Raw genomic sequence first — 72089 nt, 5'->3', positions numbered from 1 at the left:
GGTTACTATGATTTATCTTCTATGTTTGGACAAATGCACACAACTTGTGGCAAATTGTCATTATTATGAATCTTGTTTAGGATGACATTGGTGACACTGAATTCCTAAGGCTATTTTAGGTCTGTTTGCTGGAAAGGAGAGTAACAGATAAATGACAGGGAGCAGCCTAACAAGCAGAGGAAGTTCCTGGTTCCTGCTACAATTCATCATCTCGATTGTCTGTTTTTAATGAAGTCAGTATTTTATACCATTCCCATTAGCTTTTGTTTTTATATGATTTGGAAATATTTATGCTTTCCACCTCCATCCATCAGCAATATCCTGGCTAAAGGAAAGGTGGTTACAGTTCTCATGATGAGGTTTATTTAGGTTTGACAGAGATTTGAAAGAAAAAAAATTTAGTTCAGAAGGAATTAATTTTGTAGGAGCTACAGTACTGAAGTATCAGTAATACAATTATTGCTTTAGTTTTCATCATAGAAAAGTGTTCCTTTTTATGTTGTATTTGCAACAGCTTTGAAATCTACACTGTATCATATTGTCTGAAGTTATTTATAAACTGCTTTTGAAAATCTTTCTCTCATATATACATTTTCATCCTATATTTAAAACTAACATCTCATTTGTCTAATTATTCTAATAAAATAAAAGTTAATTGTCTAATTATACATATAATTATGTATATACATATATACATATTTAAAACTAACATCTTATTTGTCTAATTATTCTAATGAAATAAAAGTTAATTGTCTAATTAACATTTAATTTAATGTTAAACCACACACATACTACTATAATGAAATAGGAATGTATATAATGGAATGAGAATATATATATACAATTAAAAATATATGTTGAAAAAATTCTATTGAAAAATACATGGGATGATAAGAATTAATAAAGGGCTCTGGTACAGACATTCACAACTCACCTTTACAGTCCTTCATGGAGGTCTTCTGAACACTGCAAACTCAGAGGCCAGTCCAACAAGAATTCTCAGAAAGACTCTTTTTTTAATTTAATTTTTTTTCATTTTTTTATTAAGATTTTTCTCTCTGCCTTCTTTTTTTCTGGTTTTAAATAAGAAACATGTCCATAAGAAAATGCTCATTGTTTTTAAGTAATATAGTGTTAATCAGATACATGGCCCAGTGTTTTTCAGAGCAACTATTTTTAAAATATTATTTAAAATTTGAATTCAGTGTTTTAAAAAGTATTTTGAGTGGCAAAACAGATTGACACCCATTTCCATCTTCAACAACAATTAAGTGGTTACCTTGCTATTGTTATAACAACTCCTGGACAGGCAGTGCCAGGCTGGCCACGCCTCAGATTTGCCTGGCTGAGTCTCGGTTCACACATATTCCCGCAATATAATTATCAGAAGCACTACTGTCAGTGTGGTCAGTTTAGATAATTTATGCAGTTGCTCAAAGCAGTTTTATATGCAATCAGTTTTTCTTCATTCTTCATATTAAAGGGTTTACTTTAAAAAATATATTTATTGTTGAAAGTATTACAGACTTCCTCTTTTTTCCACCATTGACCTCTCCCTCCTTCTTTCCCCCAACCCCAGGCCTTCACTACTCTATTATCTGTGTCCATGGGTGATGCTATATGCATATGAGTTCATTGGTTAATCTCTCCCCACCCCCAGTCCCCTGCCTTCCCTATGACATTTGACAGTCGGTTTCATGCTTCTACGTCTCTGGATCTCTTTTTGTTCATCAGTTTATGTTGTTCATTTGATTCCACGTATGAGTGAGATTATGTGAAGCATGGATGGACCTGGAGAGGATTGTGCTTCCAGGGGTCTTCAAACTACGGCCCTCGGGCCACATGCAGCCCCCAGGGGAGTCTGATCCTGCCCGCCAGGTTTTTTGGGCAGTGAGCGCAGCCAAGGTGTTACAGTAGGAATTAGTAGTTCATATAGTCCGGCCCTCCAGCTCTCTGAGGGACCGTGATCTGGCCCCCACTTTAAAAAGTTTGAGGACCCCTGTAAGGGTTTATTTTTTTATATTACATTAGTTTATCCATGTTTTTCTTAAAAAAAAAAACCACCACAATTTAATATTTAGAGCAAAGCTCTTGCAACCCCCAGATGACTTCCTGTTTTTCTCTGACCTTCGAGGAATTAGTTTAGCCTTATAATTATTTAGTCGCGAATGCCTGAGGAATTAGTAGGAACCGTTAATTGGGCAAAGCCTAATGGTAAACACACCTTGAAAGGTAAAAGATAGAGGAAAGAAAAGGTCATTGTCTTCTAGCAGGTTTTAAAATAAGGTGTTCTACAAGATCCAGTTTGTGTCTGTGTGATCTAGAACAGTTTTGATGTGCCATATTTTAAAATAATAATAATAAAATAAACACAGATTTTTTTAATAATCTGGACTCTAATTTTAGAAAAAATTACACCTGCCAGAGATGGAAAAAATGACCAAGTAAAACCAAGCAAACCAAGCAACATACCTTTGCACAGGGCTTCCTTCCTATATGTTCTCAGCTTATTTTTAGTACCAGGCCATGTCTGAAATGTTTACTTACATTCTATTAATCAATGTTTCCTTCAGGAAGAATCCTATTTAAATAATCTTATCTAAATTGGCATATCATTTGACTATATTTGACACAGTTATTATATTCTTTATTTAAATTTTGTTTTTTAAAAAAATCTTTAATTATATTCAATGAGTATGACCTGAGGACCTACTATATGACTAATCCTAATCTCTCAGAACATTGGAAAAGTGGAGTGCTAATAATATGGTCAAATTAAAATCACACACACACACACACACACACACACACACACACAAGTAGTGACATATATGCTCATTTAATATTTTGTAACCATAATATTAAAAAAATATCCCCCAGTTGGTGACATGAAGTCAATGGTATATGAAGTTTCTCTTGTGTCAGTGAGATGAGTAAGTGAAAATGGTGAAGTCCTTGGGCTTTCATCAGCTCAAGTCTTCCCTACAGGGAGAGGGGACTGTATCTAATGAAAAAAATCACCCTTGAACAGCATCTGGCTTCCCTTTAATAGTTTCTTATCTCCTATTGTGAATGCCCCTGTCCTTAGAAACTAATTAGTAAAGGGTATGAAATTAGTACTGAGATTTCATAATTTAGCAGGCAAATTTGTCCTTCACAAACTACCATACTGCCAACAATTTAAGTCAGAAACACTTAACCTTTTAGGACATACCATGATGAATTAAACGCCAGGGAATTTATGTTGTTTTGAAACTTGCACTAGTGTTCAGCTCATTTTAGCAAGTGATCATGGTGATCATTCTGAGGCATTAACTACACGTGAAACCCTACATCATTTCATGTTGGATCTCTAGTTCTTAAAAACAATGAAACAAATTTTACACTAATCAGAGGATAATTATGATCCCAATAAGATTTGAAGATATTCTCTTTTGTCCACAACATTTTAAATTACACAATTAATAGAATTAACTTTTCAGCACTGATGATCTAAAAGGTCTAATATATTTGTCAAAAAATGTTGCTTAGGGTTTATTTCTAGAATGAAGAACTTTATCACCACACATGTTTTAAAACTTCTTTATCAAAGCACATGAATAGCATCAATATGACAAGCTATGCTGCTGCTGCATATATTTGAACACTCTTGAACGCTCACTTTACAAAATGTTCCACACCTTTCCACAGGCCCATTACAGAGAAGGTATGCAGTAGTAGAGATCCCATTACATGCAGTTCCGTACACTGACACTGAGATTGCTGGATTTATAATTTTAAAAAGAGCATCTTAAATGCTAAGGGCAAAATAGAGGAAGGGGTAAAGAAAATGTGGTATATACAAACAGTGGGATGCTATGGAGGACATTCTGGTAAACGAAATAAGCCAGTCACAGAAAAATGCATTCTACATCAGTTTAGATACTAAAATAATCAAATCCATAGAATCAAATAGTGGCACAGTAGTCACCCGGGACTGGGAGTGGAGGGGATGCAAAGCTACTAACCAACTGGTGTTGTGGAGAGCAGCTACAGTGATTGGACAGGTTCAAGAATTGGACTAATGAGAAGGCCCAGTCCTCTCATGGCAAAGTAACCTGCAAGTCTCAGCTTGGAGGGCAAAGCCCTCTCAGCACCACTATAGCTGAGGCTAAGATTGTCAGCTTGAACCTATGGTCCATATAAGTGGCCCTACGCACCTGAGTGATGTGGCTTTATAGAGTTCAGGTACAAGTAATTGAGTGGATTCAAAACCCATGAATGTGGTAACCATGCCCTTACTCTTAACTTGGCCTTGTGGAATCTGTCTATAAAATAAAGACATGGCTTGCAAGCCATGGCACTGTGTCTTCATCAGAGAGGGCAGCAGCCCACCAAGCCCCAGCTTTCTTCTCTTGGCTGTCTTTTCTTAATCCTTCAATGCCCCCCCTCCCCCACTCAGATTCATCCTTGGCCATGCTGGTGTGGCACAGGATTCAAAGTTAAAGTCAAGCAAGATCAGTGAGTTCTACACATCTCTATACAACATGGTACCTGTAGTCAGCAACAGTATATTGTACACTTGAGGTTTTAAGAGAGTCCATCTCATGTTATGTGTTTGTACCACAAAAACAAAACCAAAAAAAACAAAAAAACAAAAAACAAAGAATAACATAAAGACTACTTAGATATTAACTTTGGCTTTTTAATATTAAGATTTAAATGGTTATAGCAAAAATAGTTTAAGCCTTTAAGTTCAGCATACAGATTTTATTAATTTGTTTATATACTTAATGAGAATTAGTAATCATTTTTTGTTGGCTTTGAACAATGTCTGATCCCATTTACAAAATTAATTAAACATCAAATATTGTAACTGCCTTTTAAAATTTAATATAGTTGGCCCTTAATAAGACCTTCAGTTGTCTCACTTATCAAACAAAACTTCCTGAATAATAAACAGTAGTTAATGTGTAGTAAGTTAATCATGTAAATATGATGGAATTAATGTTACCCTGCATGCTCTAATACCAGACAAACTTTGTAAGATTTGACTTGAAATTAAAAGTATAAATCACTCATTGCACTTTTCAAACTTAAGTTAGAAGGTTGCCACTGCAACAGACAAAACTCATCTCACGGAAAATGCCACTAATTGCTTTTTACATAAAACATTAATACCATGCGATTGATTTCTTAAAGGAGACTCCATACTGTATTATAATTTTTACTGAGATTAAAATGTTTAGGATTAAAGAAGAGCACCCTCTTTAGCGCCTGAGATTACCGAGGACTAGCTATTTTTGGCATAGTGTGAAACGCAGATCTGCAGACATCCAGGGCAATTTCTCTCACTATCAATCAGGAAGGCCATTATATCTTCCCAAGTAATTCCGAGAGTGAGTTTATGCTTAAAGATAATCCAGACCAGGGATGTTGAACAGGATGCCAAACAAATCTGTCTAGGTGACATGGGTGGTTCACATAAATCCTATTTATAGAGTTCCTTGTTAATGATTTGGTAACCCAGAGGAGAGATTTATGTAGCCCAACTTCAGAGACTCAGAATATACCTGTTACCTGGTTCTTTTCTACTTCTAGAATCTCCCACGCCTACCAAATTTGATTAGTACACTGGAATTTGAAATTCTCTGGGTAAGATATATAATACTCTTTCTTTTTTAATGTTCAATGTCATTTGAACTAGATGGTATTCTAATATACATATTTCCGGTCCTATAATAAAGACATTGACCTTTATGTACTCTTGCATTCTTCTATGTTTATTAGACACCACTTTTGCAGATATTCAAAGTGTAATGTGTTTGAATTTTGGCAATTATGAATTTGTCAAACAGTGCTTTAATTTGTGAAGGTGTACCAAGGCCCAGCCAGTGTGGCTCAGGGGTTGAGCATCTACCTATGAACCTGGAGGTCACAGTTCAATTCCCAGTCAGGACACCTGCCTGGATTTTGTGCTCAATCCACAGTGTTGGGCAGGCAGGAGGTAGCTGATCAATGATTCTCTCTCATCATTGATGCTTCTATCTCTCTCTCCTTCTCCCTTCCTCTCTGAAATAAATAAAATATATGAAAAAAAAAAGATAGCACTAACTACACAAGAGGCAATCATTTCTGTGTGTTATTGAAACATTTAAAATTCCTACTATCCTGTTTCACCGAAAATAAGACAGCGTCTTATATTAATTTTTTTTCTCCCAAAGTGGCTCTAGGTCTTATTTTCGGAAGATGTCTTATTTTCGGGGAAACACGGTAAATTTCAGACTATTGTTTGCTATGAAATCATGCTTTTTTGTACTTAAGGCTGTGTCTATCTCTAGGCATTATTGTCTACAGTTCACTTTGAGGTCATATACATTCTCTTCCGTGTTTGTGAAGAAAACTGACATTTAAGGGTCTTTCTCTACACTGAGCCCATTTAAAACCATGTATAAGTTCCTCCGTGGGATTTTTGTACTACAATAATTCTCTCACTGTAAGAACTTTCTTAGATCTGGGTATACAATATATTGAGATAAATCACTGAAACTTAGAATAGACAGAAGAGCCAGAGGCATTAAGGGGAAAGTTGAAGGAATATACTTTTTTTTTTAACATATTTTATTGATTTTTTACAGAGAGGAAGAGAGAGGGATAGAAAGCTAGGAACATCAATGAGAGGAAAACATGGACCATTGCCTCCTGCACACCCCCCCACCGGGGATATGCCAGAAACCAATGTACATGCCCTTGACCTGAATCGAACCTGGGACCCTTCAGTCCGCAGACCAACACTCTATCCACTGAGCCAAACCAGTTTCTGCAGGAATGGACATTTTTTAAAATAACAGCCTTGGTAGGTCATGCACTAAAGTCGATACTTGATATGTTTTTTGCATGTCATTGTCATGGCGATGTGTCATGGGGGATGCTATAATGTGGATGGTACAGATGAACACACCAAGTTAGGTTCTCCTCTGAGCACCTCAGCAGCACTTGGAGGTGACCTAGAGGGGACAGAGGACTCAGCCTGGCCCCGGAGGGGGAAGTGTCTGCGCAGATTCGTTTTCTGTCGGGCTCAGGCTCATACAATGTCTGTGGCTTCTAACACACTGACCCTTTCACCCACTTAACAGCTTTTTCCTCAGTATTAATCTCTTTAAACCTTTAGTATTGTCTTGACACATAGTTCAGCATGTATTTAAACCTTTCCTTAAGCAAAAAACCTCACCCAGCTGGTGTGGCTCAGTGGTTGAGTGTCGACCTATGAACCAGGAGATCAAGGTTTGATTGCCTATCAGGACACATGCCCGCTTTGGGGCTCGATCCCCAGTGTGGGGTGTGCAGGAGGCAGCCAATCAATGATTCTCTTTGATTCCCCCCCCCCCCTCTCTCTCTCTCTCAATCTCTCGCTCTCTTCCTCTCTAAATTCAATACAATTTTTTTAAAAAAGACTACCTTGTTAACTCTGCCCAAAGGTGTATCTATTACTAAAAAATTAAATGCATTTAAAAGAAGTAACTTTTTGTAAAATGAACATAATGATCATCTGTGGTTTAGTCTCATTAGTACTTTAGAATTCAGTCATTTGAATTTTTAACAGTGCATTTCATAAAATTGTGGTTGTTCATAGAATACTCTTAAAAATCAGAGCTTCCTAAAACTCGAAGGGTGAGTGCACTTTGTAAGCTGGTTTGTGTGAGTGTGACATTGTGAGTCACTGCCCACTAAACACAGCTGGCAGGGAGCATTGCGGCCTGCTGATTCAGAGTGTGTGGCAACTTCCAGCAGCGTCCTTCTGAAAGCGTCTCAGAGAAAGTGCTTCCTGCAGTCTCTAGGATATTTATTTGTCTTTAACCTCATGGTTTGCTTTGTTTTAATGGGAGAAAAGATCTGCAACAGCAGCATTTCAGATGACCTTTTGAGGATTAACTTTTTTCTGTATGGGAAGGAATTTGATTTAAGCATTGTGTATGAAAAAAACACTGCTGCTCTGTCTGTCTTCAAATTCGCCAAATGATGACAATGAGATTACTGATGTACACTGAGGACAGTATGTGAGTGTGAATATCTAAATTCTTTATATCCCTTATAAAATTTTATTACTTTTAACGACTGAAAAGTTACTGCAGAATCATTCCACATGGCTAAGTTGTCATTTGATTATCCTGAACATAGTAATATTATTAAAAAAAGACATAAAGTAGCAGGATGGGGAAAAAAGAGGTTAATAAAAGAACAATAGTAAAAAACCCTGTGCAGGGTGTGTAGCGTGTGGAATTGCATGAGTTTCTGACAGATAATAAACAGTCATAGATGTGATCTCCAAAACTGCACATGTGTCCCATGCTGAACCCTCAGTCTAACGTAGTGTCACTGGATTTTACAGTCTCATAGGCCCCCAGGACTCGGTCAGGCACATTCAAACAAGCGCTTAACGTGTAATAAACTCTGCAGCTAACCATCTGCTTACCCTCTTGACCTTTCAAATTTTATAAAAACCCAAGCCCATAATTACTCACTTCATGAACCACCAGATTTTTGGAATATGCTACATTGCAGGGTTACTTTATCTTTTATGCAGCCAGAGGTTTAATATACCGGACAGCATTTGGCAGCAACAAGCTTTTCACATGGAAATGGTTATGAGAGCATCACTAGCGTTGATAACATTTAGGCTGTTTCTACCCACCATGTAGTCAGATATGCTCATTTAAACAGGCATGTCCTAATGGTGGGGTTTCTCCAACTGGACAGTAATATAAACTATAGTGTGTAATAGCTCTAAATAACAACTCTAAAAATATTCTAAAATATTTATTCTAAATATTATTAATATTTAGTATTAATAATTAATTAATATTAATTTATTATTAATATTAATAAGCAAAGTTATTCTAAAACATTTACCTTCATTTATGATGTATAACTTTATATTTGCATGAATAGAATATTGTTTGCACATTTGTGGTTTCGTTCATGAGCACGTTGCTTCATCATGTGATAGAGAATTTTCTCTTTGAAAAGGCATAACAATATGTTATACATGTCACAGGAAAGTTTATGAAACAACTGCAGTTATGCTTATGCGATTGTACATTCTTAGGGCCAGATATATGAGTCAAAACATGAGTCAAAACATGTAATTCACTTCCATTCCCATAGCTATTGTAGTTAGTAGCAGAACGCATCCTGAACATGACCCAGCTTTCAGCCTTGAAATAATGGGCTGAGAGCAGACAAATGTTTCATTAACGGAAACCTAGGTGCTAAATGACCTTTGACCTTTAGCAATTTTTGTCAAGAATCTGCCTTCCTTAGGCCACTTCTGACTGTCATCTATTGTGTTAGATGTTAGAGGGTCCTGGAAATATTAAAAAACCACGAGGGGCCCTGTTCCCTCATTTTCATCTCTCTCTCCTTCTTCCAGAAGAGCCGGCACTTCTCCCCTCACCATAAGCAACATGGTCCTGTCATCATCTGGTCCTCTTGGTTTTTCTTGACCTAAGTGTGCCAAGAATTTATTCCGGATAAGTATAATGTTTGGCTCTATGGAGATGCCAGGAAAGTGGTTAAATCTGAGAGATCTAAAATCAGACAACATGGGTTCAAATCCCACTTCCCCCAGTTATTAGCTGGGTAATAAAAGGACACATCTGTGGTGGCTTGCCTATGCTGTCTGCAAAATAACGACCATAGTGTATAACCTTGTATTATTAATCTCAGAACTGCTTGTTTCCCTGTTTCTGGAACATCCTCACAAGCAGCCTCTGAGCAGCCTGCTCAGGGGACCGGGGCACCAGTAGGATGAGGCTGGCCCTGTCACCACTTTCCCTTCTTGCCCTCACTGACTGACCCAGTGACATTCCCCAAATGAATGAAATCTCCCAAACACCAGTGAAATCTGCCAAACACCTTTTGCTCTTGTACTCTACCCTGACCCCCAGGAAGGCCCTTGCCCCCTGGTCCTGAAGCACACTTCCCTAGGGCTCCCCTTATGCGACCCCGCCTAGTGGCATATATTGACTGTCTTTCTAAGATCTGTGACTGTAATACACTGTGTTCTCCTACATCTCTCCTGTGTCCTCTCTTGTGGCCACACCTGTTTGACCACTTCAGGAAAGAATACAGAACAGACTTCATGAAGACTCTGTGAGAGTTAAGTCTCATTATATAGTATATTTGATCTCATCTAATCATTTCCAATCCATAAAAGTTAATATTTTACTATTAGAGTAATTTTAATTTATGTTTATTAAAGAATATTAGTGTGAAACTGTCCTTATATGACTACAAAACTTGATTTTTCTCAATTCAAAGAATACCAGGTAAATAAAATGGGTAAATTCCTTTTTTTAAAAAAAATATATATATATTTTTATTGATTTTAGTGAGGAAGGGAGAGGGAAAGAGAGATAGAGACATCAATGATGAGAGAGAATCATGGATTGGCTGCCTCTTGCATGCCCCACACTGGGGATTGAGCCTGCAACTCTGGCATGTATCCTGACCAGGAATGGAACCATGACTTCCTGGTTCATAGGTGTACGCTCAACCACTGAGACATACTGTCTGGGCTAAATTCCATATTTTGAATGTTTACTATGTGTTTTGTAAGATAGTTTGTCTAAATTACTACACTTCAATTTTAGAACTTATGAAGTGTTATTTTTGTTACTTTTTTTAAGTACTGCTGCATTGTCACCAAGGAATTACATACACCAAAGAATAGTCTGACTTCTAGAACATCTCTACATTATCAGCTCTAGCTTTGGAGATCAGATGTAGAGACTGAGGTTGATAACTGAAGAGTAACAGCAAACTGGTCTAAGCTGATACATGAATGCCTAGCAAGAGACAACCCATCAATTTTCACCCTCTGCTTTATGTTCCATCTATCTTCTACATTAAAATCTCCAGTGAGATTTGAGACATGACCATGACAAGCAGAGAATCATAAGATGTGATCTTCTGTCTTCCTTCCTTCCTTTTTCTTTTCTCCTTTGCTCTCTCCCTCTTTGTTTTAATCAAAATTGCTTCACTCAAGAAAAGCCTTGAACACATTTTATAGAGATAAAGGACATAAAATATTTTCCAGCTTCTCAAACAATTCTAATTCTGTCAATCATTGCATTTATTTAAAAAAATTTAAAAGACAACTCATTAAATACTCAGTAAGTATAAAAGTGTACAATCTCCAGGGAACTTCACATATTTAATTTATTATCCTAAGAGGAGAGGTCTGGTGCATGAAATCTTGCAGGAGGGAGGGGGGTTTCTCAGCCTGCCATGACCTTCTTGCAATCCAGGACTGCTGGCTCCTAACCGCTTACCTGCCTGCCTGCCTGATCACCCCCTAACCACTCACCTGACTGCCTGATCACCACTAACCACTTGCCTGCCTGCCTGATCATCCCTAACTGTCTCTGCCTCAGCCTGCACCACAGCAGCTTCATCCAGAAGGATGTCTGAAATGACTTTCAGAAGGTTGTTTGGCTGTCAGGTCTAATTAACATATTATGATTTTATTATTATAGATGATTTCTCATATGATTCTGAGGCCTATTCTGAAGGGATGTGGTATGTTATTTATCCGTGGAAGGAAAAAATATCTCATTTACAAATTTATGTGTCAATTGTAGCCAGTTCTGGCTTCTAAAAAAGCGGGGGGAATCATAATTGCAAAGCACTTGCAAAGATTTAGAATGACTTTTTACAGGAAAGGGAAGCAATATTTAATTGAAGCAGTGGAGCAAAACTGAGCGAACCATTCAGATTTCAACAACTGAAGAAGTGGGTTAAATTGGTGCTCATTACCATTTTTCAACTAACATCCCTCCCTCCCCAGCTCCTGCATACCAGAGAACACCTGTAAACCCATCACAGCCTTCTGTCTTTGTTAAAATTCTGATCCAAAGAGTAAAGAACTGGGTATCATTGGGAAATGTGCTTAGAGAAATACTACCTATTGTATGACTTCTTTCAAGTTTGAATCTTTTTTTCTTCTGATTAAAGATTCCCACTACTTCCTTATAATAAACGACTGAGAGAAGTGCATAGCTGTTCATTCTTGGCAGGATGTACAGCGACCAGGAAGTGCACCCACTACCTGCTTGCCAGACGTCAAGCTGGAACTTGGAGAATACACAGTCTTTTGAGCAAAAGGAGCCCTCAGCTGTGATTCAGTATTCAGTTGTGTTGAGAGGAACTCAGAAATCATCACTAAAAATAGCTTAGTTTCATCTTCATGTAAATGAACATGTTCTACTTCTGATTACTTTAATATTCCACAATTACGGCAAAGCCATGGAGAGAAGGCGCTGCAGTGATCTCTAACCAGGCATAAAATCATTCATTTTCCAATCAAGTTACACAAGACCGGAATGTAGAAGGAGGTAAACTCATCCTTCCACTATTGTTGCTGTATCATGGGAGGAAGAAAATAGAAGATAAATTCATTTGCAAATAAATAACCCACATCTATTCATAACATCTTTCAAGTGCAGACACGAAGCCTAAATATCATAGGGAGAAAATATTTTTCCTTAACATGCCATCATCCTAATAAGCATTATGTGATGTCACCACATGGTAAACAGTACAATCTTTGCACAATTCCTTTTTATAAGATCAACCTGCCCAAATGTTTTAACTTAATACTACAATTTACTAGAATTGTAAATAAAATGGATAAATTCCTTTTTTAAATTTCGCTTTGACATTTTATATCTTTCTAAGTCAGGCTGTGTATTGAAAAGTGATTGTTTCTGTTTCTCCTAATTCCAGAAATATTTGAGGTAGTCAATATCTGTTAGTTCCATTCATTCATCCACTTATTTATTCAAATTTCCATGTAAACTATGTCTGGGAAGAGCAAGAACTATTTTAAGCAACTCAAATGTAATTTCAAATCCTTTTTGTCTTTCTATTGTTTTGAACAACCTCATCTAAGGTGTCCTGAGAACATAATGGACAAATGTGGAGAAAAATAGTAACATGCTAATTGACCATACCTTCAGGATGTCCACCAGCCAATCAGGAGTGGGTATGCAAATTAACCCATTAAAGATGATGGGTTAATTTGCATAAGCAGGTGCTGAGCGGTCAGGGCCATAGTGATGATGCAGGTATTCCTCACCACCCGAGTCACTCCAGGCCTCTGGGCCACTGGGCAGGTGGTAAGGTGGAAAGGCAGCTCCAGGCTGGAGTGGAAAGGCAAATCCAGCCATAGAGAAGGCGGTGCCAGCAGCCAGGGGAAGGAAGAACCATTCTTGCACAAATCTTTGTGCAATGGACCTCTAGTATATGGAATAAGATGTTATGTGATTTCTGTGTATGATTTTACATAAACATGCCAAAAACTCAACCATTGCAGTTTTTATTTCTAAACCAAGACAGTCAGCCACTAAAAACCATTTGTACAGTTTACATGCCAGGAGCTGTTGCTTGTGTGGGACTCACTCATGAGGCACTGACTTCTTGAGGCTTCTGGTGCATGCTATTTTTCTGGATTAGAGAGGTCTTTCTCCAGCCCATTTCGGGCTCATCCTCTGCCTTGTTTCATTTCAGTCTGGGAAAGTGTCTTTCTGCACATCCCATCTGAAACAGCCTTTTTTCTGCTAAAACCCAGTTATTATTTTAATTCTTTACACTGCATTGAGTGGTAAATCCATGTCCCTTTCCTGCATTGAGCATATTCCCTCTGGTGGTCAGTGCGCATCATAGTGACCCGTTGTTCCACCATTTGGTCGATTTGCATATTAGCCTTTTATTATATAGGATACCGTTAAGGAAAACAATTTTAGTTATAGGATAACATCTCATACTTTCTTAGTGCTTTACACTTTCATACATATTTGATTTGATTTGAACATTTTTATATGGAGCATGGATCTTTAAGAAAGGCACTAATGGTACATTTTTTTTTTAAAAAAAAAAACAATGTTGAACATGGCATAGAATAAAAATAACATTTGACATGAACAAAAATGTAATCCAGCAGGGTATGGAGTTTAAAATATATCTATTTTTTTCATTGAAAATCAAATCTGCCCCAGACTTAATAATGCCCAAAGGATGGTGCTAGGAACACTATGCAGAATTCAAAAGCATGTCTGTGTTTGTACATATAGTTATCTTACCACATTTTTAAACCGGGAAGATTTTGTTATGACAGATGGACAAAAGCAGTAAATGCCAACTCTCAGTGTGGCAGAATCTTAGACAAAAGGCTTGAGTAGAAGGCCAGAGAACAAAAATGTTCTGAAATTCATCTATTCTGCAATTTAAAAATAAAGCATTTTTTTTTTTGTACCATCCCATTAAGGTTGGTGGCATTTAGGATCACCAGTTATTAACACCTTCAACATTTTGGCTATGATGGATAACTATAATAACAAACGTTGTGCTGATTTTATGAATCCAGGGATAGAATGAAATGCTTCGGGATACAGAGAGAATCACAAAAGGGAAACTAGAATCCAGTGGAAAGGGATGCTGAGAGGGGGACAAAGCATTAAAGGTATTGGTAGAGACCCTGGCCTTTCAAGGCGTATTCAATCTTGAGACTCAAAGAGTTGACATTACTTTTTTCTCCTGTACGGTTTTATGGGCACTGAAATAGAGCAAAATGATATCCACACAGAATCTCTGAGCTCATTTGATATTCTGAAGACACCAATGGCAATTCCATTAGTTGTAGGCTCTCATTCAAAAGGTAGCATGAGATGAATTTTATATTAGATACATGGAGAACTTCCAGGGAGTTTTCAAATGGCTAAATTGATGCATAAAAAAAGAATCCACACATTAAGTTGGGTTAGGTGTAGGTTGTCACATTTTTTACTAAATTGCAAACAAAAACCACCTATTTGGTTAAAGATAGCACATCAAGCTTTCCAGCATTCTAGGTCAGTGGTCGGCAAAGTCATTAGTCAGTAGAGCCATATATCAACAGTACAACGATTGAAATTCCTTTTGAGAGCCAAATTTTTTAAACTTAAACTTCTTCTAACGTCATTTCTTCAAAATAGACTCACTCAGGCCATGGTATTTTGTGGAAGAGCTACACTCAAGGGTCCAAAGAGCCACATATGGCTCGCGAGCCATAGTTGGCCGACCATGGTCCTAGGTGCATTAGTTATTTCTATGGCTGCAGCAACAAATAACTGCAAACATAATGGTTAATTTAAAATAACAGAAATGTATTATCTGTAATTCCGAAGATCAGACGCTGCACAGATCTCACTGCGCTAAAACGAAAGTATTGGCAGTGCTGCTTCCTTTCCTGGGAGCTCGAGGGAAGAACTCATTGCCTTGCTTTTTCCAGCTTCTTGGAATTGACAGAATTAGTGGCATTGATACCCTCTGTCTTCAAAACCAGCAACTGCGCATCCCTCTAATTCCTCTAAAGCCATGGCTCCTCAGAGTCCTGTCTGCTGCTTACCTCTTAGTGCTGTAAGTGTGCTGTGCTTACATTGAGCCTCCCTAGATAATCCATGAGAATGTGTCTACTTTAATGTCAGCTGATTAGCAACCTTAAATCCATCTCCAACTAACTTAGTTACTCTTTTCCATGTAAGTTAGCATGTTCGACGGACGGTTCCATGAATGTGAATTGTTTTGTAAAATATGTTTTTATTAGTTTCAGAGAATAAGGGAGAGGGAAGGAGAGAGAAACAGAAACATGGAAACATCGATGAGAGAATCATTGTCAGCTGCCTCCTGCATGCCCCTTAGTGGGGATGGAGCCCACAACCCAGGCATGTGCCCCTGACTGAAATTGAACCTGAGACCCTTCAGTCTGCAGGCTCACACTCTATCCACTGAGCCACATCAGCCAGGGTGTGACTAGTTTCTTAAGAGGTGGGGTGGGAGGCATTATGGTACCTACCACCAGTGGGCTTCAAAATTCACCTCCATCCCCCATGAAAAATAAGTGTACCTCTCCCCACGATCGCCCAAAGTCTCATCATTACAATGAGATAGCTCATCAACTATAAAATCCCCAATTTCATCATCTAAATCATCCCAACCACCTAAATATGACTTGGGTGTAATGTGTCCCGGAACAATGTTCTTTTCCATACGTGTCCTAAGAAATGAGAAAACAAGCTCAATATTCCTAAAACACAATGGCAAGAAAAAACAAAAACAAAGACAAAAACATCAACTGTAGCAGATATTTTTATTGAACAAAGGAGAGAAATGGAAGGAAAAAGGAGCCATCAGTTCATACATTATGGACATCAAGCTGGGCAGAGCACGCTAGGGCCGAGGCCTGTGCCTACGTCGGCAGCTCTGCCTCCGGGTGCCTGGCTCCTTTCCACTCCAGTCACCCTTTCTGTCCATGGAAGGTAGCATGTGTCTACAGCTGAGTGGTTTGCTTGCCTGTAGACTTTGGAGGGTACAGAAGCCTATTTGTTTTTTAACTTCATGCTCTGTCCTTTCAGGGCCAAAATGACAGTGTTTCAGCTTGTTTCCAATTCTCAGGAACATAATTGGAATTCTTTCCTTTAATACTTGTGTTAAATGAGTCATAAGGTAAAGTTTGTTCACTTGTTTATGTTTAATTATGTTGTTTTAAAAATATATATTTTATTGATTTTGTACAGAGAGGAAGGGAGAGAGAGTTAGAAACATTGATGAGAGAGAGTCATCGATCAGCTGCCTCTTGCACACCCCCCACTGGGGATATGCCTGCAACCAAGGTACATGCCCTTGACCGGAATCAAACCCGGGACCTTTCAGTCCCCAAGCCGATGTTCTATCCATTGAGCCAATGTTAATATACAAAGAGAAAGGGAGAGAGAGAGAGAAAGATTAATGACAGAGAATCATGCATCGGCTGCCACCTCTCTTCCCAGATTAATATTTGAAATGACGCTCGCCCCAAAGGAAAGATATGCCAAGAAATAATAAGCCTCAAATTCAGTCTTGGTCATTATTGTTGCCAAAAATGGAGGGATAAGATCCCTTTTAATTTCTTCCCAAGGTCAAATAAGGTGTGAAATTCAGAACACCAATATTATAATACAACTCTTGTACTATTTACTTTTAGATTTATATTATTCACAGACATGGGTGACTTTTTTGAAAAGTAGAATGAATGTTAATATACTTTTATTATTTCTTTACTATCAGAGAAAAGATATAGATAGGATTATGTGCAAAGGGAGAAAATGACTGCAAGGTCCCAGAGTGACAAGTGGTGAGAGAGGCTCAGGTATTGAAAACCAGATCTATTAAATAATCTTTATTCCTTGCCATTAAAGAAAAAGAAGAATAACTAATCATATCATCAAACCTTACACTAGAAGACACACAAAAACCTCTAAAAGTTTGTAAATAAGTTCAGGATTGTAGGAAAAGTCATCAATTTCTTCAAAACCTCTTTTCAAGCCTCCCAGGACTAAGACTTAGGAGAGAATGAACTTGTTGTGAACTCTGCAGATTCACATTTTCTCGTTTAATTTGTCTCACTTGTATTAACAGGTCTCTTTGAGTTCCTTCTTGTGGCTAATCTAAAATATTATAAAAATCACCACCACCAAATCCATTTCTTCCTTTACCTATGATGGCCCTGCATTAGGGAGATAAGGCTTTATAACTGCCAGCCATGTGAGAGATTTGTATTTCAAATTCTCTCCTGGAGTAGGTTTCTCAAGTCTGCTGATGATTAAAACACACATTTTATGCCACTCTATAGAAAGGAATATATTTTACAACTTGTTTTGCTCAGTTATTTCCAAGCATAACCGAAGAATTATAAACTAAGTTATAACTCGGATACCACCACAGGAAATAGTATAAGGTTTTCTTTATGTATACAATGCAGGGGCACATAGAACACTGTCTTGTCTCAACAGGGAAATTCTGTAATAATTATCGTATCTTCCATGAACATTTTGGGGGCATAATGTGTTTCTTATGCTCTATCATCATTGTGTGTCATCCTACAACTGCTTTGTCTCAACCATTTATTTTTCATGATTTCCTATCTTAGAATGCAGCCATTTAGTTTCAGGTCTAGTTTATCTTTTTTAATAAATTATCATTTGAAAACAAAATTTACATTTGACTTCATTCTTTACATCACCAAAATATTTGGTCATTACCCTGATATATGATCAGTAAATAATTTGAATGAAATTATGAATCCTCACAATCATGCCATTTTATTGAATATTAGAGGCCTGGTGCATGAAATTCATGCACTGGGGGAGGAGGGGATCCCTCTGCCTCTAGTAATTCAGGACCACTGGCTCCTAACTGCTTGCTTGCCTATCTGCCTGCCTGATTGCCCCTAACCACTTGCCTTCTTGCCTGATTGCCCCTAACCATCTCTGCCTGCCTTCCCGATCACCCCTCACCCTTTTTCCTGCCTGCCTGATTGCCCCTAGCCACTGGCTTGCTTGCCTGATCACCCCTAACTGTACATCTGCCTACCCGATTGCCCCTAACCACCTCTGCCTCAGCCCCTGCTGCCGTGGCTTCGTCAGGAAGGACTTCCAGAATGATGTCCAGAAGTCATTTGGCTGTCTGGTCTAATTAGCATATTACCCTTTTATTATTATAAATATATATAAAATGTGCAAAAGGAGAGTACGGCATGGAAAAGATTTAGGGTTTAAAAGCAATTATACAGCAATTTACAAGGGAAGGGATGGAGTTAAATTGGTGTTTTAGAGGCGATCTAGTATGCTCTCCTTTCTACTGAGCTTTCAGAGTTGCTCACCCACTCCGGTCTTTGTAAGACTTTCCTGGACTGCTATTCCTCTGGTCCATGATAGCCTGGACATTTTTTTTTTTATTGCTAGATGTTTATCTTTGAAGCTGAAAAGGTAATTTCCTCCTCTTCCTGGATGAATCTAAGGGACTTTCTATTCCTCACAAACGAAAAGATCTCCTAGAACATACTCATCCAAGCTGCAGCCAGGCATCCGCTTTTAGTAATAAGGCCTCAGCATGCTTGTTACTACAACAGTTTACAAGCACTTCATTGTGACGCGGATTGAACATCAAGCCTCACTCCTGGGTGTGTTTTGCCTATCTCACCCAGTCCTGATTGGCCAGACCACTGCAGCAAGCTAATCTACCAGTTGGAGCATCTGCCCCTTGGTGACCAGTGTACATCATAGCGACTGGTTGAATGGTCAAATGGTCAGACACATAGCATATTAGGCATATATATATATATATATATATATATATATATATTCCTGAGCTTTTCTCCTTAAAATGAATCTCTTTTAAAATTTTAATCTACTGGTTATTTGTCTGAATAAGGATTTGCATAGTTGTATGTGTGAACTTTCGTTAGGGATGTTTCTCAGAAGTGACATTATACTACACTTGCTTGGTGATTAAGTGAGCAGACAGCCCAGCCCCCTATTTAGGATGGGGCTTTTGGAAAGGGGGAAAGGGAACAAAGCAGGAGAAAAAGAGTAATTAAAAACAGTGTGGAATCCAAGGGTCTGTGTGAAGGTGGGTGGGAAAGGTTTTAGCAGCTGCTAAAGCACATTTTATTTACATTTTAAGTAAACGGTTGTGAAATTTTAATTATGTCATGATTTTGTTTCTTATCTGTGTACAACTTTTCTAAAATGGCTGCTAAATTGTTAGAACATACATCCTGATGAAATTATTTGGACTTTATTTAATGCTAGAGGCCAACACATGAAATTGTGCCTGGGTAGGGTCCTAGTCTGAAATCAGGCTCCTGTACTGCTCTGCCACCACCCACCCTGGTTCCTCATGATTCCCCCTTGGCCATGCAGCGATTGGAGCCTGCGGGCTGGTGGGAGGGACCAAGAGGTCTGCCTTCTGCCTGCTCCCCAGGCCAGTCCCCAGTCCCGCCCCACTACCACCCACCCTGGTTCCCTGTGATTTCCCCATTGTCCATCCAACAATCAGAGCCTTTGGACTTGGGGGTAGGGACTGAGAGGTGGACAATGCACCTCATAGTGATTGGTGGATCTGTCATTCTGGTCGTTACGCCATTATGGTTGCTGGCCTTTTATTATATAGGAAACGTGGCTGCTGTGTATTTCTTTTAGGAGCAAGCCTTTCCCAGACACTGAAGATAACATGAAAAATGAAAGTGTAAAACTGGTTTTATCCTCTTATAAAGCCTTCAGGAACTCAGTCTTACTTTACTTCCTTGGCTTCCTCATCTCTGCCATTATACATACATACATATATATATATATATATATATATATATATATATATATATATATATTCACCTCATTTTATTTTATTTACAAGCATTTACTCCTTCTTTTGTTTGGCAAGATACATAACATTTACAGCCCAATCTTTTGAAAGTTCTTTGCCACTTGGTTCACTTGCTTTATCATCCAAATCAGTTCCATAGTGGTCTCACTGAAACTCTGAATTATGTCACAATAAAATGTACCAGGTAGATTAAAATCCATTAAATGCAAAGCTCTATTAAATTCAGCATAAATAATTGAGGTTTTTTTTTACTCTTATACTCTATGTGTAGCCAAACTGGGTATCATTCTGATTTTTTTTTTCCCTCCAAGATGTTTTTTCCCCCCTCAAAAGGAATTAAAAGAAAAGAGGGAACATATACCAGTCTAAACTATGCATAAAGAAAGGGTTCAAATTATTAACAAATTACAACTGCTTTTCTGAACAGCACTTATTTAAAAAGCACGCACATTTTATTGAACTATTTTAATGAGTACAGTTAAGTACCCTTTCATTCTTTGTTCCTTTATTTTATGATCTAGGTCACATCGCACGGTACGGAACATATTTTCTGAATTATTTTACACTGTCAAGAAGCTCAAGACAGCAGTTTATAGGAAGCGAAGCCTATTATATCAGATGCTCCTTTATTAAAATGCATTATCTTTCAATTCCGTTAGTCTGACTTGAGGTTCTGTGACATAGACTCCCAATCTATATGTGGTTCCTGCTGTAATTGCCCAACTTTTCGGTAAACCATGATTTCACATGCAAAAATTAAATGTAATGTGATTTTATTTACAATTATTAAACCATGAGTAACATTACTGCTATTTCTTGGAAACAGGCCTGGATTAAAAAGGTCTTTTAATGTATTTCTTCACCATACCATTAATCTGTTTTAAAGCAATAAGCTCAGTTGCTATAAGAAAGAAAGCATCTCTGTTTGTATTCAAGCAATAGGATTCCTAAGTCTATCTTTAGACTCACCAAAATAATGACTCATTTCTGATGTCTGCAATGCTAAACATTACTTACATACCAACGTATTCCTGTAAAAAGATGTGATTCTCTTGATCACCATGTTTTATTTAAATGTATTGAAAATAAATTATTTTAGTAGAAACATGTAAAAAAGTTAATTTTGACTGGAGATATTCTCAGGCAGTTTACCATTGCATTTAATAACCATGTAACAAAAATGATACTTTCTAAAATAACATGGTTAGCATATTTGGAAACTGTATTAAAGGCAGAATATCTTTAAAGTATAAACTGCTTCTTACCACTGAGCATCTAGAGCACACATGTCCAACTCAAAGCCCGTGGTGGGCCTTATCCCTGATTTATTTGGCCTGTGTTAGCCTTTGAGTTTGACATGCTTGATCTAGAACCGCGGTTGGCAAACTGAAGCTCACGAGCCACATGCTGCTCTTTGGCCCCTTGAGTGTGGCTCTTCCACAAAATACCATGGCCTGGGCGAGTCTATTTTGAAGAAGTGGCCTTAGAAGAAGTCTAAGTTTAAAAAATTTGGCTCTCAAAAGAAATGTCAATTGTCCTGTTGACATTTGGCTCTGCTGACCACTAATGAGTTTGCCGACTACTGATGTAGAGAAATACCCTCAGCCATACTGATGGGCAGCCTCAGACCATTATCAAAATGCCACAGGCCCTGGTCCACCCACACATCCCATTGTGCTTCCACTGACTATTCCTATCCACCTCCAGAGTCCACATTTTTGCTCTCTTTTCCTTCCTCTCGACCCCTTAATAAGCCAATCTCAGTTGTCATCATTTCAAACAATAAGCTGGCTTTCTACTGAACTGAGAAAAGTGAAGCAGTTATGAATTGTAGAAATGCTATTTATTTAGCACATGAAAGCAGGTATCATTGTCTTGTCCCTGAACTCGGGGAAATAATCCCATTCTTCACCATTAAATGAGGGGGGTTTATTAGCAGTTTGAGGAGGTTTCCTGCTCTTCCTATCATACTGAAGATATTGATTATTAATTTATGATGATAAGTATTTTTAAAACTTTAAAATGCTCTTTTGCATCTACCAAAAAAGTAATAATACATCCCCTCCTCTATCGTGGTAATGTAGTGAATTTAAGTGTGTTGATTTTTAAATGTTCATCCAATCTTACTTCACCAGATAAATCCTGACCAAGAGGGATTTATCCAATAAAGTAAGATCGGACAAACATTTTTTATGTTATTGGATTTGATTTGATAAAATCATCATAAGGATTGTTTTGTCTATATTCATAACTGACATTGGTTTGCAATTATTATTTTTTATAATGACTGCTATATTTTCGTAGTGGTTATGCCATCCTCACAATACTTGTTAAGATGATCTCTCTTCCTCTATAATGGAAATATTTCATGTAGATGAGGCCTATTTCATCTTTCTGGTTTGATAGAATTCACCAGTGAAACCATTTGGTTCTGCATTTTCTTTTTGGAAGTTGTGAAGACAAATGAAATTTCTATTACTTATAACCTGTTTTCTTTTTCTTCTTGTGTCAGTGTTAAGTTGAATTTTTACTAAATGTATTCATTTTACTTGAGTAGCTGTAATTTCTGGTTTTGTTATTAATTCCTGGTTTCTACTTTTAAATTTTCATTACATTTTGATAAAAATATTGGCTGTATTATTCATACTGTGTGAAATTGGTTGATGTTTTATTTATGTGCTGGTGTCGGATCACTGTTTGTGAGTTCTACATTCACTTGAGAGGAAATTATATTCTCTGGTGTTGTTTTAAATGCTGGTGCCTTCTCTTATAATAATGTTTAGCTATTTTACCTTTTTGCTTAATTCTTTTCTTTTTTTCTTTTATCAGACTTTTAGTGGTATGTTAGATTCTTCTATAAATATAATCCTTTCTACTTCTTGCTTCTCATGTAATTTTCATTTATTAAATTAGCTGCATTTATGTGCACTGTTGTATAGATGCTCATAACTGCTTCATATTCACCTTGAGTAGAGCTTTTAGAAGATACAGTTTTTCTTTATTGGTGCATTTAATTATCCATGGACTGTGTCTGCTCTCCCTAGTATCGGAATAGCAATGCTTCTGTCCTCTGCTTACTTTCTTTTCACTGGCAGGTATAATTTTCTCCTCCTCCAATTTTAGTCTGTCAGGGTCACATTGCTCTAGTCATGCTTCTTGAATAGTTTTGAAATAGGCTTCACTTTGGGAGCCAATTAACAGGTTTTTGGTTGGCTTAGTTAGGATCGGTTGCATTCCTGCAAGGGGCTCGGCCCTCACAGCCTCAACTTCTTCTGGAAGGTCATCTGGAAGGTCATTTGGCTATCTAATCTAATTAGCATATTATGATTTTATTATTATAGACATGTATATGTGCATGTGCATGTACATGTACATGTACATGTATATGTATATGTATATGTATATGTATATGTATATGTATAGGTATACATATGTGCTTGGTTTTAATTCTGTCATGCTTTTTGGTTTTGAGAATTTGGGCCTTTATGTTACATACTAGGAGCCCAGTGCGTGATTCAAAATTGTGCGGCGCTGCCCACCCTCGATTTGCCAATCCTGCCCTGTCTCCCTTCCTGGGCCCCACAGCTCAGGTGCTGATCAGCCCTCTCCCAGTTCAGGTGCACGAGGCCCCTGCTGCCCCGCCCCTGAGGCTTCATGGGCAACTTTCTCCCGTCTGGTTGATCTGTTATGATGTCCCAGTAAATTAGCATATTTCTCTATTATATATGTAGATATTATGACTACTTTATCCTTCTGGAGGTTTCTTCTTTTTTGTCCAATACTTTTCTTACTCTGGTACTTGGAAGTTTATATTTTTGTTGCAGCAGCTATGTTTATACTAATAATATTTGTAGGGTTCTTATACTCATCCTCTGTTCAAACTTTTAGCAGTGAGTTTGCAGCTATGGAAATATCACAGAGCTCTCTGTGGACTGAATTCTGGCCTCCGAAAATCCATATGCTGCCACACCCCTCAGGGTGAGGACATTGAGGAGACAAGGCCTTGGGAGATAATGGGCTTATTGGGCGTCATGAGGGTAGTGTCTTCCTGGTGCCACTACTCCTCTAAGGAGAGGAGACACCAGATGGCTCTCTCAGTCTCTGCCATGCGAGGACACAGCAAGAAGGCAGTTGTCTGCAGGCCGGGAAGAGAACTCTCACCAGACCTGGGCTGTGCTGGCGCTATGACCTTAGACTTCCAGCCTCTACAAGTAGGAGAAAGTAAAGTCATGCCATGTGAGCCACTGGTCTATGGTGTTTTGTTAGGCTGACAAAGACCAGCTCTCATACACCTCTGTACACATCTGTGAGCTTGTAATTAAATATGTTCAATGCAAAAATTTTCCTAAAATGTCCAATATTTCCTTTGGGTTGGAGGAAGCTCCTTTGCAAACTGACTTCTCCGAATGCTTCTATGCACAGGTTCCTGGTTCCCTATATGCTCCAGATCGATTGAGTCCTGAAGGGTAACTTGGTTAGATGTGAAATCTGGGGGTCACCCTTCTATTTTTTGAGATTCCCTGTTGGCCTGCATTGTCTGTTCTGTCCAGGATCAGGAAGTCTGACACCAATCTGATGTTTTCTTTTGTTAGTAATCTTGGTCTTTATTTGTTTGAAGGCTCTGGAAATTGTTTGCTCTATTTTTATTTTCTTACAATGTTTATAGGATCAGTCTAGGAGTTGAAGTGTTTATATTCACTGATCATAAGTCCTTTCACTATACAGAGTCAAGTATACTTTTATTTGTAGTGTATTTTCTTATATTATTGTGCACAGATAGTTCTGTTCCATTGATTTTCACATAACCTAAATATGTGTGTGTGTGTGTGTGTGTGTGTGTGTGTGTGTGTAGAGAGAAACAGAGAGAGGGAGAGGAGAAAGGGGAGAGGAAGAGGGAGGGAGGGAGGAAGGGAAAGAAAAGGGGAGAGAGAAAGAGAGAGATAGAGAGAGAGTGAGAGAGAGAGAAGAGAATAATATATTTAAAATAATAATGAAGTGAAAGCAATCTGAGAGAAAATATTGAATAATATTCAAAGTCAGTTTTGTCATATTTGAACAATATTGCATAAGATGTCCCATTTATGGTTTTCATTTTGGATATTGTTTTTGTGAGTGTGTGTGGTTTACTTTTATTGGAGGCGTGGACTTTTATCAGCTGAATTTAGTTCTTTTAGCCTTGAGTTCTGTAATTCCAACCCAACATTCCAAAATACATTCCAGGCTTTTACCTTCCCTTAATTTTTAACTTCCTTTACCACTCATTAAAAACATGCTTCTCATTACTTATATTTGCTAATTTGTTGAGCTCTAGTGTAAAATTAATCTGTGACTGAGAAATAAATATCAGGTGCTGCTGCAGAAGCTAAGCTGGTGTTGCCAGGAGGCAGAGAGAGCAAATCAGGCCTAGCCGGGGCCCTGGCAGGAAGGAGCAGATACAAAGTTCAAAAAAGTAGGCTGGGGTTAGAGTCAGCTGTGGATAAGAATCTGGGCACAAAGATGTGGTAAGGAAAACGTGGAGCAGTCATGAACAAAAGCATGATCAGTTAGAATCTGATACTGTGATTACTATAAAATAGTATCTAGCTTCTGTGGTTCATTTACTTGCAGGGAAAAGGAGGCCCACAGTGTGTGTAGGCTCTGGTCTTAGGCGTCAGGATTGACATTTACTTCCTTCACATGTTTCATGGCAGAGTTTCCTAAGGAATTTCCAGGGAGCCTAGTTTTGTTATGTTTTGTTTTTGAAGACGCTCTATACAAATAAGTTCATGAAATGAAGGATATATTTAACTTTATTCACTTGTGCATTTCTGGAATTTCTTTGACTATCATGTTGCTCTATATTAGGGGTGTCGAACTCAATCAGAGAAGGGGCCAAAATCTAAAATCCAGCCTAAATCGCGGGCTGAATGGTTTACTGAACAGTCATAAACTGACAATGTCATAAACTGACAGCGGAGTGCAGTGATGACAGAGCGGTGCGGGCCACATTGCAAGGCCTGGCGGGCTGGATTTGGCCCGCGGGCCTTGTGTTTGACACATGTGCTCTATATACTAGCCAATCTCATTAAGCTGTTTCAGGTCAGTTTTATGAAGCACCGTCAAGGGCATTGTGGGTCAATGGTAAGCCAATAAGAAATTTATTATAATTGCCTTTGAAGGGATAAGAACTATGAAAAGGCTTGTTGAATGGAACAATGTTATTAACATCATAGGGAAGCACCTTCTTCTTCTTTTTTTTTTTGTTAAATATATTTTATTGATTTTTTACAGAGAGGAAGAGAGAGGAATAGAGAGCTAAATACATCGATGAGAGAGAGTCATCAATCAGCTGCCTCCTGCATGCCCCCCACTGGGGATGTGCCTGCAACCAATGCACATGCCCTTGACAGGAATCGAACCCGGAACCCCTCAGTCCACAGGCGGACGCTCTATCCACTGAGCCAAACAGGATTAGTCAGGGGAAGCACCTTCTTAATTGAACTTAGCATAGATAGTCTGTTTCTTCAGTGAGGAAGCATAAACTCAAGAGTTTGGAGAAATCCATCACTCTCAAATCTAAACGCCGAGTTTTTAGAAGGTATTAATGTTCATAAACCAGGCATAACGTTTCCAACTATGGAATTCATCGGGAATAGTGCAAGTTCTGAATCTCTCCAGTGAATCCATGTTACTGAAGCCATGGTATTAAATATCTTGATTATAGAGGATTGAGAAGATTTGAAAGGGATTATTTGACTGATTTTCTTATATCAGAATTTTAAAGCAAAAATAAATGGTAGCATTATGAAACCTGTAAAACTCCCTTTGTGATAAAACAAGCGCAATGATTTTAAAAGGAATATCAAATAGAATATTTTAAAAAAATGAGAAGTTTTGTTTCATCAGCCCTCCCTCTTTGCCCATGCCTCTACTTACTTCAGATACTAAAATGCTTTATTCTCATAAGTTTTACTTTGAGGAATGGGAAGTGTTGTATAGAAAAACCACTCATCAAAATTGCCTTATTTTGTATGCAACATTTAAATAGCTTTCTGTGACTGGTTAATATATTTACCAAATGATTGTTAGTAAGATATAGCTTTACATATGAATTTAGACCTACATAGATTCAAATGAAGCATGTACATTAATCATGCTTGCTGAGTTGTTTCCATGGAGAATAGCCAATTCTGTATATCGAAGAGGGCCTTGGCAGTTGTCCACATACACTGAGTTCTGAGAGTGAGTGAGAGGGACAGAGAGGGAGATGGTTCAGTGCCCCAGGCTCTGCATAGCACTGTGATGCTTACAGAGCAACTGGCTTCTAACCACAGGACACTGCATCGAGCATCTCGAGTCATTGAGAAACTCCTGCTTACAACTTACTAGTATACAGTAAGCACGCAAACCCAGATGTGAGCATCAGTGCGAGTTAACTACAATAAGTTTCAGTATTTGCTTGTTTGCTTTCACTGAGTTCACATGATTGAATGAGTGGAAAGGCTAACACTTAATATAAATATACTAGAAGCCCAAAATTCATGCAATTGGGCAGGGGAGTCCCTCAGCCCAGCCTGTACCCTCTCACAGTCCAACTGCCAGTTTAGGCCGACTCCACAAAGGTGGGAGAGGCTCCCGCCATCACAGCTGCCCTTCCCAGCCATGAGCCTGGCTTCTAGTGCACTGACCACCAGGGGGAAGCTCCTGCATTGAGGGTCTGGCCCCTGGTGGTCAGTGCATATCATAGCAACCAGTCATTCTGCCATTAGGTCGATTTGCATATTAGCCTTTTATTTACAGGATACCTGTAGCAGTGGGATTCTTGGAGTTGGGGTCTTAGTCTATATAAAATTTAAATCTTCATGGGCATGTGTGTGACTTGTGTGTGTGTGTGTGTGTGTGTGTGTGTGTGTGTGTGTGTGTGAGTTTGAACATGCATGTATATAGCTCTTGGGTCTTGCAAAGAAAGACACCTGGGGGTTGAAGCCTTATTCTCCCATTCTAGCTGCAGGCACTTGGTGAATTCACTAATATGCATGATGACACTTTCCCATCTTTAAGAAAGGATGCTGATTGACACCTCAAAGTGTTGCAGAATGTCCTCCCAATTGATAGGTTGTCGTGCTGGAACCTGTTCCCACTGGCGTGCCTGAAAGGCAGCATCTTTTGCAGCTGCCATCAGGAGCATGGCATAGGCAGTGTGATAGCAGCCATGGTGTGAGGACCTGCACCGTGATGAAAACCGACAAGATCTATCCCCTCCCCCGCCCAAAAGCAGTTGTCATAACACACCTCTGAATAGCACTTTGGAGGCATACAATGGATGGTCGTCCTGTAACTACTGGCCATCCATTTAAATAGTAGCTGTGTCTGGACGCGTTTATGACTTATGAAACTTTATCAATATCTAAGAGACTTTGAGTTAAAGTAACCCTGATTTTGGTTTGAAGGTCAGTAATCTGTAACATAACAACATTTTTGAGATTCTGCATTTCTCAATCAAATACTCTCTTGGGGCTGTCTCACTATACAGACTAATTTATATCAAATTAGACAATTTCTCTAGATCATTGTGATTAATCAGTACCACGTTGCCATCATTCAAATTATTTACTCTGTGTTTTCTATTGGAATTCGGAACTTTGTTTGTACTTTTACTTTTTCATATTTATTGTGTTAGGTGTACGCGTCTTCCCTTATAGTCTATAATTTTATGCTGATCTCAAAATAAAATTCTTAAAATACAAAATAAAATGTATCTTAATATGTCATTAGAGTGTTTTTTTCTGGACAATCACAGAGTGAATCAATTTCTGTGGTTTCCATTGGCATGGTTATACCCTAGCTTCCCATTATGTCCAATCCGATAATGGTGCCAACCATTTTTCTAGCTTTGCTTTGGCATCCTGCTGATAATTTCAATACCAGCACTGGTTCCAGATTTTACTAATGGATTTCCCCCTACATTTAGTTGTGCCTACTAGCTTTCAAAGAAGAATAAAATATTGCTGATTATTGTTATTTCCATGAAGAATTGCTTTCAAATCAGGAGTGCAGGGAAAGTAGACAAAAGAAAACCTAAATTAAGTAAAATATATAGGATGGTGCAAAGTGAAGTCCATTCTCCTGAAAGGAAAATTCACACCTTTCACTGGTAATTTTTCACCTTTAGAAAGTAAGTGCTCATATCCAAATGTACTTACCATAAAACGTCCTTCCTTGTGCACTTTTATCGATTCTTCATAGTCTCCACAATGTAGGAATGAATTGTTCACCTGAAACATGCCAAGTTTGCAATGGCTGTGCATGTTTATTGGTAGAGATGTGTGAGAGATTGGGCCCAAAATAAAAATTGCTGTTACTCCCAATAGGTGGGGGGTGGGGAGATACAGGGAATGCGTTCACCTCCAAAACAATGTTAAAGTATTTGGAAGTTTTTATTTTATTATACTTTGATGATCATGTTTGACCTTTTGATAAAGTTTGGGAGGAGAATACCTCTTATCTCTTTGTCCCAGCAGCAGAGTACACACCTCTCCCTGAGGAAGAGAATGAGCTGAGAGCTCTCCCTGACCAGGCAGAACCTAAGAGGCAAAGGACAGAACTGAACTGAGCATGCGTGCTCCATTGCCAGAGTCACAGCCACACAAGTCACAGCCCCTTTTCTTTCTTCAAGTATATTTATTTAAATTATTTATTTTAGAGAGAAAGGGATAGAGAGAGAGAGGAAGAGAGAGAGATGACGATGATGAGAGAGAATCACTGATCAGCTGCCTCCTACATGCCCCCCACTGGGGATCCAGTCTGCAACCCAGACATGTGCCTTTGACCAGAATCAAACCTGGGACCCTTCAGTCCACAGGCTGATGCTCTAGTCACTGAGCCTAATCAGCTAGGGCCTATAGCCCCTTTTCTAAATTATAATTCAGAAAAGGGACAGGAAGTAGTTGGAAATGTGTTACACTAATGAGCTACATCAACATGAAGGAAAATATCAAAAGAGAAGTGCTATTGTTTGAATGGATTTTCCAAAATGGCACTCAAAATTGGAGCCCTCTTTCATTATCAAAATATTTTGAAATACAATAATTAGTATTAGAAATTAGCTGACTAACCCAGATCAGATTACCTACTCAATTTGTGTTTATGCAAGAAAATATTCTCAAAAGTTTTCTGACTATATAATTTAAATAAGATGCTAGAAACACCATCTAAAAATACAAATGTTAATCATAGATTTTTTTTTCATAAAATATTCCAAAGAAAATACACATATGGAGTCAGGGGAATGTGTTTCAAACAAATATCTACTGAGAGTTTTTGTAACAGTCTTTCTGTCAAAAGAGCATAATCTGGAAAGTAATAATTTTACCATATCAATCAGTAAAGTGTGTGTGGCATTTTTATGAGATTTAATCTGTCGTATAATGTGCCTGATATCAGAGAGATTCCCCAGACACACACACCAAAATCTAGAAAATAACAGTTTTTCTTTTAACAAAACATGTTGGCAAATAGTGGACCATTACTGTGTTACCTGTTTTGAACAACAAGGTGAATATTGAGAAAAATGAAAGGGAAACCTTTGTCCAGACAAAAGTATTTATATATATAAAAGCCTAAGTGATTGACTGACTGGCTGACCATTTGAGGTCTGAGCGATAGCCTGACGCACACTGACCACTAGGGGGAAGACTCTCAATGTAGGAGCCATTGTGATGACTTGGCAGCTGTGGTTCTCAGGTGAGGCACAGGGAACCAGAGAAAAGGGAACCTGATTCTGGGATGTGTCACCCAAGAACCGCCCTCTCACAATCCAGGACGCGTCAGGGAATATCAGAGAGCTGGTTTCAGCCAGATCCCACAGGCCAGGCCGAGGGGCCCCACCAGTGCACAAATCTATGTACTGGGTCTCTAGTGTTAGCATAAAAACACTATGAGAAACTGAACTAAAGATGAAAACATAGGTTCCAGGGATTAACCCAGAATCCCCAGGATTGTCTTTTTTTTTTTTTTAATACAGTTTATTAATTTTTTAAAGAGATGAAGGGAGAGGGAGAGAGTTAGATGATGAGAGAAAAACATCAGTCAACTGCTTCCTGCATACTTCCTATTAGAAATGCCTGTAACCAAGGTATATGCCCTTGACCGGAAAGGAATCTGGGACCCTTGAGTCCACAGGCCAACGCTCTATCCACTGAGCCAAACGGGTTAGAGCCCCAGGGTTGTCTTTTGCATATTATCAGTGATTGCCCTCTAGTTATTGTCTCCTGTGCTCCACAGTGGGATAGTGGCTGTGCTTGGAAACGCTCAGCCAACCAAAACATCCAATACTTTATGTCTGCCCTGCATTACCATCCATTTTCAGAGATGATGTTTAACTGTGCCAAGGGTCAATGTAGACGGAAAAAAAAAGAAAAAAAAAGAAAAAAGAAAAAAAGAAAGAAAGGGTGTCTATTTTGTCAAAAAGAATTGGAATAGAAAAAGATAGAAATGAAGTGAGTGATCAAAACTGATAAGACTAAATGGGAAACACAATACAAACCATGGAGAACAAAGACAGTGAATGTGTTCTTTTAAATGTGCAGTATGAAAAAATTGCTTGTGAATCACTTGAGGGTTAAAGGATGCTAAACCTGCTATCCAGGGAACTGAAATTAATCTCTGACTTCATTATTCAATTGAGAAATGTAAAGAGTCCTGCAATTAACTTTTCTTTCTGCCATAAGACTATCAAATTATGTTTAATTATATTTTATTGACCATTGGTATTAGTTCAAAGAGAAGAAATTCTTAATATTCTCTGGGTATTTAATAAAATATTGAATTTCAGAGAGGAAGGGAGAGGGAGAGAGAGAGAGAGAAACATAATGATGAGAGAATAATTGATTGGCTGCCTCATGCACGCTCCACACTGAGGACTGATCCCACAACCCAGCCATGTGCCCTGGCCAGAAATTTAACCTTGACCTCCAGGTTCATATGTCGACGTTCAACCACTGAGCCATACCAGCTGGTTAGATGCAAAATATTTTTTTTGTATTATAGTTCCTTCCAAAATAATCTCTGTTAAAAATTGTAATGTAAATTTATAATATGCCCCATTTAAAAATAGGTTAATGCATTTCATCTATTTTCCTTAGTTATATCAACTACAATTAGATAATGTAGTGTTATCCCCTATTCCATTTGACTACACAGTGTAGACTGAAAATAAAGTCATTTATTTTACCCTTGCAGGGAACTTTAAGCATAATATGACTGTGCCCTTAAAAAGGAGGAAACTTGGATACACACACAAACACACACACACACACACACACACACACGCTCACAAACACACCTCCTGTGAAGATGAGAGCAGAGTTCAGGGTGATGCATGCACAGGCCAAGGAACACCAAAGAACACCTCAAATCCGAGAGGCAGGTAGAGACATGGGACAGATTTTCCCTCTCGTGTCTCTGAACTAACCCCACCGCCACCTTGCTTTTGTATCTCTGGCCTCCAAAATGTGAGACAATAACTTTCTGTTGTTGAAGCTGAACACTTTTTTTGTATTTTTGTTATTTTAGCCCAGTAGAGTATTATCATATTTCCATATTATGCTACATATCTATATAGATAAAAAACAAAAAACAAAAAAAAAAAACTATGCTATGTTTTCCTCTTTCTACTTATTTGAGCAGGTAGGAAAAATATAGTGTAATTCATTCTATACTTAACCATCCAGATATTTAAAATAACAAGCATTAATGCATACATAAAAACAAAGTACATCATAAACTAAATAAAAAATTGAAATATACGTCATTATTAAAAAAATATAACCAACATATTGTAATTGGATAAAAATAACCATGTCTGGATTAAACAATTCTATTGAGTAAAGGTTTTTAATGATATAATATAAATGTTTGTCTAACTAGTGGGAAAACTTTGGAAAGCAGAGGAATTAGAGAGATGTGCATGTATCAATTATTTTGGTGGTAAGAGTTCCTAAAATAAATTTAGAATTTAATTTGGTTTAATTAAATGAAAGAACTCTTGGCTCTCTGGGTATGCAGGTGGGAAGCATGAATATCTTTTGTTTCTATGCATACATTTTCCATGGTGAAGTTGCTTCTATGTTTTAAGTATGAACACTCAACTAGAAACTGCTATACTGCATAAGAGGTGAATATAATCTTCTTTAATTTTGTAGGACATTTCTTTTCTCTTATTTTGCTTTTTGCCAGTGTTAATAAGATATAACAAGTTTGTCTCCCAGAATTTAAATCAAAGCTTTAATGTTAAAAAGAAGAAGTCTTTCATTAAATTCACTTATAAAAACTAATCTTTGTAAATTTATTAAGATCTCAGAAATCCTAAAGTGCCAGTACATTTTCTGCAAAACTACCAAGAAATGGATTCTGAAAAGATGTGATATATTTATCCACTGAAATTTCTGTGGGCATCATTGATAATCCTTTCACCTTACTTAAAATAAGCCTTAAAAAATTTAATATTTTTAAACAAAATTAGTCTAAGTTAATAAGCCATTTTATGAGATTTTTTTAGGAGAGTAACATAGTTATATATAATGGGGAGAATGTAGAGTTCTTCTGTGAATTATGAAGTGGTTTATAAATATGAGCCATGTAATTATTTAGTTTACCTGCATGCCCTCAAGAAAGTCCCCTCTGGGTCACCTGTGAGCAGAGGGAGTGGGTACTTTTTGATGCACCAGATGGTTTGCAGAGTATCAAGCCCACTGTTTCCTTTAGACCTCATGCTTTCATGTCTTCCACTCCTTTACTTGATATCAAACTCTTCTATTTCTTAATTACGAGCCTGGTACCTATTACTCCACTGTTAGGCAGCTCTACTTTCCCTCCTCTTGGCAGCTTTTCTGGCAACTTTCTCTTCCACCTCCTCAAGCAGAACTAGAGAGCTAGGAGGCCAACGTCCTGAGTGCTGATATTTCCTGTCTGGCAATTGTCTGTGATGCTCATATCATAACCATCTGCAGACATGTCTCTCTCTGTCCATGAACGTACGTTACTTCATCCATAAACGTACATTATTGTTAGGAATCTTATTCTGGTTATCTTTTTAATCTTAAGGTGTATCATAGTTGTTCATGCTAGTCTGCAGAAGAATGTTTACTGGGTGGATGAATGAAGTCATACTTTGTTACATACTAGGCAAAGGTCACAGTTCATTGTACTAACATCAATTATCCTTCAGTTTTTAAAAAATCTTTGTTGTTGAAAATATTACATATGTCCCCTTCTTCCTCCATTGCCCTCTTCTAGTCCACCCCCGCCCCCCGCCCAGACCTCCATCACCCTAGGTCCTGTAGTAGACTTGCTTTTGAACTGCCTGAGCCTCTGTCATTACATGTTAATCTGGGATCTTGGAAGTCATCCTATATAATAAAAGCCTAATATGCAAATTGTCCCCTCAATTGGGACTTTGACTTGGAGTTTGACTGGGAGTTCAACCAGCCAAGCATGGGAAGAGAGGCCCTGGGGGGTAGCCAGCAGCCACTTGCATGAATTTCATGCACTGGGCCTCTAGTTATCACATAATCCTATGTCTGTTTTCTTGAATATTAAATAAATAAAAATGAATTTTATCATTCTATCTTTTAAAAATGGCTTCCATATCTGTGAATGATATAAATCTAAAAGCAAATAATATAAAACTTGTATTATAATATTAGTGTTTTGAATTTCACATCATATTTGGCCTTGGGAAGAAATTAAAAGGGATCTTATTTTCTCCATTTTTGGCAATAATGACCAAGATTAAACTTAAGATTTATTACTTCTTGCCATTTCTTTCCTTTGGGGCAAGCGTCATTTCAAATATTAATCTGGGAAGAGAGTTGGCTAGTTCAAGCCATCACCACCCCCAGTGAATGTAAGGTATATGTTCATCAGAGAACCTGGTAAAACTAGTTTGCTGGCTTACTTGTTATTTGATAACTTTTCTGTCTCTATAGCTCCCAGTAAATGTCTAAATATATAATTACTGATTAAGTTAATATTAGTTTTGTAGATTAGCTTACTGCTAATATGGGTTTCTTATTTTTACATGTGGATATAAATGCATTGTGTTAAAAAACCCTTTTATGTGTGTAATGAATTTGGACATAGAACTTAATAACATAAAATTGCATTTGATGATGATAACTATGACATAAATTCAGAAACTCATGGATTGAATAAAAAAATAAGTAAATGATGTCCAGCCAGTGTGGCTCATTGGTTGAATGTAAATCTATGAACCATGAAGTCATGTTTAGATTCCCAGTCAGGGCACATTCCTGGGTTGTGGGCTCAATCCCCAGTGTGGGGTGTGCAGGAGGCAGCCTACCCATGATTCTATCTCATCATTGATGTTTCTCTCTCTCTCTCCCTTTCCCTTCCTCTCTGAAATCAATACAAAATATATATTTAAAAATAAGTAAATGAATGAATCAGAACTTTGGGTTGGTGAATAAATTAAGTTTTGGAAGAGTGGGTGCCCAGAGAACATGAAAATTTCATTCCCTACCTCCTTGTACATTGCTAATGAATGGCTTTTGTTTTCTGATCTTGAGTTGGATCTTTTATAATAAACCAGCAAGTAGCTCTTTAGTTGCTGTGTCCTTAGCAAGGCATGTTGGTTTTCATGTGGGAATCCCAGAAGAGACCTTAGCTCTAATTGTTAATAGGCTTTGTGGTCTGATTTGCAGCCCATTGTGACTGGATATTAGGAAGTTTGTATTAAAGGCACTGAAATCATCTTGTGTTGAGAAGCCAAAAACATGAGCCAAACACCCTTCTGTGTCAGAAACATGTGTATTAGAAACAAGTTTGTATTAGATCTCAAACTGGAAGATTGTTTGTGAGCAGGATTAACAGCTCAGCATGTCAATACCCCATTGGAATCCCTGCAGGGCATTTTGCTGCAGAAGATAAAATAGAGAAGAACATAATGAATATGCCCTGTAGTCACAGCAGAGGTGGAAAGATGCTAATGAGCCTGGTTACTTTAATAATGAGACTGTATCAACTGAGGTGATGACAAGGAAAAGAGAAGTAGGCAACTTCTTTCTGTGCAGCTTGGTCCCAAACAAGCCTGGGGCAGTGAAATAAATGTCCTCCAGGACTGAAGAAGGCAAGTGCTGACCCTGCAAGGAATGCACCTGGAATATCTGATGCTTTCTCAGCTAGAGAAGAGCCTGTTAGAAAAACAGGAGTCCACACCCCTGGTGAGGAAGATGGGCTATCTTTGTCTGCATGTGATCTCACAGGCATGGATGTTGCTTTTGCCCCTGCTATCAAAGCGGCACCAAATGAAACAAGACAGAGTTTAAGGGCATAGATTTGGTGGAGATGAATGAAACTTTTGCTCCTCAGTACTTGGCAGTTGAGAAGAGCTTGGAACTCGACCCTAGTAGAATCAAAGTGAGAGGAAGAGCTAGTTCTTTGAATTAGTCATCCAGAGCAGTTGTCAGCAAACTCATTAGTCAACAGAGCCAAATATCAACAGTACAACGATTGAAATTTCTTTGGAGAGCCGAAGTTTTTAAACTTAAACTTCTTCTCATGCCACTTCTTCAAAATGGACTCGCCCAGGCCATGGTATTTTGTGGAAGAGCTACACGCAAGAGGCCAAAGAGCCTCATGTGGCTTGAGAGCCACAGTTTGTCGACCACAGATCCAGAGGATCTGGATGGATAATGATCTGGTTCCTGAAGTAAGGTGGCAAGGTGGAAAATAAGCTGTTGGGTCAGCTTGCATGGGAAGCAGCCAAGGAGACCAGCCTCAGGAGAACCAGGAGCCACCAGAGCTCTCTGTTCCTGTCCTTGGCCAAGCCACAATACAGTAGGTGAAGATGTATTCATCATTAATGAGAGCTCAGGAAAGAAGTATGTTCTCTCAAATTCAAACCAGTCAACTCTGACATATTTATTAAATAAGTTATAGAAGGCCTTAAAAGAAATTACATCCTTGCTGATAACCACCTCATGTGCCTTAGATAACATCATTGCAAAGAAATTGAATAAATAATGCCTAAACTTCCCCAAATAAGTAAATACATAGAGGATTCAATAATATATATTTCTATGAGGAATTCTCAAATTTTGTTCTGACATTGGCCTCACTACAGTCCACCTTTCCATAGGTAAGGCATTTTTGAGATATCCAATCGTAGAGTAGACATTACAATCGGCTCCTGATACTAAACAAGCCTAGGCAAAGTTCTGGTTCTTTGAACCCTACCCAAAATAACTCATTCTAGGCTCTTTTTAATCCTCTTTGTGGTAGCTTATTGTAGGCAATGACTGGTTTGGGCTGAGGGTACATACATAGCTAGTAAAACATTATTCCTGAGTGTGTCTGTCAGGGTAAACTCTGCAATGCAGGCGACCCTTCCCAATCAGAGTGGGCATAGTCCAATCCACTGAGGGCCCAACCAGAGCAAAAAGAAAAAGGAAGGACACATCTGCTTTCTCTGTTTGAGCTGGGCCATCTCTTGCCCTTGAACACTTGGCATCCTGGTTCCACGGGCTTCTGGATTGAATTGCACTGCTGGCTCTCTTGGCTTTCCAACTGGAAGAATGCAGATTGTTGGACCAGTGGGCTTCAATAATTGTGTGAACCAGTTCCCACCTCTCTCACCCTCTCTATGCAAAATCTCCTTTGATTCTGTTTCTCTGGAGAATGATGGCTAACATATCTTCTTACCAAGACACTGCTTATTTCTCCATGTATGCGGACTTTCTTGCTGCCAACAAGAATAAACCCAGGTGTGCTCTGATGGGCTTTGGCTGTAGGGCACTACCACAGGAAGAGACAAATAGATGTGTTTAAAGACTTGATTGGAATAGGGGCTATTACCCAAGCCCTAGAGAAAAACAGTGAATGAAGATGGAAATACTGAGCAGCAGAGATCAAATTTCTCTGCTTCTAGAATGTTCCATGGCATCACACTGCAGAGCATTATGACTTATTGATTATATTATCCGACTCAATAAAAGCATAGGGATAGGTGCAGGAGAGTTGTTTCTGTATGCTCTGTTTAAGTTACAATTAGGTTTCCAGCTGGAGATCCTCTAAAACACAGCAGAGCCCTCGCTGGGATGGTATTTGCCTTGTTCTATTTTGGGGTTTTGTAGCAACATCACCTTATAGCAACAGCTGTGCACAGTGCTGGGAGTGGTATGAATGCTTCTTCTATGGCTGGCAAGTTCAAAAGCTGTAAAATATTTTGAGTTCATTTCAGGTTCAGGTATCTTTCGGAGCAATTGTCTCCCTGCAATCAAGAGGAAAGGCCCTGGGACTGTAAAACAGTCATTCAGAATTTAAATGCAAACTGCTGCCAGTTGGAAACACCAACTGAGATTTTACTGCGAACACCAGCCCTTAGAAGAGCAGCAGCTGAATTAGCCGGAGTGAACTCCCTGAGGCGCAGGGCTACTGCCAGCTCACTGAGTTCCCAAACATGCACGTGGGATGACTGGGGGGAGGAGGTTTGAGGACAGACATCAGTAAATATGGACACATGCATTGTCTATTTCCATATTGAAAGACGTGATTTGAGGAAAATTTTATCAGAAAAATATATTGAACTGTAAGATGTAGAATGGAATCTTTGGAAGGTTATGCTCTTACTTAGAAAACAAATATATTCAAATGTATGTATTACATATACAAATGAACAACTTGTAGCTAGTTATTATTAAGAATCTTCCATGGCATTATTTGTTAAAATGAGCAGATGTTAATACATATTTTCCCTTTACCTTTTTTCTTTGTCTTTACAGTATCTTTGTCTTCTTCATAGTAAATCCATAATTTAAAAAAAAAATACTATTCTAGTGTAGGAAACAAAAAAAGTGCAAAAATCAGAATTTTATGCTTGGTGACTTTTCCCAAACTGAACTGACCTTCATACGGTAGAACATTACTATCACCATAGCCCCATAGCTTCCCGCCTAGTAACTTTATTATCTACAATTTTCTTATGTATTTTTACAGAAATTCCTACTGGTACTTTACCAGTACCATGATGGGTAACTACAATTGTTGTTGATGCTATTGTTGTTATTGTTATTATTTAGAGTACCAGTAGGAATGGAGATGAAATAATCTCTGTTCAGTGGGCACATAAGAATATAAGGTTTATATGAGACCTGAAATTCCAGGAATCTCAATTTTTTAAAGTTTTAAAATGGATTTTTAGAGAGCAAGGAAACGAGAGGGAGATAAAAATAAAAATGTGAGAGGGGAACATTGACTGGCTACCTCGTGCACACTCCCTATCAGGATCAAGCCCGCAAATCTGGGTGGGTATGTGCCCTGACCAGGAATCTAGCCATTTCAGTGCTAGGGATGATGCTCCACCAACTGAACAACACTGGCCAGGGCTGAATTTTAATTAAACACACACACACACACACACACACACACACACACACACTCAAAAACATGTTTTGATTGTTTTAAAAACTATAGGTGATAATAACAAATTGAATCCTTATCCCACAAGCAATGGAAATTCAATAAAGAAATCTCTACAGCAGAAGAGTAAGCGAGACCTTTAGGATTGTAGATGCTGAATTAATAAGAATTAAGTGGGGTTAGAGTCCGGAAAAGCCATTTGGAAAGTAAGAAATTAATACACGAGGTAAAATAAAGCTTTGAACTAAGGCCGTCTTGGTCAGTTTAAGGTAATGGAAAGTATGTAGCAATAAAGGAAAAGAAGGATAATCATGTGTAAGTTACTGATTTAATGATGAAATTCTGGGAGAAAAAAGTCTAAGTATCAAGTCTGCTTTGGTGATGTGCATATCATTAGGATGAAAAACATAGAGCAAAAGTTATGGCTGCAGTCTTTGTTTTTATTATGTCATTATAGAAAAAAACTTGCCTTTATTCTTTCATTCTCCTTTTAATATACAGGTTTTTTTGTTTGTTTGTTTGTTTTTTTGTGTTTTTTTGTGTGTTTTTTTTGTTGTTTGTAAATAAAGCCCACATGACAGTCACATAGCATAATCCTTCACAACAGAAGTTTCTTAACGAGGAAAATGTGTTTGAGATCCAGATGTTGACTCTTTAAATCATCAGGCTGTTCGAGAATCTGTTTCTTATAAAACATTCATTTTTTATTCACTGAAACCAATAATGTTTATTTCACCATGCAATAACTCAGTTTAAAACAATTTGTAACTTGTTTTTTACAAATCTAGGACTGAATATTTCTAGACAACTTTTAGTTCCTCAGCATAATAGCCATGGATTTCTTTTTATCTTTTACTGTCTCTAAATTTTCTATCATTATATTTACATATTTGCCTCTTTTTCTTCCACTATTTCCAACAATTAGTTGCCACAGAAAAGGCACTTTTTAACTTTCCTTATTGCTTTTGTTTAGAAAGGAAAGAATGTTAATTTCATTTTCATCAAATTTAACACCATTTTCATATACTTGATAATATTCAGGACTATTTCTTTCTCTTTGATTAGAGTAAGTTCCATTGCATTTTATTTTAATCAAAATTATCTGAGCTGGAATGACATTTGCTTGTCATATCTCTTCTATAAATGGAGACAATTCCTAAGATTTTCTTTGTCTTTCCTGATCTTATTATTTTTTTTGAGAAGCAAAGACCAGTTATTTTTTAGAACATCTCTCAATATGTGTTTCTCCTATAATTTTTCATTAGACTCATTTTATACATTTGTGGCAGATATGTGCTAAGAGTGATATATATATTTGTTCTCAGTAAATGAGATCAAGAGGAAATAATTCTGGTTTGTCTCAGTGTTTTGACACTAAATTGGATCACATGGTTAAGGCGTGTCTGCTGGATTTCTCCATTGTAAAGTTATTATATCTAATTATATGACCTATTAAAAAACAGTAGGCAGCTTTAACCAGTTTGACTCAGTGGATAGAATGTTGGCCTTCAGACTGACAGGTCCCAGGTTTGATTCTGGTCAAGGGCATATACCTTAGTTGTGGGCACATCCCCAGTAGGGGGTGTACAGGAGGCCGCTGATCAATGTTTATCTCTCAGCGATGTTTCTAATTCTCTATTCCTCTCCCTTCCTCTCTGTAAAAGTCAATTAAATATATTTTAAAAAATAGTAGGCAGATATTTTGAATGTATCATGATGCTCATTTAAGTCTCACCCACAAATATTATAAGTCATTGTTGATTTTCTAATTTTTGTATAACATATTTACATATATTTAATAATAGATTTGCTTTATTATAAATTATATTTACATGTAACTATTTAATATATTACTTAAATAATATTAGATTCTATCTATTTGTATAAAAAGGCTTAGTGTCCATTCATCTGATTAGTAGCTATCACAAGCACTGACCACCAGGGGACAGAGGTTCAAAGCAGGAGCTGCCATGAAACACACTGGCCATTTAAAAATAAACAGCACTGTGGACCTGGTGCTGACAAACCAACACCCAGCTTCCCCCAAGTGGGACACAGGGCCTGCCACTACCCCAGAGCAACACCCCACCAAATTGCATGGCACAAAAATGCAGCCCACAGCCCAGCTTATCCTGGAAACAATCACTGTGGGTTCTGGGTAATGACCTCAAATAGCAACAAAGGGCTTCTTCTCCCTAGAGAATGGCCTCCTTGGAGTTTCTTCAGCCCAGGGACCCAAATTGCTTTATAGCCAGGTGCAAATAAATATTTTACACTTTAACCAAATGTCTGTGAAGCATTTTCCCACACCTCATCTCATTTGATCCTCACAGAAGTCCTGGAGCAGGTAGATAGGAGACTTCATAGAATGCTATTTTCTTTTCATTAGTATAATGCAAATAGCAAAATTAAAATATTTATTCTAATTAATTGCCTTTCAATGTGCATGAATCCCTGCACCAGGACACTAGTGTACACATAACGTAATATATATGAGGTAGCTTATAAAGAAGAGCCTTTTCTACATGTGTGTCTATATTATGAATTCATAATAATTTTATTGAATCACTTGAAAATATACCATTTATTTTTAATTCAAATTATACTTTTGATATTTTTATCTATCCATAATGATGAATCTATTTAGACCTATTATCCCTTGGAAATGGAAGCCAGAATTTTAGAAAGGTATAAATAACTTACATAATATATACATTAAGGGGTCTGAATGAATATATATTTTGACAATAAAATATATGAATATTCAAGCTAAATGTGATTAATAAAGACTACACTAAAATTTGATGTGAGTATGAGAATCTCAGGATTTAGAGAATTAGATTGATCTTGATTTATGTAAAAAATGCATTTAGAGTTTAAAAGTATTCAGAAAAATCTGTATCATAAAAGGCCTATGGTCGTGACACCATAATGTCATCATGACCAAATGAGCAGTGGCTCTTACAGTGGGTGAGATGGGGCACAAGCTACTCCCAGCAGAGAGCTACTAGTGGTGGAGAGCTATGAGCAGCAGAGGGCGGGGCACAAACTACTAGAAGTGATGGGCAGGGTGGCCAGCTAAGGCAAGTGGGAGCAAGCTACTCACGCATGATTTCTTGATCACTGGACCCCTTGTCTGTTAATAAAGTATGAAGAATGGTTAAGATAATATCTATGAAAATCTTATGAAATTTCCATATTTATGGCTGTTTATTTTATATATAAAATATTTATTTAGATTTACATGTTGTCTAATAAGTTGTGACATGATATAATACTAACATCACCCTGGGGAATTTGTGTGTGTGTGTGTGTGTGTGTGTGTGTGTGTATGCAATTTGTGTGTGTGTGTGTGTGTGTGTGTGTGTGTGTATGCAAATTGTTCCCTCAGGAGTTCCACTGGGAGACCAAGAGTTCAATTGCTCACTATGATGTGCACTGACCATCAGGAGGCGGCACAGAATTAAGAAAGGCCGCAGCTGGCAGCTCTGGAAGGAGGGCCCTGATCACTACCCAGGCCTAGGAACCTACCTGTGCATGATTTTTATGCACTGGGCATCTATTTTATATAATAAGAATATAGAAATTTGCCCAGCCAGTATGGCTCAGTGTTGACCCTCAATCCAGAAACCAGGAGGTCATGGTTCAATTCCAGGTCAGGGCATATGTCCAGGTTGTGAGTTTGATCCCTAGTAGGGGGCTTGCAGGAGGCAGCCAATCAATTATCTCTCTCACCATTGATGTTTCTATTCCCCCTCTCCCTCTCTCTTTCTCTCTGAAATCAATAAAAACACACACTTTTGCACATTAAATTATCTACTAAATGTAGTTCTGGTAGCAAAAAAAAAAAAAAAAAAAAAAAAAAAAAGAGAATTTTAGATTCAAAACTTACTCTGAAAAATCTGTCTCCTAAGATTTTGTAACAGGAAACATTATCACCATCATCATCATGGTAGTTGCCATCATCATCATCACGATATAAAAGACAAGTGTCAGGCTCCCTGAAACACATTGTGGGACCTTTTAAAGTAGGTTACTCTATAATTCAAAGCAACACTTGATAGTTTCCCTCTCTCCTTGTCCTGCTTTTCAGTGAGGTGATAGGATTTTGAATGAAACCAGGGAAACCACAAGATGAATAGAAAATTTTTGTTGCCAGGGAAACCTCTACTAAGTGTCACATGGTCCTTCTGTTTTTCTTTTTTTTCCTCAAAGCAGCAGTGTCTTGGTGCTATAAGAAAAATTGGGGGACTAAAATGCACTCATATAATGGGAATATCTTTTAGATAGAATAGCAGCACAGTAAATCAATATATTACCATTCTATAGACTAGTAATGTGTAGAATAACTGTTATTAAAAAGAAAAAATAAATTCTTTATTTTTGAATATATTATTTTATGTTAGTGCTGCCCTTCAATTTAAGTGTATCGTGCCTTAAATGTATAAAGTCTGTATTGATAAATGCTTTCTACCTATTCTATTTTTATTGCCTTACTGTGCCAATGCATTATCTATAATTATTTCTTCTCTTATAATCTACTAGAGGCTAGGTGCATGAATTTATGCACCAGTGGGGTCCCTTGGCCTGGCCTGCGGGATCAGGCCAAAACCAGCTCTCCAACATCCCATGAGGGGTCTTGGATTGCAAGAGGGTGCTGAGGAGGCCGAGGGACTTCCTGGTGCACTGTTGGGGACAGGGAGGAACACAGGAGGTTGGCCAGCTGAGGAGGGACCATGAGAGGGCTCCAGGACATGTCTGGCCCTTCTCACATGGGCAGATCCCAGCAGCAAGCTAACCTATCAGTTGGAGTGTCTGCCCATGGCGGTCAGTGCACGTCATAGTGAGTGATTGAGCTGCCTTAGCATATCATTAGCATATTACTCTTTGGTTGGTTGAACAGTTGACCAGGTGACTAGACACTTACCATATTTAGCATATTAGGCTTTTATTATATAGGATCCCCATATTAAAAAGAATACCTACAATAGTTTTAATCCCCAGGAAAATACTTTCAATTTTCCTGGGGATTAAAAGAATTTCCACTTTCACAGGCTGACCTGAAGAGGAAAGGGATAAAAATCAGAGCTATTTTTACTTTCCAAACATGGCCTCTGCACTCTTTGAAGTGAACCTTGGTAGAGAATATGGCCAGATAGACTTGCCACTACTGCTCTGACCTCAGAAAAGAAAAAAAGTCAAGACAGAAATTTCTTAGGGTGATTCCCTTTTAATGACTGATCATTAAAGCATCACACTGTTTGACATACTTTATAGAAGCATGGTATCCCTTCTATTGGAAATGAATTTGAGGAATTACCTTGTGTTTTGTTTTTTTTAAATAAACTCAATCCTGCACCTTTAGGAAGAGTGTAGTAACGGCATTCTCCCCAGCATGCAGGATGCGCTCTGTACACCTCACTGGGATATTATCTCTTGGACCCCATGGACTAAATCAGGATTTGTGGCCACCAGGGAACTATGTGCTTGGATGGCAGGGGTGTGACCCTTGAGGGAATTACTTTTTCTGAATTGCACTTGGGCATTTCGCCCCCAGCTATATTCTGGATATTGAAAGAGATAGTCGTAAGCAACATGTTAGCTTTTCTTTTGTGTCCATGTTCCTGAGGCTAGCAATCAGCTTCCTCTTCCCCCAGGACAACTTCCTCTCCGACCTCAGTATCACTTCTCCCCATGTCCATGTCCCTAATTTCACGGATACCAGGTCTCTTAACCTAATCCAGGAGGTTGAGAGTCAATATTTTGGTCCATCTCTGCTCCTACTCAGGACATCTTGTAGGCATGTTTACCTGCTGATCATAACCCTGAATCCATTACTTATGTCTCATATTTTTCTTTATCCTATTACTAAATGGTATATTGTTTATCTTTTTATATTATAAGCATTTTTAAATGTAAAATACGTAAAGCAATTGAGTAAGATAGAGTGTTTAACAATATGTTTTGGCTATCTGTGTGTGGCTGAAACTCAAATGCCCTCTAAATTAATGACTGGTTGTAATAATACTTAATAGGGTACACATTCTCCCTGTTATAGACTGGGTGAAGGACAGAGGGGGTGGGCGTGGTAGGGATAGTGAACTATGTTTATTCTTTGTCTCTTACTTTAATAGAGATGTAATGAACATACAACATGATATTCATTTCAGGTGTACAACATCATGATTCAATGTGTGCATGGGCATTGAATCTAGATTTCTTTACCCTTGTGCCTTTTAAATCTCCTTTCTTCTCAATGGGTATCTTTATCTTAGTGGTTTCATATTCTTCTCAAGTTATACTTCTCAGTGTTCCTACAAGTACCTCTAAATGTCTTCCTGTGTAATTTAAACTTGAGGTTTTGAATAGTAAACTGACGAAATTTAATTAAAGTAAACAAACTAATTGGATATGGTAATTAATCCCCGAGATGAGTTGTATCTCTGTGTCTAGGGGCACAAGCAGTACACAGCATCAACACAGAACCACTTCTGGAGTAATTTCTATCAAATGTTAGTCCAACACATTTTTAATGCACAAGGGAGAATCTCAAAATAATCTCCATATAATAGTGTGATTAGTTGCCATATAAAATGAGAACAAATAGAGAAAATTAAGGCATTGGGAAGGTGCTGACATTTATTGAATATTAACTCTATGCCAGGTGCTAATTTATTATATTTGGATTTTTAAATATACTTTTCTTAACATTTTGAGGAGCAATAAAATATCATCATATCTCTATAATGTCTTTCTGTTTTAATAGACATAGAAATTATCTTAATCACAAAGCTGTTTATAGAAGAAAAATTAACTGATAACAACTTTTTTCATGGGTCTTACAAATCATGTTTCACCCACAAAATTAAAATTTAAAATAACTATGCAGTACCTAAAAATGTTGTATAAAATAACTCATATCATTTTAAAATATGCATGGAAAATTAAGTAAAAACTAGGAGCAACATGTTGCTATTACTGAATGTGTAAAATATATTAGTGCATAGCAGTTATCTCTTTTAAAACAATTTATCTTTAATGTTGAAAGTATTAAAGATGTCCCTTTTGTTTATTGCACCCCCCCGCCCCATTCACCCCTACCATGCTGCGCCTACCCTTCCCAGGCCTTAACCACACTACTGTCTGTGCCCATGAGCTGTGCATATATGCATACAAGTTCCCAGTTAATCACTTCCTACCTTAACCCCTGCCTTCCCTCTGAAATTCTTCAATTTGCTCCATGCTTCTGTGTCTCTGGATCTATTTTGCTCATCACTTTATTTTGTTCATATCAATTACCTGTGATACTTCTACCCTGTGAAGTATTTTAAGTTGTGGAGCAGATGCTATTCCCATTGCTTCCTTATTGTTAGTGAGACGATCTATTTATTGAAGAAAAAACAAACCTTGAAGCTGGGAAGAAAGTGGGAGGGAACTGGTATTTGCTGCAGGTGTGCTATGTACAAACACATTAATAGGCAATTATATCCTATATAACAAAAGGCTAATATGCAAATCTACCAATCTGTGGAATGACCGCTCGCTATGACATGCACTGAACCACCAGGGGACGCTCAACACAGGAGCTGCCGCCTGGTGGTTAGTCACTCCCACAGGGGAAGTGCTACTCAGTCAGAAGCCCTGAGCCAGACTGATGGCTGGTGAGTATAGTCGTGATGGCCAGAGCTTCCCCCATCTCCATGGCAGCACAAAGGATGTCCGGGGAGCAGTCCTAAGCTGTCAGTCAGACATTCCCTGAGGGGTCCCAGACTGTGAGAAGGCACAGATGGGGCTGAGGGAACATCCCCCCACAGTGCATGAATGTATATTTTGTGCACCAGGCCTCTAGTGTATATATGTATGTATGTGTGTGTGTGTGTGTGTGTGTGTGTGTGTGTGTATATATATATATATATATATATATATATATATATATATATATATATATATATATATTGTAGTATGTTGACCCAATGAAGGGATGTATTCTCATAATTTATAAATAATCGGAGACTCAGAGAGAAGCAATGGTTCTCAATAGGGGCACACCTATTCACATATTCTGGCCATTTATTTTAATTTTCAAAAGGCTGCGAAGTCTTGGCAGCCTTTTGAAAATTAAAATAAATGACCAGAATATGTGATCGAGTCCCAGGGTTGTGATACAACTCAATGTGTAGGCAGGCTTAATTTTAAGATAATTTCTAAGGTGTTCTACTGGCCAGGTCACAGTCCCTGTGTGGAGACAAGCACGTGTTCTCCCACCCGGAATGGCCCTGAACCTTGATGTGCGGGAAGAGCGTAGGGTGCTCACTGTGCTCATGCCGGGCTGGGCGGGACTGGGACAGCAGGGCTACACCGCGTTCCTCAGCGGCGTCCAGGCTCTGTGTCTGTGACCAGTGAATTCTCTTCCTTATTTCACTGATCTGTGCATCACCACAGTGTCAGTTAACTGTCCTTAGTTAACTGATGATTTTCATGGTACAAGGAATCTACAGGGCCCGTGTGTAAAGGTATTTTGCAGGGAGATTATTGGACAGTATGACAGTATGAGCTGGAAAAGCTGTTGGAGGGATGTTATCAGGAGAGATGGCTACTGTCTTCCGATTGCATCTGTTTAGAATAAGAAGCAACAGGAAAGGGAATGGCAGGCAGCTTGGCATTAGCAGGACCATGATGCTCCAGGTGCTGCAGGCGGTGGGAGGGAGTCCATGGGGACACACAGAGTGGAGGGGAAAGCCAGGGGCTGGCTCCCGGGGCAAGGAACCTGAAAACGTGAATGGGCTTATTTTATTTTATTTTATTTTATTTAGTGAAATTACTACTGCATTATGTGTTTAAATTTTTAAAAAATCTGATGCATAGAAAATAAAATTGCATTATGATTCTTCTATTCCTTTTGAAGTACTAGTTGGAATTTTAGAACAAGTACATGTCTCCAGTAGATATGACATTAATATTTCAGAACTTGCCTTTTGAAAACTCAGATAATTGAAGACCTGGCCTAAAGATACTTAATTTTAGAAAGAGATTCAAGGTTTTAAACCTTGTTATCTAAAATAAAATTAGGATTGATTTGAAGTAATCTGATAAGGTTATATATGTGTAATAATTTTTAGAGGATATATGAAGTCTTCAATGTATTTCAATGTTTATTTTGTAAAAATGTTAAATATTTGTAAAATTAATTCGCATATTCTTTTTTTTAATATATTTTATTGATTTTTTTTTTTTTACAGAGAGGAAGGGAGAGAGATAAAGAGTAGAGAGTTAGAAACATCGATGAGTCATCGATCAGCTGCCTCTTGCTCGCCCCCTACTGGGGATGTGCCCACAACCAAATTACATGCCCTTGACCAGAATCGAACCCGGAACCCCTCAGTCCGCAAACCGATGCTCTATCCACTGAGCCAAACCGGTCTCGGCTCGTATATTCTTTAAAAAATTATTTTTAAAGGTGAAAAAGGGCCAAAATGCATTATTGAATAAGACATGTCATTGAGAGAATTACATTTTTTTCTACCCATCAAAGTCAGGTACATTTTTAATTGTTTACTCAAAAGAATTATTATTGTAAATTTAAAAAAAATATTTCCTTTATCTTCAGAGCTTTATTCTTATTTTTCTCACTTAGACTGTTTTCTTTTTCTATAATCAAAACTAATTTTATGAGCACATTCTGATCTGGGCGATGGATGCAGCCCTGGAGTTAAACAGCAGGACCGATCTTTGTTGCCAGGTTATAAGTGCAAATAAAGGAGCTGCAACTGCTTTATGTCCATTGAAGGGAAATTTAATACAAAACAAAGTACATTGTTTGGCTTATGGGTTAATGACCTCTGTGAAAGTCAATGCCCCCCTCCAAAAAGAAAAAAATTATTTTTAAATCTTTCTAAGTCCTATGTCACCTAAAGTCTGTGACTGTTTTAAGACTGAATATACCACAAGGACATAGTAACTGAATAATCTTTTAAGCATAATTTTATGTGCTAATTTATTTAGTTAGTCTCTCCACTCTAAGACTTTATCTGTTATGTTATAGTGGGAAGAAGCATGTAATATGTATCTATAATAATAAAAGCATAATATGCTGATTAGACTGGAAGTCCTTCCAGACAACTTTCCGGATGAAGCCGGGGCTGCGAGGGAAGCCTGGGTCCTGGGTGCCAGAAGGAAATTGGTTCTGGCAGCCTGGGGAAGGAAGGCCTCCTCTTGCATGAATTTTGTGCACTGGGCCTCTAGTATATAGATAGATATAGATAGATATAGATAGATATAGAGATAGAGATAGAGATAGAGATAGAGATAGAGATAGACATATAGATACAGATAAATAGCTATAGATATAGTTATAGATACTGATATAAATGATATAGATGATATATAGATATAGATATAGATATAGATATAGATATAGGTATAGATGATATAGGTATAGATGATATAGCTATATATAGATATAGGTATAGATTATATAGATATAGATATAGATATAGAGATAGAGATAGATTTAGAGATAGATATAGACATATAGATACAGATGAATAGCTATAGATATAGTTATAGATACTGATATAAATGATATAGATGATATATAGATATAGATATAGATATAGATATAGATATAGATGATATAGGTATAGATGATATAGATATAGATATAGATATAGGTATAGATTATATAGATATAGATATAGAGATAGAGATAGAGATAGAGATAGACATATAGATACAGATAAATAGCTATAGATATAGTTATAGATACTGATATAAATGATATAAATGATATATAGATAGATATAGATATAGATATAGATAGATGTAGATAGATGTAGATGTATGTATAATTCATCAGGCGGTGGTTAGTGCTGTAGTAAAATAAAGGAAGCTCAGAGGTACAGGGGCTGATGGGAGGTCTGAAGAAGTGTTTTATATATGAAACCAATAAAGCCAAAGGACGGACTATTTGGAGAAACAGTATCTGCAAGGCCCTGCGCTTGGAGGAAGAGAAATTGTTTGGTGTGTGCAGAAGACAGCAGGGAGATAGAGCAATGACTCAAGTTGAGAACAAGGAGAGAGAAGGCCAGGGTGGTGGCATAGGGAGTCCAGGGCATCGATCACAGAAGGGCCTGGTTAGAAGCTTGAAGCCAACTCCAATGAAATGAGAGGTCTGTTGGGTACTGAGCAGAGGCGTGTCATGGTCCAATTTATGTCTAAAGGGATCATTTTCACTGCTGTGTTCAGGAAAGCCTGGGGAGCCATAAAAATGAAAGCAGCAGACCAGTAAAAAGGAAAAGTCTGAATAAAGTGTGACGATTGTTGCTTAGATCAGGATAGTAGCAATGAAGATGGTGAAAAATAAACATACATTAGACACATCTTAGAGAAATAGCCTAAATTAATTGCTAAGGTGGTGTATGTAGGTTTTGCTATTTGATGAAGTAGAGATGGATGACTACGGGAGGAGTTTGTTTTGTAGGTGAAACAAGAGTTTGATTTTGGACATATTATGTTTGGATTATTATTAAAATCCAACTGGTTATGTTGTGTTGGCAGTTGGATGTGAGAGAAAAAAAAGTGCCAGAATTATACATTTTGGGTGTCATTGATTTGTAAACAGCACCAAAATGTTTTAACACCCATTTATTTGCCATCCATGAGATTTAAATTGCAGCAATGCAGGTTTTGCATAGGAAAGCAATTTAATCATCATAAAACATCGGCTTCTCTAGGCTTTGTCATCTTTGAATTTTGTGGTATACATATTTGATGCAAAATGAAACCTTGTTATGCAATGTAATATTGAAATATTATAAGACAACACTGTTTTATTACTTTTACCTAGTCTTGATTAGGAAAGGTTAAACATACACAATGAACCAAAATGACCTGAAATGTAAATATCTCATACATAATAGGGTTGTGTTCAAATACATCCCTTTTAATTTATCATCCATATCCAGGAAATGTCAATTGAATATTATTATAGTGCTGCTCCGCATTCCAGTGCAATTTTGCTAGTAGACAGCACGTACAACTTCACATGTTCAGCCACCTCCTAAGTTCTGAGAAAACAGAGAAAAGTTGTCCTAGGCCAACTTTCCTACCAAGGTTTTCATCTCCAACCAAAAGTCCCAATTTTGGTTCCTTTCTTGACATTGTCTTTTATGATAGAAAAAACTTCACTAAAAAGCACAGCCTGTTACCAGCATATCTGGTGCAATAGCTGAACCACTGTAAGTAAAACTGTTAGCATTATTGGAGTATTTATTCATTGTTTTCCTTTTCCCTGCCCTCAAATGTCCACATGTGAAGTCTCTTAGGAACTTGGGCCAGGAAAGCTTGTATTGGAGGGTGTGGTCAAGTACTGAGGACTCTAAGTGAACACAGATGTTGGGGGAGGGGCACTGCTAGGGAAGAGCAAGCAGCACTGCCTCCAGTTCCTTGCACAGGAGCATATCCTTTTTCCTCTCTCCCAGGCTTCCCTCTCCCTCTTGCTCTCACTCTCACGGTGATGCAGACAGACAGGGATACAAAAGCACAGTGGGGCAGATACAGCCATTACAAACACCACAGCTGGGGGCAGAAAGACAATTAAAATAAGCAGTAGCAATGTGGCTTTTTATTTCACACATTCAAATAAAGGAGCACTTTCACAAACCTCTCAAAGATTGAGCAAATAAAAGCTCAATCTTCCATTACCACCCAGTTGAAGAAGAAAAATACTTAGTTATGGTATTCAAACTCTGAGAAATGAGTTTAGGAAGAAATCTTTCTGGAAACCAGAAGGCAAAAGTTGTTAAACTGATTCTCTAAAAATGCTAGTATTTCTTTGTGAGGATTAAAATCAGCAATTCTATTAGAATTTCATTTGTTGAACTTTACTTACTATCTAAAGGTGCAAAGGGTTTTGCTCTGAGTACTAGATTATTTGATATAAGTGATTGTGGAGAGTGGCTACAGCGTTTTGACAGGTTCAAGCCTGGGACTAAGGAGAGGGCACAGTCCTCTCGTGGCAAAGTCACATGCAGGTCCCAGCTTGGAGGGCAAAGCCTCCCAGCACCATTATAGCCGGAGGCTATGGTTGTAAACTTAACCTTATGGTCCAAACCTGTGGTTCCAGTTAGCTGAGTGATGTGGGCTACAAGTGCAGCCAAAACAAAGCTTGATAGAGTTCTGGTCCCAAATGTATGCTCTTGTCAGTCTTCTTTAATCCTTCACTCCCTGCCCGCCCCCCTCAGGTTCACCCCTGCCCATGCTGAATGTGGCTCAAATGATGAACACATTTCATGTGTGATAGATGCTACGGTAGCATAATTCCACTACCTGTGCTTGCCCCTGAGTTCTGCATTATTTTTACCAGGGGTTTCAATCTATTAATTGTACATTGTGACATACGAACAGTCTGTTATTATACTTCATATTATGATCTCTTTTAATTATAGAGTTTGAGGCCATTTCAAAGACACCCTTATTTGCTTAACCAAAATAAGTTTCTGAAAATACAAAGCTAAAACCCTGATTTTAAATTATGTCAAACAAGTTGTTGTAAAAATGGGCTTTGCAAAAATGTTTTCCATCCTTGATACAGATCCCTTAAATTCCTGACAATAAAAAGTGACACTTTAAAATAGTGATTGATATATACTGACAAAGTGAATTAATATGGTAATAATAAAATTCCAGTTAAATAAAAATATGAATTAGGGATTCTCTAATAATATGGATTATTGCTTATCATCACTCTTTTATTATACATAGATATAATTGACATATAACATTTTAGTTTTAGGTATACAACACAGTGATTTGATAGTCAGTGTCATTTTCGAATATGAAAGAGAAACTGAAGTTTAGGTTGTGGGGATGTCATAAACTTATATGTTATCACCAATAAGGTGGTAATTGAGCTGCAGTACTGTATTCTTAATTTTTTAAATACACATCAGCTGATAAAAAATGAAGATCATCTGCATTCTATTGAATTATACAACAGATAATGTGAATAGTTTAAATCAATGTGAAAACAGGCTGACATCTCTAGCACGTTCAACAATAAAGATCAACCTAAAAAGTAAAAATATAAAAATGATATTTAATAGACTTCAGAAAGTATTATTGAGTGAAACAGTACTGGTCATTAAGGACTTCATTTTTTGCATCAAAATACTATCAAGAAAATGCAAACCTTAGTGTCATTTTTAAGAAAGGGATGTTGATTAAGAGACATTTTATGTTGCTTTGCTCATAACAGACTTTTGGGCTATCTGTTTTATAATCTTCAGCAAACTTTTCTCTGCTTTACTTCTGTAGTACAATCTTATAAAATAAAAGAGTAATATGCAAATCAACAGAATGCTGGAATTAATGGTCACTATGACTTGTACTGACCACTAGGGGGCAGATTCTCAATGCAGGAGCTGCCCCCTGGTGTTCTCTGTGCTCCCACAGGTGGGATCACTGCTCAGCCAGAAGCCAGGCTCTTGGCTAGCGAGCACAGCAGCAATGGCAGGAGGCTCTCCTGCCTCTGCTGCAGTACTAAGGATGTCCTAGTGAAGCTTAGGCCATGGGGAGTGGGCCTACTCTTTCAGTCAGACATCTGAGGGCTCTCAAACTGCGAAAGGGCACAGGCCAGGCTGAGGGGAATCCCGTGCCCCTCCCTTTCCAATGCATGAATATTGTGCATTGGGCCTCTAGTTCTGCTATAATCAACAATCTCTTCTTATAAAGGACCCTGGGTGCTCCTTCCTCTCTCAATATGGTAAGTTATTTTGTGAAATATAAGTCAGATTTGTAGTTGCTGATTATTTGATAGTCTGTCTGAATTAACAAATTGATTGGACTCATTATAGGAAATCTGTATATATTTTCTTTTACCTAATTAAAATTTCCCTTTGCTTCTTTGTCCCCTCAACTTTTCTGAGAAAATAGTTTAACTGTGAAAATTATCTTACAGATGAATGCATTTTATAGGATTTAATGGTTATGTTATTATTGATACAAACTTGTCAACCTGGGTAAATGTCTAAAGGCAGAATTTAGCATGAATAACTTTCCTCTTTATAACCTTAATTTTAAATGCATACATTTTATTGTGTGTGGAAATAATTTTAAGGACAATTAGCCACCTGCCCATCATTTTAGAGAAAGCAAGGCTCACTGAACCTGCAATTATCCAATTACACAAACAATTATATTGCTTGCAATTGTCAACAGAAAAATAAATTCAGGCAGATTTCTTCTTTTTTAATATGTTTGTTGATTTCAAAGAAGAATGGAGAGGGAGAGCTAGAAACATGAATGATGACAGAGAATCTGATTGGTAAGCCCCCACATTGGGGATAAAGCCTGTAACCCAGGCATGTGCCTTGATAGGAATTGAACTGTGACCTCCTGGTTCATAGGCCCATGCTCAACCACTGAGCCACAACAGCTGGGCCAGATGAATTTCTTTATACTGAAGGAGTGATATGCCATGGCTTGTTTATAGTCTGGGATGTAGCATGCAGTGCTTTTGTTTGTTTGTTGTTTTTTTACAGGCATGCCTTTCTAAAATAATTATCAGTCTTGTTACCACAGTTTTCTCCTAAATTGCATATTAATGAGTTTTAGTATTACTCTTTTTCTCTTTCATTGTCTTTTAGAGTTTGTCCTCAAATTCTAATTATGGAGAATAAAGATGCTATGTGTAAAAACATTTCATTTTTTTCAGATGCTTTATAAGTATATGATAATAGTTCTTTGATTTAAAAGATCTTAAAGTGATATATATATATATATATATATGCATTTATATAAGTTAAATATATAAATATATGATTTCTTATTGAATATATTAGATGTGAAGTTAAAGTTATCTATATACATTTTGAAAGGATCCCTTCATTGAGTTACTTAACACATCCATCATCTCACATATATTTTTAAAAAAATTTATTGATTTTTTACAGATAGCAAGAGAGAGGGATAGAGAGTTAGAAACACACAACCCCTCTTGCACAACCCCTACTGGGGATGTGCCCCCAAACAAGGTACATGCCCTTGACCGGAATTGAACCTGGGACCTTTCAGTCCGCAGGCTGACGCTCTATCCACTGAGCCAAACTGGTTTTGGCAAAGTTTTCTTTAGTGGCTAAAATATAAGAAGTATGTTTTATAGTCAAATATCTGAAAAAAATGTTTTCAGACTCTTCCAGGAAATGACATGAAGTCAAATAAGAATATATATATAAATGTGAGACATACATAAATTAGCAAGATGCGCATTTTTTTCTTACCTCCTTTTTTTGTCAGCAACTACTATTTTATTATTCAGGTATAGATCACTGCATGTGAAACATCACCCCAATGACAAGACTTTAAAGCTTCAAAATCACACCTGGGAAGAAAAGTAGTATTTCAATCCTGGGGGGGAGGGGGACAGGCAGGGAAAAACACTAATTCTGTTACCAAACATCACATCATCAAAACCAGTAGCTAGAGATAGAAGTATAGTCCTTGTACTTTACTTAAAACACTCATGAATATGACTTGCAGCCCACCTTTAAAATTTTTCTTAATACAGTATAACATTAAAAATAACCCATTAAATAAAGTATTTTAAAACATTTTCTGTATTTTTCTTGGTATTCTATCTAAAAATCTTACAGACTTGATTACACTCTGTTTTCAGCTTCCCATTCTCTGAAAAAAATCAACACATCCTGTCTTTGTTTTTATTTTATCATCCCAAGAGGACATGCTTATTGATTCAGAGGAGAAGGAAGAGTAGGTTTACACGTGGAAGATAGCTAATAACCTGAGGTGTCCTTCATCTCACTCTCCCATGCAGTACAGATCCATCTTTCCATTCTCCATCACACACAACACACATGAGATAAGACCTGGGAGAATGTTAGTGGGTGTGTTTTGAGCGGCAAATGATTTATGGACTTCATTTATAAGACAATTTAGGCAAGGAACATAGGCATTAAGGTCCATGATAGATTTACATGCTGAAAATGGAAATGTACTGCATTTTATCAGTTAAAATAGTGGGTGTGGTAGAAAAAAAAAAGATTCTACATTAGCTGAGGATAATGTGAAGCAAGGGAGTCACAGACATCAAGAATCACTTCATTCAGTATTTGTGCTCCCTCAATTTATGGACTGCTGCCAGTTTTGTACCCTAAACTTTATCTCTTATGCATTTATATTAAAAAAAAAAGGTCTAGTGGCACTTCAGGATAAATTTTCTTTATTCAAAGCTTATCTAGCTTCACCCATTATTTTTTCAATCAGTTAAACCTGAAAAGGAATGAAACTTGAGCTATCAGCTTTTAACATGTATATATTTTTTGTGGGGACACCCTATATTTGTATACATGGGGGTGTTATTGAAATAATTGTTTTAAGAATGAAGACACAGAAAACTGACATATGGGAGGGTCAAAGAAATTATTTTTTTAATCCTTACCTGAGAATACGATTTTTAAAATTTATTTTAGAGGGAGAGAGAGAAACATCAATGTGAGAGAGAAATATTGATCAGTTGCCTTCCAATTAGTTTCACTGGTATACATACAGCTTGACAGGGGATCAAACCCACAACCTGAATATGTGCCTTGGCCAGGAATTGAACCTGTGATCATTTGGTGTATGGCATGGCACTCCAACCACTGGTTCACACTGGCCAGGACCAAATAAAATTTTTATAAGCCTTCTTAGTTTGCTATAATATTTTAGTATATTGGGATATATTGAACTTAAGCCTTGGAAAATTATTCTTTATAGGATTATGGGCAGGTTTATTTTCCACATAGAATTTTGCCTGGGTAAGCACCATTAAAATTTATTTCATTATTAAAATGTATGCAGAAAAAGCTTTTAATACAAAGTCATTTATCAGCTCCAATGTTAACTAACATTGGTTTTGTGTAAATCTTTCTGACAAATGTATAAATAGTGTGAATATAAGCAAGCACAATTCAAGCCACAGATAAAATCACTCTTTATGAGAAGTTAGTTAAAAAAAACAACAACTGCAATATTTTTCTTCCTTTTTCTATTCTGAATTTGTTTTCTCAGTATTCTTACTTTATATTTCATTCCATTAATGTTACTTATGACAGAATCTATGACATTTCTAGTTTGGATGAGTTTATGTGACGCAAACTTGTTAAAAGTAGGCTAAAGACTTGTGCTGAAATTTAATTTTTCTATTAGAGTCATTTTATCCAAACCATTTGTATATATAGAAAGTCAGCCACAGTTGTTAAAGATGAGGGAAGAAAAACTGTTATAAGAACCATATGTGTGATATATTTATCATAAATATAATGTGTTTATATGTAACTTATTATGTATTATACATTATACTAGAGGACCGATGCACAAAGATCCTTGCAATAATGGGCCTTCCTTCCCCTGACTACCAGCACTACCTTTGCTCTGGCCAGAGCTGTCTTTCTGCCTTCCCAGGCTGTCCAGAGGCCCAGAGCAGCTGGGGCAGTGTGGAATGCCTGCAACATCACCATGGTGACAACACAAGAGTCCCACCCCAAGCCCCTCAGCTCCTGTGTATGCAAATTAACTCACCATCTTTGTTGGGTTAATTTGCATACTCCTGATTGGCTGGTGGGTATTGCAAAGGTATGGTCAATTTGCATCTTCCTCTTTTACTAGTGTAGGTTATATTTAGGACATTTTGATATGATATACATCATACCAAATATATATAAAAATATTGGAGTTCTAAATTCCTTGAATCTAGTCCAGTTTCTCAATCTGTGGATACCATAGAAGACTTAGTAGATAAATGTATTTGGCACATGTTTTGTTTACTATTTCTAGAAAAGGAAAACAACACTTAAAATTATAACTATAAATGATTAATGAGAGTGTATGGGTAGTTATTGAATACTTTATTTATTCAGTTGGTATATTCATCAGCTAAAACTCACTAACAGCTTTGGTGGTTTTGACCAAAATAGAGATTTGAACTATTTTTATTTATAGTCATACGTATGTTGTTTCTCAGAGGCATTGTTAAAGACAGGAATCTTAAACAATACTAAACTGAGTAAAAGGTTTAGACTTCTGCTTTCCTATGATTTAATAATTTTTACTGAAGCGATACTATCTCTAAAGCAACGTAAAAAAATAGCTATGCCTCTGGCATTGGAAAATAATTGTTTTAAGAAGGCAGACACAGCTAATGGCATAAAACTTGCCAACCTGCCTTACATACTCAGAACACTGGACAATGTGTGGAAAACAACTGTTTTCAGACGTCAGAACAAGAAGCAGGGCAGAACTGTGGTCTCTGAGAGAAGTAAGCAAACCACCGGCCCTACTCATTATTCTGGCATTTGGCCTGGAGAAAAATTTGGATTCTGAAAATGGGAAAGGAATTCAAGAAGAAAATGGAAGTCTCTTTGAATTAAGAAGATAGAGAAACACTGATGGATTATCTCCCGTGTTTGCCTGAGAAACCTATGCTCCTGATGGGGAATTGAACCCACGGTTAAATACTACCTGTCCTGACTAGGAATTGAACCCATGACTTTCTGATTCATTAGGAGGGTGCTCCAATCAACTGAGCTACCTGGGCAGGGCAGTTTTTGTTTGTCTCTTAAGACTGTTCATATGACTCTTACTCCAATAAGTTTTCTCAAACCCAGGGAATTGTCAGGGAATATTGTCCTAAACTTTATTACATCTTTCTCCTATTCAGGTTATTGTCACAATTTTGATGACATAGTTTAATGCCTTCTTAAATGTTCAGAATCCATCCCTGCATTAGGATATAAACTCTCAAAGGAAAGATATTTTATTTATTAGCATGTCCAAAGGAAATATGCCACTTGTCTAGTGTAGGCATTCAAAATATTCTTAATAGGTGAATAAAAGTAAAACATTATTATAAAATATAATTTAAAATATATATATAATTATACCTTCATGTTTCCGCATTCATATAATTTATATAATTGATAAATATGCAAGTTGCATTCAACTTTAAACTCCAAAATAATTGTGTAGCAAGTCTCCTATCCTTTTGTAGAGCTATTGGAAATTGTAATATTATAGAATTTGAGACAGAGAAGCAATCAATTGTAAATCCTCAACTGAGGCAAGCTTCCAATAGAGGATTGTTCCAACTGGTAGAATTCTGATGTGTTTGTTTATCTTCTTAATAACTTTAAACATACAATGTGAAGGTCTGTTGATTGTATTGATCATAGAGCATCCTGTGGAGTTTTGTGTTACTCCTTTCCAAATAATAGGCTCACCTTGAAAATGTAAAGGTCAAAACATGGTAAAGGTTAAAACTTCTTGATTGACACACATTTATTTCTTTCATAAGATTTGGTCCCACTAAGTCATTTTCACTGATTTTTTTTCTGCCAAAAGCGATAAGCCTTGTCCAACAGCCATAGAAATTGAATGAAAATAAGGAATAGAAATAAATCAAACCAAATCATAAGAGAATCGAGAAGGTATTCAGACTTCTGCTGAAAGAATATTGCATCTTATGTTTGTTTTAAGAATTTTCCCACCAGACATTAATTTTTTCTGATATACAAAGTACAATTATTATACTGCCTTTTACACCATGACATAAAATAATATTAAGACAAAATGTATTTTAAACATTGATCATCTCAGTTATTTTTTCAAACAACTTTTAAACATTATTTGGAGGGTTAAAAAAAAGGTTTCCATCATTTGTATTTTAACAAACCTAACTGTATATCTCTTTTGTTTATTTTCTGAGGCCAATATTAAGAATTAGTAAATAAATGAAGCATACATTAAATATTATCATCATCATCATCATAAACAACACAACCTAATTTCCATTGGAGAGCCATGTAAGGCTGCAATATTGCTTTTTTTGTTCTAGTCTTTTTAAAATATATATTTTTTATTGATTTCAAAGAGAAAAGAAGATGGAGAGATAGAAATAGAAACGTCGATGATGAGAGAGAATCATTGATCAGCTGCCTCCTGCTCACCCCCCACTAGAGATCGAACCCACAACCTGGGCATTTGCCCTGACTGGGAATCAAACTATGGCCTCCTAATTCATAGGTTGACACACAATCACTAAGCCATGCCAGCTGGGCTAGCCTGTTTTATTGTTTGAAAGATTTAGTAAATATGTTTATCCATCATGATTGTCACTCCAAATAGAATAATGCATTTATATGCCTGGGTTTCTGTGTTCAAAGCAGACAGGACTGTGGCTCACTTCCAAAACAAACAGCCCCATGCAATGTGGGATTAGAGACAAAGGCTGATCCAATGAAAAGCCTCCTACATATGTAGAAAATAAGACCTAACGATTATTCTTAAATTAGTCTTTATGTTTACCAATAGGATGGAACTATGTAACTTAGGTTATGCAAAAATAAACTCAAGAGCATAATGGAAATTAATAGGAACTCATTTTAATTATATGGAATTTAAAAGTATTTAAGGAAAAAATGAGGAACTTTAATAAAGAACACATAAATCACGAAAAGTGTATCATAAGTGATGTATTGCATTTGCACAGTTATATTCAATACTTTTACTCATTGCTATGTGTGAGCGATGTTCTGCGCTAAGGGACAGATATCAATAATGTATGGTCTCCATCCCCAAGAAGCACATAATATAATGATTTTGTGTCTGCTGAATTTATAGTTGCTCTCTGGGCAGTTTTCTCTTCCACACAGTTTAGCCCAAACCAGCTCAAATTGGAGGGTGAGTTAGGACCAGCAGCAAGTCAAGCAATTAGGACTCCAAGTAGTCTCTTGGCTGGGAGCCGGGGGGGGGGGGGGGGGGGGGGGGGGCTCTTCTCAGAGCTGAAAAGTTCATTAGAGCATTCAGCGAGGCTATAACTCACCATCCCCCCCCCAATAATATGCTGGCTGACCTTAAAGGAAGAATTAAAATAAATATCAAACCTTCAAGCATTCATACTTATATTAAAAGTTACCAGAAAAGAGCACCTCTTACCATTGGGAAGGGATACATTTAAGTATTATTATTTTACACTAATTACCATATACCTTTTAGCACACATATAGAACTTTTAGCTGATTAATAATAATAGTAATTAATAAAAATAGATAACATTTTTGAGTGTCCAATATCTTTTAGGTACTTTGCCAATTACGTTGCATTCATGATGATTAATCATTTACAACAGCCTATGGGGCAGGCATCATTGTCGCAATTGAGAAATAAAACTTGGTATTCCATAGGGTTAGGAAACAAGCCCTGTGCTATTTTTTTCAGTTTGACCCACTGCCCCTTCATCTAGGTTAGGCTCTTGCTTAAACTGACTTGACATCCTTTCTTTGCTCTTGGGTTATCCTAGAAATGTGCTTTGCAGAGAAAGGCAGGACAGCAGAGAGAGAAAGACATTTTCATCCCGCCATGCCCATGTGTCCTGCTAAGCATTTCTATGTTGTTAATAGCACTCATACCGCCTAGTGCCCTTAACTCCTGAGGAAAATGGAAAGTAGCTACTCTAGGTGAGATTGGATTATGCTAAAATTTCAAAGGCTTAACAAAGGGAAGATACTTGCCTACTCCCACCGCATGTCCAACATGGGTTGGTCATGGTGTGTGTGTCTGGGGAGGGCAGTGTGTCAACTTTTCATACTGGTGCATCTGATCCCCTAGATTGCAGTGGCAGCAGGAGGAAAGCATGGGAATCCCATGATGTTATATGTCCAGAACTGAGTGATGTCCCACATTTCCTCTTATGTCATTGGTCAAAACTCCCTAGAGTTTTTGGAACCACCATAGTATGCAAGTGGCCTGAAAGGTACTGCCTTCCTTGTGACATAAAGAGGATGAGAACTCAGTCTGTGGGACACCTCAGAGATGGTTAGTGCAGTGGCTCCCAGCCTGGGAGTTCCCATGTCCATCTCAGCAAGGCCAATAGGGGGAGACTTCAAGAGCAAGAACACAGAGTTTTGATGGAGGTGATGGAGGCCAACATGGGAAATAATACAAATGGTACAGAGTACCCACTTGCCTCTTCCGTGTCAGAAAACAATTTCTCAGCCCCAAGCTGCAGACTGAAGAGAAAATGATCTGATTTACCACTTTTAAGGATAAACAAAGAGACCCATACAATGAAAAAAATCTCAAACACAACTGTTTGGTAGCAGAGGGTTTTATAAAGGCTCATGGCTTTTATAATTGCTTCTCCCCGTGCCGGGGAAACAGAGGAGTGGAAGGAGAAAACACAAAGGCAGCATACAGAAGAGCCAGTGACAGGCCCTCCCCGACTGCGAGCCGGGTTCTCCATTCCCTTCTGTAATAGCAACTCCTCAATCAAAGAAAGGCAGGGCTCTGAGCAGGGCACAGAGGGAAATCAAACACACGGATTCCCCAAATGATAACACAGGCTACTCTGAGGATGCAGTTGAAGAATAATAGAGAGGAGCAGTCATTTTTCCTCCAATTTCTTAAATTCTAGCAAAAAATTATATCCATTTACCGTGCTTTGTGAGATAGGCTCTGTTCTCTGAATGCTCAGAGATGCCTTTTTTTTTCAGCTATAAGGCACTTCAGACTGCTTATGCTGGTATTATAATGGCATTTATAATATCAGTGTCTTTGCGGGACATGGAGAGTTAGTTTGCTTTACAAAAATGTTCATATGAAGTTTGCTGGTATATTTTCACTTAAGCATGTGTATTTGCAAATGATAGGACTGATATGTTTCAAGATAAAGAACTTGAAAGAGGATGAATGCTTTGCGATTTCTTGTGTAAATGCCCTTTACCTGAAAATTCACATTTTGGTCAGCTAGATAGGTGCCTGTCTACCTAAATCTTGACCAAGATACTAGAGGAAACACCAGTTGTGTATTTGCCAAACATGTCAATAAATAATGGAGTAAAAAATAAAGGTAAAATTTACCAAATGCTTATGGAGCTCAGAAAAAAAATTTAATGTAATCTTATATAATAAAAGGGTAATATGCAAATTGACTAAACAGAAGAATACCAGTTGGCAGGGGGCAGGGCTAGCAAGCAGGCAGCACCAGGCCAGCCAAGGCAGGTGCCAGAAGACAGAGAGAGGGGATGGTGATTGGGGGGCTGGGAAAATAGCAAATATTAAAGTATTTCTTCTAATTAATTCACTTTCAATGTGCATGCATTTGTGCATCAGGCCACTAGTACATTAATAAACACATCGTGCTTTTTGAATTATAAAGAGGATTGAGGATTTCAAAAAAAAAATCTAAATCATAACAACATTCTACAACAGTTGCAGAATTTATACATTGAACTAGTCTGTTCTGTATTGATGAGTTTATTCTGAATGAAGGAGCTAAAATACTACACTGAAAGGAATCCTTCCTTTATCATTTCTTTCTTTGCATCCATAATTGACCCAAACACTACTCATAATCATTCATTTTAGTCTACATGCTTTTTTTAATTGGATGACTGCCTTCAAATTGTGCCAATGTAAGAAGGAAAAACTTGCATATTATAAATTCAAGTGGCAATGTCAACTAATAAATCTTGCTATTGGGAAAGCAAAATGATCAAGAAAAGGAGTCATCATTTTGAGCTGATTCGAATAGCATTTCAGTTTAATTAATGTTTTTGTCAATTTAGCATTGTAACACTATTGTTAAGTTCCATGTACGAGTATCACAGGCCTCACTATTAGGCTGGTGTTTGAATTGCACTGCCAATTAACCTCTGATAAGTTCCCTAAACATAAAACTGATTCTGCTGCAAATTTATAAGAGTAGCCTTACCATTTAAAAGATCTTTCCAGTATTTTCAGAAAATATTCTACAGGCATGCCTTTTCTAATTAAAAAAAAAATCCTTATGAATAACCTTGGGTTATGAGAACAAATATTACTGTGTTTAAGGCCCAGTATAATTGGGGATATTTATTTCTGGGTCTATAAAAAAATGCTTTGTAATTAAAACAGTGACTAAAATGAATCAGATTTTGTGAGGTTTCTAGGTATTACAGAGAGTTTGGTAATTAAATAGATCTGAAAAAAAATTTCTTTATTCAATAAGCTTTCAAGTAGTGTAAATAAAGCCATAAAGAAACACAATATTGCCCTCACTGGTTTAGCTCAGTGAACAGAGCATTGGCCTGCGGACTCAAGGGTCCCAGGTATGATTCCGGTCAAGGGCATGTACCTTGGTTGTAGGCACATCTCCAGTAAGGGATGTACAGCAGGCAGCTGATCAATGTTTCTCTCTCAATGATGTTTATAACTTTCTATCCCTCTCCCTTTCTCTCTGTAAAAAAATCAATAAAATATATTTTTTTGAAGGAACACAATATAGATAACTCATTCAACTCTCTCCCCATTTCCTACCAATAAATGTGTGCTGTTAGACTTGCTTTCCACATGTGGACCTGGAGAACAAACAGGCTTAATGACTTGCTTAAGGTCATTCAGTCAGGAGTGTGGAGCCGTGACTCATCTCCCTCCAGGGCCTGGCTCCAGAGCCTGTACCTCTCATCAGTGTTAAAGTGTCAGTTACTAGTATATATACAACTTGTTAATTTCACTCTGGTTTGATTCATTTTGTTCTCTCTCATCTGTGGATCTTTGGGGTTCAGATAACTTATATTTTAATATTTATGGTCTTACAAAAATAAGTGCACAAAAATATATCAGGACATGATTTCTATCTGGACCAGGAATTACAGATCTGGTGCAAAGAAGTATATTAATCTGCCTGCCTAACCATTAAGACAAATGTCTGTGATCTGGAATTTTTATGTGGAGGCCAAGATTGCTTAAGTCTTGATAGCCCTGGGATATTACGGAGGGGACAGACCACCGTGTCTAGTCTACGTCTTTCCAAGCCTCTGTTTTTTATTTCAGGTTGTTAAGCATGTAACTCAATTGCTCCCATTTCATCCTGGCCCTTCCCAATCTTCCCAGAGTTCAGTTATTGACTCATCTCACTAGCTAACCAGTAGAGTTATGCATATGTTGCAAATCAAGAAGCTATGGAGTGTTTTAAGGGAATGACCACAGCTTTCTCCTCTAAATTTCATCTGTGTCTCCATCCAGGCGGTGTTGGTAGGGTCTTCTCCTTAAAAAAATAATTATTCTTGTTCTACCAGTGCAGAAAATTTCTAACACTGCATACAAGCACATATAATATATACAGTTGTTGGGAAAAATATTATACCTGTGAAAACCAGGTATATTGCTTAAAAAATATATATAGTAAGTGATAATTATCACATCTGCATTTCTGCCTTCACCTCACTTCTTTAAAAAAAATATATATATACAATATATATATATATAAATAAAAATTTTTTTGGTGCTGTGGTTGGTGTTGTTGTTATAATAATAATGGTGCTATTATAACAATGGTGTTATAATAACAATGGTGCTGTGGTTGGTGTTGTTGTTATAATAATAATGGTGATGATATTATTTTATGATCTCAGTTATCCTGTTTCCATTGCAAGGCCTATCAGACTTACTTAGGCAGTCATTACAGAAGGTGACACCAGAGTGAAAGGATCTGGTTTGGGGAGGTCAGCTCTTCGTAACTAACTTATAAACTTTATTTCATAAATAATGACCAGTGGAAACCAATGTAAAGGTCAGTATTCTTCTCACTTGACATGAAAACTTCACACCTTGTGTGAAATGGCAACCCTAGGACTCCAACTGAAATGAGATTGCCTACTGCAACAAGTTTCTAGTGAGAAAGGAACGCAAAGTCACACCTTTCTCCAGGAGGTTTGCCAAAACAAAGTGAATTAGAACTGATTTTATTTGATTTGCCTGCTACTTTTTTTCCCTTCTGTCTCTTGCTAGGAGTTCTAGGGAACTCGGACAAAGTAATGATAATCTAAATATGAGACTCATCTGAATCTTTTAAGTGTAATTGGAAGGACTGTAAAACCTTTTCTTTGGTCTAGTCCATTCATTTTACTTAGAGCCACTATTAAGAAGTAGCTGAGCCAAAACTGGTTTGGCTCAGTGGATAGAGCATTGGCCTGCAGACTAAAGGGTCCCAAGTTCGATTTCAATCAAAGGCATGTACCTTGGTTGTGGGCTCATTCCCAGTAGAGGGTGTGCAGGAGGCAGCTGAATCAATGTTTCTCTCTCATCGATATTTCTAACTCTCTATCCCTCTCCCTTCCTCTCTAAAAATAAAAATTAAAAAATAAAAATTAAAAATATATATATATATTTTTAAAGAAATGAGGTGAAGGCAGAAATGCAGATGTGATAACTTGTTTTGACTATATTTCAATTTAAGTATTTTTTTTACTGTGTAATTAAAACTAATAAGTCCCAACCAAAAACATATTTTCTTTTTTTTTAAATATATTTTTATTGATTTTTTTTTTTACAGAGAGGAAGAGAGAGGGATAGAAAGTTAGAAACATCGATGAGAGAGAAACATCAATCAGTTGCCTCTTACACACCTCCTACTGGGGTTGTGCCCTCAACCAAGGTACATGCCCTTGACTGAAATTGAACCTGGGACCTTTCAGTCCGCAGGTCGACGCTCTAACGATTGAGCCAAACCAGTTTCGGCCAAAAACATATTTTCTTAAAAGTAAGTAAAGACAAATATGTATGAGGAAAAAATTAAAACTTTAGAAAGTTGAAATTTCGTTTTCTAATGAACTACTGTGTTTTAAGAGCGCAGAGCTGTAGATTATTAATTATCTGAAATTCTACGTATTCTTTTATACATTGGAATTTCTTTTTCTGCTTCTTTTTTCAAGTATGCTTTCTCATATTTCTTCTTAAATCCACTACCATGTCCAATTTTACATCTCACTGGACTCTGACAGAATTAATTAGCTGCTTAGCTGTGTCTTTCCCCTGCACTCCCCACTTGGCTCTATTTCTTCAAATTCACCAGCTGTTCTTCTCAGTCAACTGGTTCAGTGGAGAGCGTCCTTCTTTCTTCCCTAAATTCTCAACAAATAAGAAAATAATACAAAAACATAAAGCACACTGGTGAACAAAATGTCAATATAGTGGTAAAGACAATGTTGGAAAAACGAGTCCATGTCAGCATGAAATGTGCCTGCCACCTGAACCCAGGAATTTGACATCTTCACCAACCTGGACAGACTGATATGAGATGGTGCAGCCCAGGAAGTAGCAGCCTTGTCCTAGGGGACTGAGGGGGATAAAGTTGGTCCCAGTGCCAAGATTGAAAAGGAGAAGAAGTGACCTTATGTGAAATGTTCTCTCAAGTTCACACTCAGATAAGTTCCTGTGGCAGAGGCGGGGAGGGGCAGGAGAGGTTACCTCACATAGGAGAGACCATCCAGAGTGAGGAACAATATTCCCACTGACAATTCTTTGTGTGATGCTACTGCCACTAAATTCTATCTAATAAAAGGGTAATATGCAAATTAACCACCACTCTGTCACAAAGATGGAGGTGCCAGTAACCACAAGATGGTGGCACCCAGTCCTCTAAGCCCCACTGGAGTCCCCCAGTCCTGGGGGAGGTTAGCAGCTGAGAGCAGGCAGCGTGAGCTGCCTGGCAGAATGCTTGCTTCATTGCCATGGAAATGAGGCAAGCATTCTGTGCCCAGCTGGAAGTGGGTCTCTGGGCATCAGAGAGCCTCTGGGTATCGATGTAGAGCGGCCAGACCTCATAGAGAGCTACTGGCACACAAATCCATGCACAGGGCTACTACTAGTAATCTATAATGGACCATTTGGCTTTTTGTATGAAGCTCTAAATTCTCTGCATTGGATGATAGCTTATAAACATTCCCTCCTTTTGACAACACTCTTCCCTGATTCCTTCTTATTCTCTGATTACTTTTGATGATTCAAGGCCTCCTTTTCTCTCACATATTCCCAATTACTTTATTTATGAAGTCCCTTTCTTATTCTACCTATAAGTCATAATTCATAATCCACCTGAAGCCCTATAATATTTTCCAAATAGGAATCTTAATCTATTAAACTTCTCTCTTTTCTCTTGCACTAAAGTCCTTTTATTACTTCAACTCTGTGAAGTCAAGTTTTGTCTTCTTTATTGAACAGACCCTTAAGGTCACTGCTCATAGAATACAGCACCTAATATATAATTGACATGGCATGTCTATCTATTAGAAGAGTCCCATTAAAATAATAAATACATTAAAATATTAAATATTGTTCACATGCTCAAAGTGTTCACCATGTTGGTGATTTTATTAGTGGATTTTATGAAAATTTAAAGTAGAATACTTGTAATGGAATGAAAAATATAATAAGTTATATATACTGAACTGAATCCTACATTTCTGTGGCATTTCTCGTCGTCAGATTGAACATCCATTATGTGTAAGGCAGACACTGGAGACACAATTACTGGTGGAGGGCTGGAAGGGGAATGATAATTTCTAGGCGGTTAAGTGGAGCAGAGTCTGTCCAATTCAGAACTGGTGCTCCCACCCTCCTGTGAAAGTTTCAGGAAGAGGGCAGTTCTGTGGCAGGGAGTTGAAGAAAAGTTTGTCTTTCCTCCCACAAATGATTTCCAGATGATAGACCGGGGTGGGGAGGTAGGAAAACCCTCCCGGGAGTGTGGGGGATTGTGGAGTAAGAGAATTAACAGCCGCTTGTCCCTGAGAGTTTTCTGAGTGACAGGCCCCGCAAACATGCTCAATCCACTGTGTCCTAAGGAGAATGGAGAAGGATGGAGAAGGATGGGGAAGGATGGGGTTGGGGACAGATGGGGAAGAATGGAGAAGGAAGGGGATGGGGATGGGAAAGGATGGGAGGGTTGGGAAAGGATGATAAAAGATGGGGAAGGATGGGAAAGGATGGGGGAAAATGGGGATAGATGAGGAAGGATAGGGAAGGATGGGGATGAAGAAGGATGGGGGGGATGGGAAGGATGGAGAAAGATGGGTAGAATAGGGGGATGGGGAAGGATGGAGAAGTGGTTCAGTGGAACAGTGAGGGGAGACTGGGAATGCTCAGCAGACACTGCTGCAGTGAGGGAAGAGGATTTTGATCTCTAGCATTTGTTAAGATTCCCTTCGCATACATGCCCCCACCATGGCTGAGTTCATGCTCCCAGAATGAGGCCCTGAGCAGGGAGAAGGGGGAGTGGCACACAGTTGGCCCCTGGAAGCTGGTGTGAGTGGCTCCCTCACTAGCTGGCGGGATATGTCATGTGACCCAGCTACTGAGCTCCTCATGTGCTGATAAACCTCGGGTTTAAACCTCCCAAATCTACATGCCCACATGCCAATTCCTTCTTCCCACACTCCCTAACATCTAGTGAACCCTGTTAATGATAGAAATTAAAGTAATATGCAGGGAGACAAACATGTCTGAATAAAGGAGAAAGATGGAAGGTGTTTCATATGGTCTAAGATACTATACATCAACGTAATTGAATATTGATCTAAAGGGTATATTATTCCAGTCAGAATGACTTAGAATATCTGAAAACTTTTTCTGTTGCAAAATGAAAATGGGGCACATAAATTATACTTATTATAGAAATAATGCTATTCACCAAAACCGGTTTGGCTCAGTGGATAGAGTGTCGGCCTGCGGACTGAGAGGTCCCAGGTTTGATTCCGATCAGGGCATGTACCTTGGTTGCAGACACATCCCCAGTAAGGGGTGTGCAAAAGGCAGCTTATCGATGATTCTCTCTCATTGATGTTTCTAACTGTCTATCCCTCTCCCTTCCTCTCTGTAAAAAATCAATAAAATATGTTTTTAAAAAAGAAATAATGCTATTGTACATTATGCATTATGCGATCTATGACCACTTACTAGTAGATTTTGCATATTGTACAAGATATGTAGAACTAAACTTTCCTTTGCAATCATTCTGATCTACAAACTTATCATTCCCCTTATGTTTACATCTCTTCATTTTATCCTCTTCCAAGCACTAAGAGCTCCAAACCTGGAAAAATCTTGTCCCATTTCTCTCTGGAACTCATTCATTTTTTCACATCAGCTCCTAGCATCAGTTTTGCCATCCCTAACTTCTGAACTGTTTCTTAAGTCGTTTCCTTATTTCCATTCTCACCTCGTACTATTAAGCTTTGGTCTCCTCCATATTAATGGCCATTAAATCTCTTTTACAGATGTCACCCTTTCTTTACAGAATTCACACAACTGTAGCTTGTGCTGCAGCTTTCTGTCTGTCCCCTTTGCAAGGTGCGTGGTCCGAGCCAAACTCTAGCGCTCACAATTTCCCCAGTCACTGTCCTGCCTTTTGCATCTTCTTACCTTTACTCAGCTGTTTCGTCTTCCTTTAAAACTCTCCCTTCTGTGTGCCTCCTGGGGAAGACATCTGCAGGTTTATTTCATCCTAAATGACCTGCCTCACTCTGCTGGGTTTAAGAATGTCTGTATTCTGTGCATTTTTTGTGATGCTGATCAGACTTTTCTCTTTCTATTGTAGATGCTCTGTCCCACGGGTCCGCCTGTTGGACCACAGGGAGATGTGTTCATCTTTGTGTGTCTAGCACCTCCCCCAGGACGGGAAATGGAGCCATCCATACATGTAAGTGACACTGGCTTGAAGAGATTGTATAGATGTTGGAGACATGTCATTGCTGACCATGCTGTTTTTCATAGCAATTTTAAGGTAACCTAGAATGGGGACGAGTTTATAAGACATTGAATGTGTTATCCTAAGAACATGTAGGCAAGGCCAATAAAAGGAGGTGTAGTTGCCTTGGCATGTGGGCAAAGTGGTTAGAGCATTGACCCAAAGACGGAAGGATCATGGTTTGATTCTTGGTCAAGGATATGTACCTGGGTTACAGGGTTGATTCCTGGTCAAAGGCACATGACCATGCAGGTTTGATCTCTGGCATTCAGGGGGAGGGTGGTTAGCAACCAATCAATATGTCTCTTTCACATTGCTGTTCCTCTCTCTCTCTCTCTCTCTCTCTCTCTCTCTCTCTCTCTCTGTCTCTCTCTCTCTCTCTCTCTCTCCCTTCCACCCTTTCTCAAACTCAAAGGAAAAAAAAATATCCTCGGGTAAGGATTAAAAAAAAACAAAACGGAGGTGCAATAGTGCTCAGAATGTGGAATAGTCATTTGCCATAAATGATAGCTGCCACTGTGCCTAAAAGGCAATGGTATATGTTACCCTGCCAATGCCTGTCACCATCATACATTTGATATGTTCAAGAATATATTTTCTGGTTACAACTAATTGCCTGCTGTGCTTATGGAGACATTCTGAGAATTTCAAAAATGTTATTTCTGTTTTCAATTTATTTATCATGTATGAGAACTATTCATAGAAACCACACATAAAATTAGTGTGACTATAATTTGTTATATATTAGTTAAATTGTAGTTAATATCAATAAAAAGACAAAATTATGTGCAAAACACTGCCTTCAGTGTTTTACATTGGGTATACTGTCTTATGAAATGGTATACCTATTTTGTAAATGAGAAATGAATCCACCAAGAGCTGCTATGAGAGCTGCTATGACCTG

Source organism: Pipistrellus hanaki (assembly GCF_964339955.1).
Source record: "Pipistrellus hanaki genome assembly, chromosome: 8".
NCBI lineage: Eukaryota > Metazoa > Chordata > Mammalia > Chiroptera > Vespertilionidae > Pipistrellus > Pipistrellus hanaki.
The sequence above is the reverse complement of the archived record's forward strand: the minus strand, read 5'-3'. Positions refer to the sequence as shown.